This window comes from Aegilops tauschii, chromosome 1 (assembly GCF_002575655.3).
Source record: "Aegilops tauschii subsp. strangulata cultivar AL8/78 chromosome 1, Aet v6.0, whole genome shotgun sequence".
NCBI lineage: Eukaryota > Viridiplantae > Streptophyta > Magnoliopsida > Poales > Poaceae > Aegilops > Aegilops tauschii.
In genome coordinates, this window is record NC_053035.3 from 210,054,132 (window position 1) to 210,125,785 (window position 71,654).

The 71,654-nt window shown below is 45.4% G+C and overlaps 3 protein-coding genes and 1 pseudogene across 4 annotated transcripts; 3 read left to right on the forward strand and 1 right to left on the reverse strand.

Annotated features, from left to right (window-relative positions):
• Nucleotides 1–22,469: 22,469 nt before the first annotated feature.
• Nucleotides 22,470–23,489, reverse strand: LOC109750843 (BTB/POZ and MATH domain-containing protein 1-like; annotated as a pseudogene).
• A 2,040-nt stretch (nt 23,490–25,529) lies between these two features.
• On the forward strand, nt 25,530–31,510 carry LOC109750833 (chaperonin CPN60-1, mitochondrial). The gene is made up of 18 exons (XM_020309775.3): nt 25,530–25,819; nt 25,918–25,942; nt 26,623–26,754; nt 26,895–27,054; nt 27,421–27,596; nt 27,685–27,780; nt 28,496–28,600; nt 28,719–28,805; nt 28,897–28,986; nt 29,058–29,138; nt 29,221–29,289; nt 29,676–29,753; nt 29,848–29,943; nt 30,333–30,432; nt 30,602–30,705; nt 30,780–30,885; nt 30,975–31,053; nt 31,158–31,510. Exons 1-18 carry the CDS (start codon nt 25,782–25,784, stop codon nt 31,258–31,260), a joined length of 1,725 nt encoding a protein of 574 aa, XP_020165364.1. The 5' UTR covers nt 25,530–25,781; the 3' UTR covers nt 31,261–31,510.
• Nucleotides 31,511–31,638: 128 nt separating this feature from the next.
• LOC109750834 (cysteine--tRNA ligase CPS1, chloroplastic/mitochondrial) lies at nt 31,639–38,347 on the forward strand. The gene is made up of 10 exons (XM_045233829.2): nt 31,639–31,920; nt 33,767–33,830; nt 34,264–34,425; nt 34,689–34,862; nt 34,959–35,240; nt 35,331–35,456; nt 35,548–35,751; nt 35,887–35,986; nt 36,245–36,330; nt 37,962–38,347. The coding sequence occupies exons 1-10, from the start codon at nt 31,748–31,750 to the stop codon at nt 38,187–38,189; spliced, it is 1,599 nt and encodes a 532-aa protein (XP_045089764.1). The 5' UTR covers nt 31,639–31,747; the 3' UTR covers nt 38,190–38,347.
• A 16,649-nt stretch (nt 38,348–54,996) lies between these two features.
• On the forward strand, nt 54,997–56,659 carry LOC109750845 (GDSL esterase/lipase LTL1). 2 transcript variants are annotated; one of them, XM_040401656.3, is made up of 4 exons: nt 54,997–55,334; nt 55,420–55,556; nt 55,669–55,911; nt 56,012–56,659. In XM_040401656.3, the coding sequence occupies exons 1-4, from the start codon at nt 55,100–55,102 to the stop codon at nt 56,501–56,503; spliced, it is 1,107 nt and encodes a 368-aa protein (XP_040257590.1). In that variant the 5' UTR covers nt 54,997–55,099; the 3' UTR covers nt 56,504–56,659. The 2 variants fall into 2 exon arrangements, with proteins under 2 accessions (XP_040257590.1, XP_020165373.1); XM_020309784.3 differs by having other exon boundaries at nt 54,998–55,334; nt 55,420–55,547.
• The last annotated feature ends 14,995 nt before the right edge of the window (nt 56,660–71,654 follow it).

The window sequence follows — 71,654 nt, forward strand, 5'->3', positions numbered from 1 at the left end:
TTATTGCCTCTAGGGCATATTTCCTTCAGTCTCCCACTTGCACTAGAGTCAATAATCTAGACCACATCGCCATGTGATTTAACATCAATAGTTCACATCACCATGTGATTAACACCCATAGTTTACATCGTCATGTGACCAACACCCAAAGGGTTTACTAGAGTCAATAATCTAGTTCACATCGCTATGTGATTAACACCCAAAGAGTACTAAGGTGTGATCATGTTTTGCTTGTGAGAGAAGTTTAGTCAACAAGTCTGCCATATTCAGATCCGTATGTATTTTGCAAATTTCTATGTCTACAATGCTCTGCACGGAGCTACTTTAGCTAATTGCTCCCACTTTCAATATGTATCCAGATGAAGACTTAGAATCATCTGGATCAGTGCCAAAACTTGTATCGACGTAACCCTTTTACGACGAACCTTGTGTCACCTCCATAATCGAGAAACATATCCTTATTCCACTAAGGATAATTTTGACCGCTGTCTAGTGATCTACTCCTAGATCACTATTGTACTCCCTTACCAAAATCAGTGTAGGGTATACAATAGATCTGGTACATAGCATGGCATACTTTATAGAACCTATGGCTGAGTCATAGGGAATGACTTTCATTCTCTTTCTATCTTCTGAGGTGGTCGGGCTTTGAGTCTTACTCAATTTCACACCTTGTAACACAGGCAAGAACTCTTTCTTTGACTGTTCCATTTTGAACTACTTCAAAATCTTGTCAAGGTATGTACTCATTGAAAAAACTTATCAAGCATTTTGATCTATCTCTATAGATCTTGATGCTCAATATGTAAGCAGCTTCACCGAGGTCTTTCTTTGAAAAACTCCTTTCAAACACTCCTTTATGCTTTGCTGAATAATTCTACATTATTTCCGATCAACAATATGTCATTCACATATACTTATCAGAAATGTTGTAGTGCTCCCACTCACTTTCTTGTAAATACAGGCTTCACCGCAAGTCTGTATAAAACTATATGCTTTGATCAACTCATCAAAGCGTATATTCCAACTTCGAGATGCTTGCACCAGTCCATAGATGGATCGCTGGAGCTTGCACATTTTGTTAACACCTTTAGGATCGACAAAACCTTCTGGTTGCATCATATACAACTCTTCTTTAATAAATCCATTAAGGAATGCAGTTTTGTTTATCCTTTTGCCAGATTTCATAAAATGCGGCAATTGCTAACATGATTCGGATAGACTTAAGCATAGATACGAGTGAGAAACTCTCATCGTAGTCAACACCTTGAACTTGTCGAAAACCTTTTGCGACAATTCTAGCTTTATAGATAGTAACACTACTATCAGCGTCCGTCTTCCTCTTGAAGATCCATTTAATCTCAATGGCTCGCCGATCATTTGGGCAAGTCAATCAAAGTCCATACTTTGTTCTCATACATGGATCCCATCTCAGATTTCATGGCCTCAAACCATTTCGCGGAATCTGGGCTCATCATCGCTTCCTCATAGTTCGTAGGTTCGTCATGGTCAAGTAACATGACCTCCAGAATAGGATTACCGTACCACTCTAGTGCGGATCTCACTCTGGTTGACCTACGAGGTTCGGTAGTAACTTGATCTGAAGTTACATGATCATCATCATTAGCTTCCTCACTAATTGATGTAGGAGTCACAGGAACAGACTACTTTCCAATAAGGGAGCAGGTACAGTTACCTCATCAAGTTCTACTTTCCTCCCACTCACTTCTTTCGAGAGAAACTCCTTCTCTAGAAAGGATCCATTCTTAGCAACGAATATCTTGCCTTCGGATCTGTGATAGAAGGTGTACCCAACAGTAACTTTTGGGTATCCTATGAATACACACTTTTCCGATTTGGGTTTGAGCTTATCAGGATGAAACTTTTTCACATAAGCATCGCAACCCCAAACTTTAAGAAATGACAGCTTAGGTTTCTTGCCAAACCATAGTTCATACGGTGTCATCTCAACGGATTAGACGGTGCCCTATTTAATGTGAATGCAGCTGTCTCCAATGCATAACCCCAGAACGATAGTGGTAAATCGGTAAGAGACATCATAGATTGCACTATATCCAATAAAGTGCGGTTATGACGTTCGGACACACCATTATGATGTGGTGTTCCAGGTGGCACGAATTTGTGAAACTATTCCACATTGTTTTAATGGAACACCAAACTCGTAACTCAAATATTTGTCTCCGTGATCAGATCGTAGAAACTTTATTTTCTTGTCACGATGATTTTCCACTTCACTCTGAAATTCTTTGAACTTTTCAAATGTTTCAGACTTATGTTTCATCAAGTAGATATACCCATATCTGCTCAAATCATCTGTGAAGGTCAGAAAATAACGATATCCGCCGCGAGCCTCAACACTCATCGGATCGCATACATCAGTATGTATTATTTCCAATAAGCCAGTTGCTTGCTCCATTGTTCCGGAGAACGGAGTTTTAGTCATCTTGCCCATAAGGCATGGTTCGCAAGCATCAAGTGATTCATAATCAAGTGATTCCAAAATCCCATCAGCATGGAGTTTCTTCATGCGCTTTACACCAATATGACCTAAACGACAGTGCCACAAATAAGTTGCACTATCATTATTAACTTTGCATCTTTTGGCTTCAGTATTATGAATATGTGTATCACTACGATCGAGATCCAACAAACCATTTTCATTGGTGTGTATGACCATAGAAGGTTTTTATTCATGTAAACAGAACAACAATTGTTCTCTAACTTAAATGAATAACCGTATTGCAATAAACATGATCAAATCATATTCATGCTCAACGCAAACACCAAATAACACTTATTTAGGTTCAATACTAATCCCGAAAGTATAGGGAGTCTGCGATGATGATCATATCAATCTTGGAACCACTTCCAACACACATCGTCACTTCACCCTTAACTAGTCTCTGTTTATTCTACAACTCCCGTTTCGAGTTACTAATCTTAGCAACTGAACTAGTATCAAATACTGAGGGGTTGCTATAAACACTAGTAAAGTACACATCAATAATATGTATATCAAATATACCTTTGTTCACTTTGCCATCCTTCTTATCCGCCAAATACCTGGGGCAGTTCCGCTTCCAGTGAACAGTTCCTTTGCAGTAGAAGCACTCAGTCTCAGGCTTAGGTCCAGACTTGGGCTTCTTCACTTGAGCAGCAACTCGCGTGCCGTTCTTCTTGAAGTTTCCCTTCTTCCCTTTGCCCTTTTCTTGAAACTAGTGGTCTTGTCAACCATCAACACTTGATGTTTTTCTTGATTTCTACCTTCATTGATTTCAGCATCATGAAGAGCTTGGGAATCATTCCCGTTATCCCTTGCATATTATAGTTCATCACGAAGTTCTAGTAACTTGGTGATAGTGACTAGAGAACTCTGTCAATCACTATCTTATCTGGAAGATTAACTCCCACTTGATTCAAGTGATTGTAGTACTCAGACATTCTGAGCACATGCTCACTGGCTGAGCAATTCTCCTCCATCTTGTAGGCAAAGTACTGTCAGAGGTCTCATACCTCTCGACACGGGCATGAGTATGAAATACCAATTTCAACTCTTAGAACATCTTATATGCTCTGTGGCGTTCAAAACATTTTTGAAGTCCCGGTTCTAAGCCGTAAAGCATGGTGCACTAAACTATCAAGTAGTCATCATACCGAGCTTTTGTCAAACGTTCATAACGTCTGCATCTGCTCCTGCAATAGGTCTGTCACCTAGCGGTGCATCAAGGACATAATACTTCTGTGCAGCAATGAGGTTAATCCTCAGATCACGGACCAAATCCGCATCATTGCTACTAACATCTTTCAACTTAGTTTTCTCTAGGAAAATATGAAAATAAAACAGGGGAGCAAAACGCGAGCTATTGATCTACAACACAGATATGCTAGTACTACCAGGACTAAGTTCATGATAAATTTAAGTTCAATTAAGCATATTACTTAAGAACTCCCACTTAGATAGACATCCCTCTAATCCTCTAAGTGATCACGTGATCCAAATCAACTAAACCATGTCCGATCATCACGTGAGATGGAGTAGTTTCAATGGTGAACATCACTATGTTGATCATATCTACTATATGATTCACGCTCGACCTTTCGGTCTCAGTGTTCCAAGGCCATATCTGTTATATGCTAGGCTCATCAAGTTTAACCTGAGTATTCCGCGTGTACAACTGTTTTGCACCCGTTGTATTTGAACGTAGAGCCTATCACACCCGATCATCACGTGGTGTCTCAGCACGAAGAATTTTCGCAATAGTGCATACTCAGGGAGAACACTTATACCTTGATAATTTAGTGAGAGATCATCTTATAATGCTACCGTCAATCAAAGCAAGATAAAATGCATAAAAGATAAACATCACATGCAATCAATATAAGTGATATGATATGGCCATCATCATCTTGTGCTTGTGATCTCCATCTTCGAAGCACCGTCATGATCACCATCGTCACCGGTGCGACACATTGATCTCCATCATAGCATCGTTGTTGTCTCGCCAACTATTGCTTCTACGACTATCGCTACCACTTAGTGATAAAGTAAAGCAATTACAAGGCGATTGCATTGCATACAATAAAGTGACAACAATATGGCTCCTGCCAGTTGCCAATAACTCGGTTACAAAACATGATCATCTCATACAATAAAATTTAGCATCATGCCTTGACCATATCACATCACAACATGCCTTGCAAAAACAAGTTAGACGTCCTCTACTTTGTTGTTGCAAGTTTTACGTGGCTGCTACGGGCTGAGCAAGAACTGTACTTACCTACGCATCAAAACCACAACGATAGTTCGTCAAGTTAGTGCTGTTTTAACCTTCTCAAGGACCGGGCGTAGCCACTCTTGGTTCAACTAAAGTTGGAGAAACTGACACCCGCTAGTCACCTGTGTGCATAGCACGGCGGTAAAACCAGTCTCGCGTAAGCGTACGCGTAATGTCGGTCCGGGCCGCTTCATCCAACAATACCGCCGAACCAAAGTGTGACATGCTGGTAAGCAGTATGACTTGTATCACCCACAACTCACTTGTGTTCTACTCATGCATATAACATCAACACATAAAACCAGACTCGGATGCCACTATTGGGGAACGTAGTAATTTAAAAAAAATCCTACGCACACGCAAGATCATGGTGATGCATAGCAACGAGAGGGGAGAGTGTGTCCACATACCCTCGTAGACCGAAAGCGGAAGCGTTATCACAACGCGGTTGATGTAGTCGTACGTCTTCACGATCCGACCGATCAAGTACCGAACGCACGGCACCTCCGAGTTCAGCGCACGTTCAGCCCGATGACGTCCCTCGAACTCCGATCCAGCCGAGTGTTGGGGAGAGTTTCGTCAGCACGACGGCGTGGTGACGATGATGATGTTCTACCGATGCAGGGCTTCGCCTAAGCACTGCTACGATATTATCGAGGTGGACTATGGTGGAGGGGGGCACCGCACACGGCTAAAAGATCAATGATCAATTGTTGTGTCTCCAAGGGGTGCCCCCCTCCCCGTATATAAAGGAGTGGAGGAGGGGGAGGGCCGGCCCTCTCTATGGCGCGCCCTAGGAGGAGTCATACTCCCACCGGGAGTAGGATTCCCCCCCTTCCAAGTAGTAGGAGTAGGAGTCAAGGAAAGGGGAGAGAGAAGAAAAGGAAGGAGGGGGCGCAGCCCCTCCCCCTAGTCCAACCTTGGGGGCCGCCCAGCCTCTCCTCTCTCTTTCCCCTAAAGCCCAATAAGGCCTATATACTCCCCGGCGAATTCCCGTAACTCTCCGGTACTCCGAAAAATACCCGAATCACTCGGAACCTTTCCGATGTCCGAATATAGTCGTCCAATGTATCGATCTTTACGTCTCGACCATTTCGAGACTCCTCGTCATGTCCCCGATCTCATCCGGGACTCCGAACTACCTTTGGTACATCAAAACACATAAACTCATTATATAACCGTTATCGAAATTTAAGCGTGTGGACCATACGGGTTCGAGAACAATGTAGACATGACCGAGACACGTCTCCGGTCAATAACCAATAGCGGAACCTGGATGCTCATATTGGCTCCCACATATTCTACGAAGATCTTTATCGGTCAAACCGCATAACAACATACATTGTTCCCTTTGTCATTGGTATGTTACTTGCCCGAGATTCGATTGTCGGTATCTCAATACCTAGTTCAATCCCATTACCGGCAAGTCTCTTTACTCGTTCCGTAATACATCATCCCGCAACTAACTCATTAGTTACAACGCTTGCAAGGCTTATAGTGATGTGCATTACTGAGTGGGCCCAGAGATACCTCTCCGACAATCGGAGTGACAAATCCTAATCTCGAAATACGCCAACCCAACAAGTATCTTCGGAGACACCTGTAGAGCACCTTTATAATCACCCAGTTACGTTGTAACGTTTGGTAGCACACAAAGTGTTCCTCCGGTAAACGGGAGTTGCATAATCTCATAGTCATAGGAACATGTATAAGTCATGAAGAAAGCAATAGCAGAATACTAAACGATCAAGTGCTAAGCTAACGGAATGGGTCAAGTCAATCACATCATTCTCCTAATGATGTGATCCCGTTAATCAAATGACAACTCATGTCTATGGCTAGGAAACATAACCATCTTTGATCAACGAGCTAGTCAAGTAGAGGCATACTAGTGACACTCTGTTTGTCTATGTATTCACACAAGTATTATGTTTCCGGTTAATACAATTATAGCATGAATAATAAACATTTATCATGAAATAAGGAAATAAATAATAACTTTATTATTGCCTCTAGGGCATATTTCCTTCAGTGATTCGCGCCTAACCGTGGCGGACCTTCGCCCCACGGTGACCCGGATGCGACATCGGGTTGAGCCCTGGAAAGGGCGCTGACTGTCGAAGGCTGCTGGCGTGATCCTCATTAACTCCTCGCTTGCCAGCCTTCTTTGGTTCCTCATGAGCTTCTATAGCCTTCATGAGACGCTTCATCAGGAAATCGCCAAATACCAATCTAGATTTTTCTGGGCTGGTGAGGGTGACAAGCAGAAGTACCATATGGTGAGCTGGCCTGATATTTGCAAACCCAAGGACCAGGGCGGTCTTGGGATTTTGTCCTCCCGATGCATGAACATTGCACTCCTGACCCGTTGGCTCTGGCGCATTGCTAATGGCGATGGAGGCCTTTGGTTCACCATCATCCGGAACAAGTACCTTCGGGGCCAGCCACTCACATTCTGTCAGCGCTTTGGCGGCTCCCAGTTTTGGCAGGCCGTCATCAAGCTGCTACCTGTACTCCGCATTGGCACGTCCATCTCGTTTGGTACTGGGTCCTCGACCCTGTTCTGGTTTGATCGGTGGATCGGCGACCTTCCCCTGGTCGCGCGATTTCTGGAACTCTTCGCCATTGCGATTGGCCCTCGGGTCTCTGTCGAGGCGGCCCTTATTGACTTAGGGCGCATCGCCTTCTGTCGCCCCTTCGGCCCACCTGAAGTGGCCGCTAGGGATGCCCTCCTCCTGGACATCGCCCTCCTCCCGATGAACGTCGCCGACACCCCGGACGCCATCTCTTGGCGACTGGAGCCCTCCGGCTGCTTCTCCACCAAATCCCTCTATGCAGCCATCGCCCCCTCGACGGCCCCTGAGTCCTTTAGTTTGATTTGGGGCATCCGCTTGCCCATGAAAATCATGATCTTCCTATGGCAATGGATCCGCGGCCGCCTTTCATCCGGCGTGGAGGTCCTTAAGCGTAATGGTCCTGGAGACGGGATTTGTCCCCTGTGCGGCACGGTGGAGGATGTGAACCATATCTTCTTCACTTGCTCCACGGCCCAGTTTCTATGGTCCTATTTCCGCGAGACGGTCGGTGGCCAGTGGTGCAACACCAACTTCCCTGACCTGCTTGCGGAGATTCACGCCTCCCCCTCGCTACCGCCATATTAGATGGCTATGCGTTGGGGTCCTTGCCTGGACGCTTTGGACCGTACGCAATAACCTTGTCATCCAGAAGGTGCCTCTTCGACGTGCTACTGATGCAATCTTTAAAATGTGTGGCTACTTGCAGCTTTGGCGGCCGCTTAGCCGCCCTCAGGACCGGGACGTCATCAACACTCTCCTCGCCGACCTTCGATCGATGGCCTTCCGCTTGGCGTCTCCGCTCCCCCCCCCCCCCCGGAGCCCGACTAGTTGCTCTTTGCACCCCGCGTGTGCTTGTGTTTTTCTCGTTTATAGGGCTTGTTGAGCTGTGCCCTCAGCATTAACCCTCGGATTCTACTCTGTATGAGACTGTTGTGTGTGTGTGTGTGTGTTTGAACCTTGTTGGATGTTTGGCTTGGGCAGTTGCTTTATAATCTAAAGCGGGGCGAAAGCCTTTTTCGGCAAAGTACTTTGCAGCTCCTTAGTAAGTTCGGATAGATGTAGTTGATATACCAAGAGAAATAAGTGATTTTGTCGATAGATGTACTACTATGTAGGACAACATGAATCAGAGGACACAATTGCTGCAACAAGAGAACTACCTGACATTGCTAGCACAATGAGGATAACTGAAATTGGATACAGAAACAGGAAAAAGCCTAATTGGATGCAAAGAACTAAGACCAATCTACGTATCAACAAATCATTTCTTGGATTAACATGCACACATGTGGATATGACATGAAAAAGATGAAAGCAAGCATGATCTCGTGAAGAAACAGTTAAAGTGCAATTGCATTACATTACTCATCAAATTAAGCTCCTTTTCAATACAAGTTCATAAGCAAGAGAACATAACCATATAACTTGCACGACTAATAACCTGTTCACAATACTCCATAATGTGCTTTGCAGCTCCTTAGTAAGTTATGATAGATGGATATACCAAGAGAAATAAGTGATACTCAATAAGCATAGGCAACCAGGAGAGGAGACCACCTGACATTGCTAGCACAATTAGCATATAACTGAACTAAGGTGCGGAAGACATCGCGATCAACTCCTTGGCAACAGAGGGGCAGGTTGTGCTTAGATGCTCGAGTTAGAGATTGGTCATGTGAGAGTTGAGCTTATTGCAAGCATGTCTTGGAGAAGAAGATTGTGTGATCATTCATGTATATCATCAAGACATCATCCAAAAGAAGAGAGTTGAAAAGATTAAAGGTTGATCAAGACTAAGTCAAGAGTGAATCAACTTGGTCAACTCACAAAGCGTAGAAGATGTACCGAGAGGGATCAAGCGATCCCATGGTGTGGTAAGCATTGTCAATTACGCTTTGTGTACTAACCCATGATCTTCGTGAGAGTTCTTTGTGGGGTCAGGTTGCGGTGTGCAAGTTCAAGTGAAGCATCATGAAAGAGATCGAATGCTTGAAGCTTGCCGTCCATTGTGGTGACAATGGACTTGTGAAGATGTTGCGGTGTGCAAGTTCAAGTGAAGCATCATGAAGAGATCAGATGCTTGAAGCTTGCCGTCCATTGTGGTGACAATGGACTTGTGAAGATGTGCGGAAGAGTGGCTCACCCATAGTGGAGTATGGGGGAGCAATCAACTAGTCTTCATCGAGCCAACGCAACCAAAAAAGGTGGTCCAACTTGAGGGAGTCAAGATCGTCATCATCTAGCTCAAGTGGACCATGTGCAAGGCAAAAGTTTGCCCTTGATAGGTTTTCTATTTTACCGGTCTCGTGATGGTAGTTGGGAGACCGGGTTATAGGATCGATTGCCGTACTATCAAGGGGGGCTCTCGATGAGTAGCTTGATCATATCATTCATAGAGAGCTCAAACCATTGCATCCTTGCATCATCTTTATTGGTTCTTCTCTTTGTGAGTTTTGGAGCTTATGGTCATCTTGATGACAAGCTCGAGTTCATCGAAAACGGAGTTCACTCACATCTTCTATGATGTTTTCGATGTTGGAGGTTATGCCGGTTCTTCTCGGTTGGAGGTTTCACTCCTCTATTTGTTGGCATATCTCCCCTGCCTCTTCTTACTATAACCAACAAGCTTGAGTTTGCTCAATCCAACAAGCTTGAGTTTGCTCAATTCGGAGCTCATATGAAGAAGTTTTGGCAGTTCTGTTTTTCTCCCTGCAGTAGTACCGCGGTGGCAGCGGTAGTACCGCTTGTAGCGTCAAGCGGTAGTACCGCGGCGGCAGCGGTAGTACCTCTTGTAGCGTCAAGCGGTAGTACCGCTCTACTACCACCTCGATTTTGGGTCTGCTCTTTTCGTGTCGGGTTCAGCGGTAGTCGCGCGGCAGTAAGGCACGGTAGTTCCGCCTATAAGCGGTAGTACCGCTCCGACCGAGCGGATGTACCGCTGTGGTGTGCGGTAGTACCGCTTATAAGCGGTACTACCGCCCCAAGGTTCATGTTTTGTTGATCTGTTTCCCTGCTTCTTCCGCCCGAGCGGTAGTACCGCTCGTGGAGCGGTAGTACCGCTCGTGTGCGGGCTGAGCACATAACGGTTGGATTTTCCCCCTCCTATAAAAGGGGGTCTTCTTCCCCAATGAACCTCATCCGTTGAGCTCGTGTTCTTCCCCCATTGTTGACCTTCTTCGAGCTTGCTAACTCTCAATCCCTCCATGGATTCTTGCTAGTTTTTGAGGGAAAAGAGAGAGGAGATCTAGATCCACATTTCCACCAATCACTTTCTCCTCTATGTGAGGGGAACCCCTTGGATCTATATCTTGGAGTTCTTGGTGTTCTCCTTCTTGTTCTTCCTCTCATTTTCCTCCCTAGCATTAGTTGCTTCGGTGGGATTTGAGAGAGAAGGACTTGGGCACTCCGTGTGCCCTTGCCATTGCATTTGGTGCATCGGTTTGAGTTCTCCACGGTGATACGTGGAAGTTACAAGTTGAGAAGCTTATTACTCTTGGGTGCTTGGTACCCTTGAGCTTGTTCCTCTTGGGTGCTTGGGCGCCCTAGACGGTTGGTGGTGTTCGGAGCTCAATCATTGTGGTGTAAAGCTCCGAGCAAGCGTCGGGGTCTCCAATTAGGTTGTGGAGATCGCCCCGAGCAATTTGACGGGTTCCGGTGACCGCCCCCAAGGGTTGCCAAAGTGTACGGGTTCGGTGACCGCCCCCAAGGGTTGCCATTTGTACGGGTTCGGTGACCGCCCTCAAGGGTCCCTTAGTGGAATCACGGCATCTTGCATTGTGCGAGGGCGTGAGGAGATTACGGTGGCCCTAGTGGCTTCTTGGGGAGCATTGTGCCTCCACACCGCTCCAAACGGAGATTAGCATCCGCAAGGGTGTGAACTTCGGGATACATCGTCGTCTCCGCGTGCCTCGGTTATCTCTTACCCGAGCCCTTTACTTATGCACTTTACCTTGTGATAGCCATATTGTTTCTTGTCATATATCTTGCTATCACCTAAGTAGTTTTTCTTGCTTAGCATAAGTTGTTGGTGCACATAGGTGAGCCTGGTTGTTGTAGGTTTTGTGCTTGATAAATTAACCGCTAGGTTTATTCCGCATTTGTTCAAGCCTCAACCGTAATTATTTTAAAGCGCCTATTCACCCTCCGCCCTCTAGGCGACATTCACGATCTTTCAGTTTGGAAGAGTGTCAACTTTAGATCCCACATATTTGTAGAATGTTCAAACTTATGGTATTTTTGATAAAAGTGGGTTTGGAGAGGTCATGACTTTAGTTAATCAAACTATTTTGGAAGAGTGTCAACTTTGCATGCATGTGGATCATGTTGAGAATATTGTATGTGATAGCTATATTGTTGAATTTGATTATGATCCTACATGTAATTATTATGAGAGAGGAAAATATGGTTGTAGAAATTTCCATGTTACTAAATTACCTCTCGTTATGTTGAGATTGCTATTGTTTCTTTCCGCTTCCTTGCATAAGCTAATTTTTGCTTGCCTTGATAATTTTTTGCCTATAAGATGCCTATGCATAGGAAGTATGTTAGACTTAGATGTGGTTTTCACATGTTTTATGATGCTCTCTTTGTCTTTCAATTACTATCTTTTATGTGAGCATCATCGAAATCTCAATGCCTAGCTAGGGGCGTTAAACGATAACACTTGTTGGGAGGCAACCCAATTTTATTTTAGTTTTTTTGCTTTTTGCTCCTATTTAGGAATAAATATATGATCTAGCCTCTGGTTAGATTTGTTTTTATGTTTTAATTAGTGTTTGTGCCAAGTAAAACCTATAGGATCTTCTTGGATGATAGTTATTTGATCTTGCTGAAAAAGTCAGAAACTTTCTGTTCACGAAAACAATTGTTTAAAATCACCAGAACGTGATAAAATACTGATTCCAATTGAAGTAGATCAACAAAAAAATTATTTAGGATTTCCTATTTTATCAGAATTTTCGGAGTTACAGAAGTTTGCGTTAGACCCAGATTACTACAGACTGTTCTGTTTTTGACAGATTCTGTTTTCCGTGTGTTGTTTGCTTATTTTGATGAGTCTATGGTTAGTAATAGAGTTTATAAACCATAGATAAGTTGGAATACAGTGGTTTTAACACCAATATAAACAAAGAATGAGTTCAATACAGTACCTTGAAGTGGTGTTTTGTTTTCTTTCGCTAACGGAGCTCATGAGATTTTCTGTTGAGTTTTGTGTTGTGAAGTTTTCAAGTTTTGGTAAAGATTTGATGGATTATGGAACAAGGATTGGCAAGAGCCTAAGCTTGGGGGTTCCCAAGGCACCCCAAGGTAAAATTCAAGGATAACCAAAAGCCTAAGCTTGGGGATGCCCCGGAGGGCATCCCCTCTTTCATCTTCGTCCATCGGTAACTTTACTTGATGCTATATTTTTATTCACCACATGATATGTGTTTTGCTTGGAGCGTCTTGTATGATTTGAGTCTTTGTTTTTTTTAGTTTACCACAATCATCCTCGCTGAATACACTTTTGAGAGAGACATACATGATTCAGAATTTATTAGAATACTCTATGTGCTTCACTTATATCTTTTGAGCTATATAGTTTTTGCTCTAGTGCTTCACTTATATCTTTTAGAGCACGGTGGTGGTTTATTTTATAGAAATTATTGATCTCTCATGCTTCACTTATATTATTTTGAGAGTCCTACAAAACAGCATGGTAATTTGCTTTAATCATAAAATTAGTCCTAATATGATAGGCATCCAAGACTAGTAAAGAATTTTTCTTATGAGTGTGTTGAATACTATGAGAAGTTTGATGCTTGATAATTGTTTTGAGATATGAAGATGTTGATATTAGAGTCATGCTAGTTGAGTAGTTGTGAATTTGAGAAATACTTGTGTTGAAGTTTGTAAGTCCCGTAGCATGCACGTATGGTAAACGTTGTGTAACAAATTTGAAACATGAGGTGTTCTTTGATTGTCCTCCTTATGAGTGGCGGTCGGGGACGAGCGATGGTCTTTTCCTACCAATCTATCACCTAGGAGCATGCGCGTAGTGCTTGGTTTTTGATGACTTGTAGATTTTTGCAATAAGTATGTGAGTTCTTTATGACTAATATTGAGTCCATGGATTATACGCACTCTCACCCTTCCATCATTGCTAGCCTCTTCGGTACCGTGCATTGCCCTTTCTCACCTTGAGAGTTGGTGCAAACTTCGTCGGTGCATCCAAACCCCGTGATACGATACGCTCTATCACACATAAACCTCCTTATATCTTCCTCAAAACAGCCACCATACCTACCTATTATGGCATTTCCATAGCCATTCCGAGATATATTGCCATGCAACTTTCCACCGTTCCGTTTATCATGACACGCTTCATCATTGTCATATTGCCTTGCATGATCATGTAGTTGACATCGTATTTGTGGCAAAGCCACCATGCATATTATTTCATACATGTCACTCTTGATTCATTGCCCATCCCGGTACACCACCGGAGGCATTCATATAGAGTCATACTTTGTTCTAGTATCGAGTTGTAAATAAATGGAAGTGTGATGATCATCATTCATAGAGCATTGTCCCAAATAAAAAAAAGAGAAAGACAAAAAAGGTCCAAAAAAAGAAAAAAATAAAAAAATAAAAAGGGGCAATGCTACTATCCTTTTTTCACACTTGTGCTTCAAAGTAGCACCATGATCTTTATGATAGAGAGTCTCTTGTTTTGTCACTTTCATATACTAGTGGGAATTTTTCATTATAGAACTTGGCTTGTATATTCCAACAATGGGCTTCCTCAAATGCCCTAGGTCTTCGTGAGCAAGCAAGTTGGATGCACACCCACTTAGTTTCTTTTGTTGAGCTTTCATACATTTATAGCTCTAGTGCATCCGTTGCATGGCAATCCCTACTCCTTGCATGACATCAATTGATGGGCATCTCCCTAGCTCGTTGATTAGCCGCGTCAATGTGAGACTTTCTCCTTTTTTGTCTTCTCCACATAACCCCTATCATCATATTCTATTCCACCCATAATGATATATGCATGGCTCACGCTCATATATTGCGTGAAAGTTGAAAAAGTTTGAGATTACTAAAGTATGAAACAATTACTTGGCTTGTCATCGGGGTTGTGCATGATGAGAGCATTCTTGTGTGACGAAAATGGAGCCTGACCAAACTATATGATTTTGTAGGGATGAACTTTCTTTGCCCATGTTATTTTCAGAAGACATAATTGCTTAGTTAGTATGCTTGAAGTATTATTACTTTTATGTCAATATTAAACTTTTATCTTGAATCTTTTGGATCTGAATATTCATACCACAATTAAGAGAACTACATTGAAAATTATGCTAAGTAGCATTCCACATCAAAAATTCTGTTTTTATCATTTACCTACTCGAGGACGAGCAGGAATTAAGCTTGGGGATGCTTGATACGTCTCCAACGTATCTATAATTTTTTATTGTTCCATGCTAATATATATTCTGTTTTGGATGTTTAATGGGCTTTATTATACACTTTTATATTATTTTTGGGACTAACCTATTAACCGGAGGCCCAGCCCAAATTGCTATTTTTTTGCCTATTTCAGTGTTTCGAAGGAAAAGGATATCAAACGGAGTCCAAACGGAATGAAACCTTCGGGAATGTGATTTTTGGAACAAACGTGATCCAGAGGACTTGGAGTGGACGTCAAGAAACGAATGAGGAGGCCACGAGGCAGGGACGCGCGCCTGCCCCCCTGGGCGCGCCCCCCACCCTCGTGGGCCCCTCGTAGCTCTCCTGACCAACCTCCTTCGCCTATATATATACTCATATACCCTGGAAACATCAGATACGGAGCCAAAACCCTATTTCCACCGCCGCAACTCTCTGTACCCGTGAGATCCCATCTTGGGGCCTTTTCCGGCGCTCCGCCGGAGGGGGCATTGATCATGGAGGGCTTCTACATCAACATCATAGCCTCTCCGAGGATGTGTGAGTAGTTTACCTCAGACCTTCGGGTCCATAGTTATTAGCTAGATGACTTCTTCTCTCTCTTTGGATCTCAATACAAAGTTCTCCTCGATTCTCTTGGAGATCTATTCGATGTAATTCTTTTTTGCGGTGTGTTTGTCGAGATCCGATGAATTGTGGGTTTATGATCAAGATTATCTATGAACAATATTTGAATCTCCTCTGAATTCTTTTATGTATGATTGGTTATCTTTGCAAGTCTCTTCGAATTATTAGTTTGGTTTGGCCTACTAGATTGATTTTTCTTGCAATGGGAGAAGTGCTTAGCTTTGGGTTCAATCTTGCGGTGCTCGATCCCAGTGACAGTGGGGAAACGACACGTATTGTATTGTTGCCATCGAGGATAAAAAGATGGGGTTTATATCATATTGCATGAGTTTATCCCTCTACATCATGTCATCTTGCTTAAAGCGTTACTCCGTTCTTATGAACTTAATACTCTAGATGCATGCTGGATAGCGGTCGATGTGTGGAGTAATAGTAGTAGATGCAGGCAGGAGTCGGTCTACTTGTCACGGACGTGATGCCTATATACATGATTATACCTAGATATTCTCATAACTATGCTCAGTTCTATCAATTGCTCGACAGTAATTCGTTTACCCACCGTAATACTTATGCTCTTGAGAGAAACCACTAGTGAAACCTATGGCCCCCGGGTCTATTTTCCATCATATTAATCTCCCGTCAACTATCTATTTTTGGCGCCGTTTATCTTTGCAATCTTTACTTTTACTCTTTATCATAAAAATACCAAAAATATTATCTTATCATATCTATCAGATCTCACTCTCGTAAGTGACCGTGAAGGGATTGACAACCCCTTTATCACATTGGTTGCGAGGTTCTTATTTGTTTGTGTAGGTGCGTGGGACTTGAGCGTGGTCTCCTACTAGATTGATACCTTGGTTCTCAATAACTAAGGGAAATACTTACTCTACTTTACTGCATCACCCTTTCCTCTTCAAGGGAAAACCAACGTAGTGCTCAAGAGGTAGCAGTCATCATACCGGGCTTTTGTCAAACGTTCATAACGTATGCATCTGCTCCTGCAATAGGTCCGTCACCTAGCGGTGCATCAAGGACATAATTTTTCTATGTAGCAATGAGTACAATCCTCAGATCACGGACTAAGTCCGCATAATTGCTACTATCATCTTTCAACTTATTTTTCTCTAGGAACATATCAAAAAATAAACGGGGAGCTACATCGCCAGCTATTGATCTACAACATAGTTATGCAAATACTATCACGACTAAGTTCATGATAAATTAAAGTTTAATTAATCATATTACTTAAGAACTCCCACTTAGATAGACATCCCTCGAGTCATCTAAATGATCACGCGATCCAAATCAACTAAACCATGTCCGATCATCACGTGAGATGGAGTAGTTTTCAATGGTGAACATCACTATGTTGATCAAATCTACTATATGATTCACGTTCGACCTTTCGGTCTAAGTGTTCCGAGGCCATATCTGCATATGCTAGGATCATCAAGTTTAACCAGAGTATTCTGCGTGTGCAAAACTGGCTTGGACCCATTGTATGTGAACGTAGAGCTTATCACACCCGATCGTCACGTGGTGTCTTAGCACGACGAACTTTCGCAACGGTGCATACTCAGGGACACTTGTACCTTGAAATTTAGTGAGAGATCATCTTATAATGCTACCACCGAACTAAGCAAAATAAGATGCATAAAGGATGCCACTGTTGGGGAACGTAGTAATTTCAAAAAATTCCTACGCACACGCAAGATCATGGTGATGCATAACAACGAGAGGGGAGAGTGTAGTCCACATACCCTCGTAAACCGTAAGTGGAAGCGTTATGACAACGCGGTTGATGTAGTCGTAAGTCTTCACGATCCGGCCGATCCTATTACCGAAAGTATGGCACCTCGGCGATCTGCACACGTTCGGCTCGGTGACATCCCACGAACTCTTGATCCAGCTTTGTGTCGACGGAGAGCTTCGTCAGCACGATGGCGTGATGACGGTGATGATGAAGCTACCGGCGCAGGGCTTCGCCTAAGCGCTGCAACGATATGACCGAGGTGGATTATGGTGGAGGGGGGCACCGCACACGGCTAAGAGATCAATGATCAACTTCTGTGTCTATGGGGTGCCCCCTCCCCCGTATATAAAGGAGTGGAGGAGGGGGGAGGGCCGGCCCTCTATGGCGCGCCCTCGAGGAGTCCTACTCCCACCGGGAGTAGGATTCCCCCCTTCCCTAGTTGGACTAGGAGAGAAGGAAGGGGGAGAGAGGGAGGAAGGAAAGGGGGGGCCCGCCCCCCCCCCCCCTTCTTAGTCAAATTCGGACCAGAGGCGGAGGGGCGCGCGGCCTGCCCTGGCTGCCCCTCTCTCTCTCTCTCCACTAAAGCCCATTAGGGTCCATATACTTCCCGGGGGGTTCCGGTAACCCCCCGGTACTCCGGTATATGCCCGAACTGTTTTGATGCTACTCGTCTTCCTCTATCCAACAAGCTTGAGTTTGCTCAATTCGGAGCTCATATGCAGAAGTTTTGGCAGTTTTGGTCCCAGCAGTAGTACCGCGGGCCGGAGCGGTAGTACCGCTTGGGTGCTACAAGCGGTAGTACCGCTCTAGAGCGGTAGTACCGCTGGTAGCCCCCAGCCGTAGTACCGCTGCGGTCTCGTACTAGTACCGCCTCGATTCGAGGGGTCTTTTTAGTGTCGGGTTTTACGGTACTAGCCGCGGCAGTGGGGGCCGTAGTACCGCTCGTTTGCGGTAGTACCGCTCGTTTGCGGTAGTACCGCCCTGCCACCGCGGTAGTACCGCTCTGGGCCTAGCGGCAGTACCGCGAGGGGGAGCGGTAGTACCGCTTATAGGGGCAAGCGGTAGTACCGCTCTCTGCGGGGCTGAAGTGGGGGTAACGGTTGGATTGTTCCCCCCACTATATAAGGAGGTCTTCTTCCCCAATGAACCTTATCTTTTGAGCTCGTGTTCTTCCCCCATTGTTGACCTTCTTCGAGCTTGCTAACTCTCAATCCCTCCATGGATTCTTGCTAGTTTTTGAGGGAAAAGAGAGAGGAGATCTAGATCCACATTTCCACCAATCACTTTCTCCTCTATGTGAGGGGAACCCCTTGGATCTAGATCTTGGAGTTCTTGGTGTTCTCCTTCTTGTTCTTCCTCTCATTTTCCTCCCTAGCATTAGTTGCTTCGGTGGGATTTGAGAGAGAAGGACTTGGGCACTCCGTGTGCCCTTGCCATTGCATTTGGTGCATCGGTTTGAGTTCTCCACGGTGATACGTGGAAGTTACAAGTTGAGAAGCTTATTACTCTTGGGTGCTTGGTGCCCTTGAGCTTGTTCCTCTTGGGTGCTTGGGCGCCCTAGACGGTTGGTGGTGTTCGGAGCTCAATCATTGTGGTGTAAAGCTCCGCGCAAGCGTCGGGGTCTCCAATTAGGTTGTAGAGATCGCCCCGAGCAATTTGACGGGTACCGGTGACCGCCCCCAAGGGTTGCCAAAGTGTACGGGTTCGGTGACCGCCCCAAGGGTTGCCATTTGTACGGGTTCGGTGACCGCCCTCAAGGGTCCCTTAGTGGAATCACGGCATCTTGCATTGTGCGAGGGCGTGAGGAGATTACGGTGGCCCTAGTGGCTTCTTGGGGAGCATTGTGCCTCCACACCGCTCCAAATGGAGATTAGCATCCGCAAGGGTGTGAACTTCGGGATACATCGTCGTCTCCGCGTGCCTCGGTTATCTCTTACCCGAACCCTTTACTTATGCACTTTACTTTGTGATAGCCATATTGTTTCTTGTCATATATCTTGCTATCACTTAGTTGTTTATCTTGCTTAGCATAAGTTGTTGGTGCACATAGGTGAGCCTAGTTGTTGTAGGTTTTGTGCTTGTCAAATTAACCGCTAGGTTTATTCCGCATTTGTTCAAGCCTAAACCATAATTATTTTAAAGCGCCTATTCACCCCCTCTAGGCGACATCCACGATCTTTCAATGGTGTGTGCAGGAGCAGCTGGGGGCGTCGCGGTCGAGGGAGCTGGACTCCCCTCGACAGAGGGCGACGCGAGCTGCGGTGGCGATGGCGGAGCAGTATCCGCGAGCACCGGGGCGGGGGACACCGCGTCACCGCGCGGCAAGGAGGCCGCGGAGGGGCCGGGCGAAGCGGCCGAGTCCGTGGACGGGCCGGTCGAGCCAGGCGAGGCGGTAGCCAATGGACCAGCCAGGCCGGGCGAGGCGACGACCGAGCCGGGCGACGCGGGAGCCGAGCGGGGAGACGTGCATGTCCCATGCACGTCGATCGCCAAGGAGGGCTGCGCGACGGCCACGTGGGGGCGGCGGGCAGAGGGCGTGCATGCGCCATGCACGTTGAGCGCCGGAGAGGGCGGAGCCGAAGAATCCTGCACAGAAGCAACAGGGCCTGGGACATGCGTGTCAGTAGACAAATAGGACAAGTCGTATTTGCGCATATGGTCACCCGTAGCCGGTTCAGTGGGAGGAAAAGAGAGAACAGCAGCCAAAGAAGAGACATCGACAGTGACCCCAGGAGTGGCATAGGGAAAAACAGACTCGTCGAAAACAACATCACGGGAGATGTAGATACGTCCCGTGGAACGATCAAGACACTTGTATCCCTTATGCATCGGACTATAGCCCAAGAAAACACACATGGTGGATCGGAAAGCAAGTTTGTGTGCATTATATTTGCGCAAACTAGGCCAGCAGGCGCACCCAAAAATGCGAAGAAACTTATAATCAGGGTGCACCTTAAGGAGACGATATATGGGTGTATCTTGTTGAAGAACAGGTGTAGGCATGCGATTAATGAGATAGCATGCCGTAAGGAATGCCTCATCCCAAAAATGCAATGGGAGAGAAGAATGAGCCGGCAAAGCAAGGCCTGTTTCAACAAGATGACGGTGTTTGCGTTCAGCAATGCCGTTCTGCTGAGACGTGTGCGGGCAAGACACACGATGAGAGATGCCAGTGCGTTGGAAATAGCGATGCAACCGGTGATACTCACCACCCCAGTCGGACTGAACAGCTATGATTTTAGTGTGGAGAAGACGCTCAACATGAGCCTGAAAGGCATAAAACACTTGCTCAACGTCAGACTTATGCTTAAGGAGATAAATCCAAGAGAAGCGAGAGTAATCGTCAACAAAGCTCACATAATATTTATAACCTCCGGAAGAAGCAATAGCTGGCCCCCAAACATCAGAATGAATTAACTCAAGAGGCATAGTGGAAACATGATGTGATAAATGATAAGGCAATTGTCGACTTTTAGCACGCTGACAAGCATCACACACGGAAGTCTGACGTTCAGAAGAACACACTAAATCATTATTCCTAACAATGTTGTGAACAATATTATTCGAGGGATGACCGAAACGCTGGTGCCACTGGGACGGGGTGGTCTCGACGCTGAGGGACGCTTGGCGGGTGGAGGATGACGACGCGCGACCGAACGGGATGGGGTAGAGTCCACCATGACATCTACCATGAAGAAGGATTTTCTTCGTGGCCGTGTCCTTGACAAGGAAAAAGGAACGGTGAAATTCCACAAAAACATCATAATCAAGGACGAGACGATAAACGGAGAGAAGATGTTAATGAATGTGTGGTAGACGAAGAATATTGCGTAAACGAAGGGATGAACCGGGTATAGTGGAATGACCAATATGCGAAATAGACAAATCTGCACCGTTTGCCACTTGCACTTGATCCTTCCCGCCGTAGCGCTCGTGGAAGTGCAGATGATCAAGATCATTCGTCAGGTGGTCCGTCGCACCGGTGTCCAGAATCCAGTGCGGCGGCTCATGGGAGGAGGATGTGGACGCAGAGTTGGCGGCGCGGTGGTCATGATCATAGCGGCTGTGACAGTCGCCGGCCTCATGACCCCAATTCTTGCATATCTGGCACCGGGAACGCCAGCGGCGGTTGCGACCACCCCCGTTGCCACCTCCGTTTCCTCCTCCATTGCGGCTATTGCCGCCGTTGTTGTTGTTACGACCAGAGGGGTTGCCCTGGCTGTTGCCATAGCCGCCCGAGCTGGGCGGGAGGGAACCAGCGGAGAGGCGGCCGCCGCTCGGGCGGCCAGAATTGGAGGCTCGGCCGGAAGTGTTGTTGTAGACCGGCCGAGACGCGGCGTTGGCGGAGGACTGCCAATCCTCATGCTCGGACTACTGCTGCTGAAGGGCCTCGTAGTGGAGAACGCTGGAGTAGAACGCGGGGAACGTGATTGGCACGTCCGCGAAGTTCATGGAGGCGGCGATGGGGTTGAACGCCGAGCCGAGCCCGGTCAGCATGTAGTCGATGATCTCATCATCGCGAAGAGGAGAGCCGGCGGCGGCCATCGAGTCAGCGAGGGCCTTGACCTTCTGCATATACTCGCCGGCGGGACGATCTCCCTTGCACAGCGCCTGAATCTGGCGCCGGAGGTTGCGCACGCCGGCGCTGTTCTCGGCGGCGAACATGGTGTGCACGGCCGCCCAGGCGGCGGCGGCCGACCTGCAGCCAATGAGCTGCGCGAAGATCTCCACGCCCATCGAACCGAGGAGATGCCCGAGAACCTTCTGATCCAGCGTCCACCATTGCTCGTAGTCGGGGTTGGACACGGTACGGGCGGCCTCGCCGGTGCCTGTCGTCACGGTCGGTGCCGGCGCGGTGGCCGAGCCATCGAGGAAGTCGTGGAGGCGAACTCCGGCGAAGTTGGGGAGGGCAAGAGCCCTCCAGAGCATGAAGTTGCTGCGGTCAAGCGAGACCGCGATGGGCGGAAGAACGGGGGTGGGAGCCGTCGCGGCGGGTGGAGCGATGACGGGGGCGATCGGGACGAGCGCGGAGGGGGTGGTGAGCGTGAGCGTAGAGGAGGGGGTCATCGTGGGTGCCGGCGCGGTGGACATCGCGGCGGCCGCGAGGAAACTGCGGCGGCGGCGGGAGGAGAGGCGGCGGCGGCTAGGGTAGGCTCTGATACCAAGTTAGAGAATAGGGTTTAGGGTTTTCCGTGGGGCAAAGCCTCTCCACGTCTTTCTATATATATAACAATCAGCATACAGTTACATACGTACAGGGTACGTGTACATGAGACGCTAGACCTATTTTAACAGCTCGAAGCCGTCGCTGGCCATGGCTGCCCTCAGATTTGCCGGAGAGCTGAGAAAATGGATGCATGCAGTCTTGAGCCCGGGGCAGCCGTGCAGTAGCCAGTGCCAGGATGTTCGCCACCGTGCCTACATTGATGTGCTTGCACAACTTGTCTTCACAAACCAACTTCATCCTCTCCATGTTATACGTGTCCGCCGCGACAAGCAGATGCTGGCACATGGCGTCTTCCTCTTCTTTTCCCATCTCCGGCAGCGAATCGGTGTAGACGAAGCAGAGCAGAGCCTTGAACACCTGCGCCTCCATGCCATCTATGCGGACCAGATCATTGGCGTTACCTCCTTCATCGAGCCAAAGAGCTCCGCGCTGAACACCGGCGACCGGGCCGCGAGCACGCAGCGGTGCGCCGCGAATGTCTCGCCACCAGCCTCGAACACGACGTCCGCGCCGCTTCCGGCGAGGAAGAGGCCGCTGAGGTGCTGCTTCAGGTCGGACGGGGGAACGCCGACGAACTTTGGAGCTGCTTCCTGGGCAGTCCCGTCGATGCGGACCCTCTTGAGGTCGGTGAGGTCGCACCTGATGGTGAACGAATCGCCCTTGAGATGCTTTGATTTCTCCAACGCATTCCATTGCACGAACTTTGTGTACCCCCAAGTGCCCTGGCTGGCGAAGCTGTGTGCAGCTTCTGAAGTCCCCGCCGCCGGCTTGGCCTTATTGAGGGAGAAGAGCCCTCGCTTCTCCGCCTTGAAACCAAACTGGAACCGTGCCATCACTTCCTTGTCCACATTCTCGTCGAGGAAGAGGTAGACGGACACGTGGCCCGCGCTCTCCGCCCGGTCGCCGTTGGGGTAGTAGAGGATTCTCCAGCGATGGCCTCCGACGGTGAAAGGGCCGGAAATGAGGCACTGGCCATTGGGGGCAGCCTTGAGGCTTGAGTAGCCGCGGATCTTGAGGTGGTGGTACCCGCTCGCCGTCTCGGCGACGATGGCGGAGGCGGAGGCGGTGTGCGGCATCGCGATCCTAGGCTTCCGAGGGGGCGGTGAGCTCCACCTTGCCTGCGCAAGTAGGGTTTTTAGCGCGGAGCTGCAGAGTGAGGTGGGGATTGAGGAAGAGGGGGCCAGTTGGGGAAAGCCGGAATGCGGAGATGTAGGCAAGGTGTTTTTTTTAGCCAATGTAGGCAAGGTGGTTGGTCTTCCGGGCAAGGCAACGTTCCGGACATTTCCATCTAATGGGCCTTGGCAGATTTTTCTTCTGGGCCTATTGTGAGATTAATATGGTACTCTCTGTGTTTACAAATATAAGTTGTTTATAAATTTTTGATGAATCGGATGTATATAAACATATTTTAGTTCGTTTGTTCATTCATTTCACTGTATCTAGTCGACATTATAAAATATCTAAAACATCTTATATTTATGAATGGAGGGAGTACATGACAACTAGACTCGGGTGTTTCTAAAAAAACACAGATTTTTGACATGGTTCTAGACGCACCTGCTGAAACAGATTAATTTTTCAATATATATTTAAAGAGTCTAGCAATTATGAAAAAATGTAAACATCGTCGGGAAGAAATGACTTTCGTGTTCTTCTGAAAAAAGAACATAAAATTTGAATAGTAACTTTTATACAGAACCAAATCTGTTTTCCTTTTTTTTGCACAGAAGATCGTATAAGTCTTTTCTTTGTGAAACTTTACACAATGTATGACATTAGTTCATGTCATTATTTTCTTAAATAGTTGATTTTTTAAGATTTCTTTAAAAAATAATGTGGGTGTGCCTTGGCCCAGCTTCCATTGGGCACTTTCGATGACAACTTCAATTCTTGTACGTTGAAACAAATTCTGCCGTGTTCTTTTGTTGGAACAATCACTGGATCACACACAAGTGCGTGAGGAATCTATTTCAAAAATACCGGGAGGATGATGAACTTGAAAAGGGAGAGGCTCACACGAACACATTGGACTCAGCTATTTTGCGACATGTAAAGTCTGCATCTTTTTTGGTTTTCCTTTCATTTCTTCCTATCAGACCACCTACCCACAATTCGTCTCCCCCATGCCATCCCATAGACTATACGTGGGGTTCTACACATAATTACAATAACATGTAAACGTAAAAAGCTATTCAGCCACAATGCACACCTAGCGCGATTCATGCGTTATTATAAAATGCATTAAACATGACAATTTCATTAAAAAGTTAACTACAACTTTAAAAATGAGCTATCCAACGGTAATTAAACTCATCAGTATGCTTCCCCTTATCTTCGACTAGCCATGTTATGCTTATGTATGACCTTGCTCTTCTTCCGCAATTTCCTTTGTGTTTGCTTTGATGCTAGTTGTCTGCATCTTAATTATATAGAGGTCCGACATGCATTTATTGTGTTTGCATTTGTTTGATTATTCATTTTAACTTTTTTTTAAAAAAATAGATAAACTCGCGAGTACAGTTTTTTTGTAATTATTATGAGTATGAATAAAATTACTAAGGATGGGAATTTTACCAATGAGCATGGATACCAGTGGGTACCGACCTGTACGGGTAGGGTATGGGCACATTTTCGTGCCCATGTGTAGTGATCGAACCTTATCTGATTAGTCGTAGATAGGACATGGGTACAATTCTGCGCCCGTGAGTATGCCTGGACCCTACTCGATTTTCTTACCGATGGTTCACATATGTTACAAATTCCTGAACCATAGAAACCTCTCGCTGGCTAGCACCTCCACCACACATGATAATAGAAATTACGTAAACCAACCTTCGATGTTGTGTTTATCTGCTTAATGGGTACCCATCAGGCATGAATATCCGTAGTGTATAAGCATAGGCATGAATGTTTATCCGATGGGTAGCATATGGATATAATTTCAATCCCATGAGACACGTGGGTATGGAATTATTATATCCGCACCATACTATACCCATTGCCATCCTTAAAAATTACAGATGTTTCTAAAAAATAAGTTTTTGGATTAAACCTGTTTCAAGCTGCTGGGCCTGTAGAGCAGCGGCGCTCGTGTGCGAGAGGCAAATCAATACTAGCCCATTTTCGTCCCGCGATCTCCGCCGCAAGCCCACCAGTAAAACCCTAAAACCCTAGTGGATGGTTCTGGATCCTCCTCGTCTCCTCTCTTCCTCTCCCTTCTCCTCCCTCTAAAATCCGCCTCCTCACCCTTGGCATTCCCTTTCCTCCTCCCCAAGAAACAGCCGAAGCTCGCACATCATCTCACCTCGGCGCCTCGCCCCCCTAGCCTCTACGCACCTCGACTCCGGCGCCATCTCGCTGCATTCGCCATGTACCGCGCGGCCGCCAGCCTCGCCTCCAAGGCTCGGTGAGTGTTCCCGTCCGCGCCTCCCAGCGCCGCGATTTGAATCTCTTGTGATCTTCTGCTGTGCGGTTGCTAACCCGTGTACGTGGTTGTTCGTGCAGGCAAGCCGGGAGCAGCGCTCGCCAGGTGAGAGGATTCGCCCTGCTCGAATTGGTGTTTGCGGTCGCCCGGTGTACTAGCTTGGTAGTTCTAGGTCGAGTAGCGTCGGAGGGTGCTGTTTTAAGTGGAGATTCGGTGGCGTTCTTTAGTGGGTTTGGTAGCGCGTGCGAGAGCGAGACCCGGTAGTGTTCGGTGCGGGGTTCAGTTGAATCTAGGCAAGCTTGAATTGCTTAGGATCCAGCGGATTTGGTTGAATAACAATGTCTTCTTGATTAATGATCTGTCGTATTCTGTTGTTTGGCAGTGAAAGATCTATTGCTTCCTCCTGGTGTTGTGGACTTTCATGCTCGCCGTTTGCTGGTGATTTAGTTTGTGTAGTCGGTTTAGCCGCAAGGCCTCTAGTTGGTCTAATGTGGGTTTGTTCACAGTACAATCCTGCTCCAATTGAGAACTTTAGTCTGTTCATAGTGGCATGATAGCAAGATCAAAGTTAAAAAAGCGTTAGTGGCATATAGCAAGATCAAAGTTAAAAAAGCATTAGGTGTTAATTGTGTGTTTTGCTACCGCCTGCTTTTCTGAGCAAAGCGCATAAGCGCAGTTATGCTGACAATAAGTGTAATTCAGCGCTTTGCGTTTTGCTATCGCCTAGAGCCTAGGCGTGCTTAGCAGGATGTAGTATATCTCAATTGGGCGTTTCTTCTGTGTAGGTTGGAAGCAGGCTTGCCTGGAGCAGGAACTATGCCGCCAAAGACATCAGGTTTGGTGTCGAGGCCCGTGCCTCGATGTTGAGGGGTGTCGAGGAGTTGGCAGATGCGGTGAAAGTGACCATGGGTCCTAAGGTATAACTATGTCCTAAGCTTCTATACCTTTTTTTTTTGCGAATAAGCTTATATACACATAAAGGGGAAACAACTGTTTGATCATCTTTTTTTTCTCTTTATATTCATAGCTCAGATTCTTTACTTGTTGAATTCTACAGGGTCGCACTGTGATCATTGAGCAGAGCTTTGGTGCCCCAAAAGTCACAAAGGATGGTGTGACTGTTGCGAAGAGCATTGAATTTAAAGATAGAGTCAAGAACGTTGGTGCAAGCCTTGTAAAACAGGTTGCTAATGCAACAAATGATTCTGCTGGAGATGGTATGTCATATTTATGTCCTGCTGGATTCTTACGTGCAACCAATATTGAATCTGTTTTGTGAAATATTCCTTCCATGCTTGTCTGTTGGATATATCATCATCTTATTTTTTTCTGTACCGTTACTTCTTTTTAGGAGCATTAATAAATGTCTTTACTCTGAAGTGCAATTGCTGTTTGATCAGTAACACTGAACAATTTTGATATGTCAATGCTTTTGTTCCATCACATTCTCAACAATTGTAAATATTCTGTTAAATTGTGCTGTTTATAGGTTCTTCCTATCGCCTACATCATTTGTCTTCTGTTAGATTGTTAAACCATAGTTGTTCTAACCATGTTGTGCTTGTTATGTTCCAAATTTTCAGGTACTACATGTGCCACTGTTTTGACAAAAGCAATATTTACTGAGGGTTGCAAGTCTGTAGCCGCTGGAATGAACGCAATGGATCTAAGGCGTGGAATCTCAATGGCGGTTGATGATGTTGTGACAAACCTAAAGGGCATGGCTAGAATGATCAGCACTTCAGAGGAAATAGCACAGGTAACACCCGAACTGATTAACTACAAAGTTCTTAGTTTCTTCTTAGTATCTAATTTGTTACTAATTTTGTTTCTCCTATCTTACAAAGGTGGGTACAATATCAGCAAATGGCGAAAGGGAAATTGGTGAGCTGATTGCTAAGGCTATGGAGAAGGTTGGAAAAGAAGGTGTAATCACCATTGCGGTAAGATTTTCTGAGTTCAGACTACCAGAACTATGTTCACCAATAATGTGTAGCCTGGCCTATGATTTTTCTTTCATTTTCTTTTCCATCCATTAGCATAACAGCTTGTCAGTTTCTTGGTCCATGGCATACAAGTGCTAACAACCTCCCCTAATAATTATTTGAGTGCAAATCTGTACTGGATAACTTCTATAGATACCGTTCATCTTGATCTATATTGAAGCTGAGCGCAGAAGATAATGTTAGACATAATTCTACATCTAGAAGTCTGTTTTACTTCTAGGAGTTGCACTCAACAGAATCTTCAGTCTAGAAGTAGAGCCTATTATAAATTCCTGTATTTGTAAGAAGCAGCTAAATGAAACAGTGAAGTGGATGTGTCCTCAAAATCCTCAATGCGTTTACTTAGCAGGAAATATAGAGCTAATTTAAAGTATACTTTCTTTCTAGCATTTTGTGATTTTAGTTTGAGTTTGTGTCATCTTAACAAAGTGATCAGAAGAAAAAGTAACACATTCACCGGGTATTTTGTCTGTGCGGAAGTCTCAGTCCCAATCTGTATTGTGCATAGATCTGTTTGTAATACATACTTTTGTACCGTTTCGGAAAGTGAAAGTTCATGAGTGCTATGGCCATTGGACTTTCTGGATGCTTCTCTGTCAATGCTCTGATTCTTATTTGCTTGTAATATCCTGGCTTAATCGTTCATGTGCAGGATGGTAACACCCTTTATAACGAGCTTGAAGTTGTGGAAGGCATGAAGCTCGACAGGGGTTACATCTCTCCTTACTTTATTACCAACCAAAAGACCCAGAAATGCGTAAGTACTATTTAACTTATGTTGCTGCTAGCTGCTTGTTAGTCTCAAAATTTGGTTGTTATTTTTCATAGTAGTTGTTGCAGTTGTAAATGTTTTTATTCCTGTTTTTATCCCACAGGAATTGGAAGACCCCTTGATCTTGATCCATGACAAGAAGATTTCGAACATGCATGCAGTAGTTAAAGTGTTAGAGATGGCTCTGAAGGTGCTTTTTTGTTCTAATCTTGAAACCTTGGCCAATATTGTTGTCATAGTGGTCTTCGCTGCTATAGTGACTAATGTGTTGCCCTCAACAGAAGCAAAGGCCTCTACTGATTGTTGCTGAAGATCTAGAAAGCGAGGCATTGGGCACTCTGATTATCAACAAGCTCCGTGCAGGCATTAAGGTCAGTAAATTCAATCTCCTTTTCATCTGACTTCTGTATGGCCGGTTGTCCTTAATCGATGTTGGATTCAGGTCTGTGCCGTTAAAGCTCCTGGTTTTGGGGAGAACAGGAAAGCAAATTTACAGGACCTTGCTATCCTTACTGGCGGAGAAGTAAGTTTGGAAGTTACTGAATATTTCCATGTTTTTGTGTGAGTCATCTGCGTTTCTGAAATCAGCACATTTCATTATTCAGGTCATAACTGAAGAGCTTGGGATGAACCTTGAGAACTTTGACCCGGAGATGTTAGGTACATGCAAAAAGGTATGATCACTAGAAGTATGAGCATGTTTTAATACCTTTGGAGGTTGTTAACCAAAATGTTATGTTCTGTCCTTGCAAAGCTCTTAAGATATTACAACATAATTCTTGCCCCAAGGTTTTAGGGCCAGTTCTTTTGGCAGCTTAAAAAATGAGCCACCCGCCCCAGCTTTTCCCATAAGCCACCTCTCTTGTTCATTGGGGCTTCTGAACTAGTTATGGTATAACTAATTTAGAAGTCTCAACAAACTTAGAGTGTGGCTTACTTTTTAATCTGGGAAGAGGCAGCTTAATTTTTAAGCCGCTCAAAAGAACTGGCCCTTAGTCCTCTGATAGTAAGCTTACAATATTTATCAAATTATTTTTTCATTAATGAGCTTCCATTTCAGGTGACTGTTTCTAAGGATGACACTGTTATTCTTGATGGAGCTGGAGACAAGAAGAACATTGAGGAGAGAGCAGATCAGGTTCATGCAATATCAATTTAATGTGCCATGACTTGTTAATTGAATTGTATCTTATTTATATATCATGGCAACTTACATGAATATTGTGTTACAGATTAGATCTGTAATTGAGCAAAGTACTTCTGATTATGACAAGGAAAAGCTGCAAGAGAGGTTGGCAAAGCTTTCTGGAGGTGTTGCGGTTCTAAAGGTGAGGTTTATGCTCCTTGTGCAAATTGAAGAGAGAACTATTTTCCTATTTTGCAGTTAGCATTACCTATTTTGATAAATATGCTAAAGGTATTAATGTTATCTCAGAATCTCAGACTAGCATTTCACAGCACTATACTGACTGAAAATGCAGCGATATTTAAGAGCTGCTTAGTTGAGATAAAAATGCAGCGATATTGCTTCATTAAGTTTTATGCTCCTCTGTCGCAAAATAAGTGTAGCTGATTTAGTACATAAGTTGTACTAATTTAGTACTAAATCAGCAGACACTTATTTTGCTTGAAGATGCTATTGAATTGCTGATGGACTATTAATATAGTATTTCAGTTTTCTATTGTTTTGACCTATGTACTGTGACCTGTCCTACAGATTGGAGGAGCAAGTGAAGCTGAAGTTAGTGAGAAGAAGGACAGAGTTACAGACGCACTTAATGCCACTAAAGCTGCTGTTGAAGAGGGTATCGTGCCAGGTACTGCACCATGTACATTCTGAATATGGCTTATTTTGAATAGTTTTTGGTCTTCATTGTTACTACTAGCAAAAATTGATATCCTGCTTTTGGTGTTCATTACCCACATCCAGTTTGTGTCTTAGCATCACCGTCCTGAGAATATGGTTCATATTTAATGATTGTGCAGGAGGTGGTGTTGCCCTTCTATATGCATCAAAGGCTCTGGATAAATTGCAGACTGCAAACTTTGACCAGAAGATCGGCGTGCAGATCATTCAGAATGCTTTGAAGGTTGGGGAGAAAATAGTTATCTGTTTTGTCCTGATTTCTTTTGCCTGTGTGCTGATTTCTGAAATACCTCGCAGACACCAGTGTACACCATCGCATGTAATGCAGGCGTAGAAGGGGCAGTTGTTGTTGGCAAGCTTTTGGAGCAAGAGAACACTGATCTTGGATATGACGCAGCTAAAGGTATGATGTCCTTGAGCATTTGCTTGGTCTTGTCCTATTTTAAACAAGCGGAGTCATGTTACTGATGCCGGAATTATCTCTGTTTCTAGGTGAATATGTGGACATGGTGAAGGTTGGTATCATTGACCCACTGAAGGTGATCAGAACTGCCTTGGTGGATGCTGCTAGGTACTTACTGGCTAAAACCTTGTGCTCATGATAGTTGATCGTATCTTAGTAAGAAGAATATTTGATGAGCACCAGCACTAACGTTTTGCCTTGTTATCTTGCAGTGTGTCGTCTCTGATGACCACAACGGAGGCCATCATCGTAGAGGTTCCTAAAGAGGAGAAAGAGGCACCTGCAATGGGTGGCATGGGTGGAATGGACTACTAAGCCATGAATACGCACGCTATGTGAAGCAAACTGGAACATATTGGTTAGGGGATTTTTTTGGGTGTAGTCCCATTTTTGATGTAATTTTATTGTCGATGGGTTGACAGTTTTGATCGTGCGGACGATGTTCCGAACGGAACCAGCGTTGGGACGAATAATAAAGAGTAGTCGCGAGAGCTGAAACACTTGATCGGAAACTGATTAATGACGCCTGCTGAAGGCCAATTGATGAAGAGTTGCGCGTTTTGAAGATGTTTTTTTCACTTCACTTGTTTGTTCTCTCGTCTATGTTACGACTCTATCGTCCCTTGTTCTGCACGTTTCATTGTAAAATAAATAATGAAGTATTTGTCCGGTCGTTGGAGCGAGTCGGTTTAGGTTTGAGTGGCGACCAAGTTTCCGTTTCCGTGTCCGGAATCGTTTGACTGTGGGAGAACATAAGCACGGGATAGTTGGCTCCTGGCCTTAAGAGTTGAGATTGAGAGAGATGGCGGGGTCGGAGCAGCAGCAGAGGGCGCTTATGCTGTTTGACACGAGGATGAAGAAGGCGGAGATGTTCCGGCCGCTTATTGAGGGCAAAGTGAGCATGTACGTCTGCGGCGTGACGCCCTACGACTTCAGCCACGCCCGCGCCTACGTCGCCTTTGACGTCCTCTACAGGTACGTGTGCCCCTACATTTTAACTGTTTGGCTGGAGACCCGTCGATTGCCTGAAATTTCGCCAGAGGGGGATACGGTCAAAACCCGCTTTCCTAAACAGCAGGGCGGGCAGCACTATGTGGCCGTTTTCCTTTTTTTTCTCCATTTGTTGCTTTCCTATTTTTATTTTTCGTCTCTTTCCTTCAGGTTTTTCAAGCGGGCTTTCTGTCTAGTTTTTTCCTTTTTTTTTTTCCTGTTTATAAATTCCAAATTCATCATATATACTGCTAACCAGAGCGCTTCTTCAGGAACCTCGCGACGATCAGCACTACTTGGCGTGCTCTCAGTCATTCGCCACGTGTCACGCTTTGGACGCTTCATTTGGATTTTTTTTTCCGCACGCGTAGGTTTTTTCTCGGGTTTTCCGACGTTTCGGTTTTTCACCGGTCTTCCTTAGCTTTTCGAACAAATTTTTTTCATGAAAAAAATGTGTTTTCTTTTTTTCCCTTCGCGAGAGTCACGGTTTTGCTTCCGCGAGAGGCACGGTTGTGCTTTCACGAGAGTCACGGCCGTGCCTTTCGGAAACGAAAAAAAACACGTTTTCTGTTCTTTTTTCCCCCTTCCGCAAGAGGCACGGTTGTGCTTTCGAGAGAGTCACGGCCGTGCCTCTCGAAAACGGAAAAAACGTGTTTTCTGTTTTTTTCCTTCGCGAGAGTCACGGTTTTGCTTCCGCGAGAGGTACGGTTGTGCTTTCGCGAGAGTCACGGCCGTGCCTCTCGGAAATGAAAAAAAACGTGTTTTTTGATTTTTTTTCCTTTTACGAGAGTCACGGTTTTGCTTCCACGAGAGGCACGGGTGTGCTTTCGCGAGAGTCACGGCCGTGCCTCCTCGGAAATGAAAAAAACGTGTTTTTTTTTTCCTTTCGCGAGAGTCACGGTTTTGCTTCTGCGAGAGGCATGGTTGTGATTTCGTGAGAGGCACGGGCGTGCCTCTTTCCAAAAGGGAAAAACCCGTGCTCCCGGTTTGGTTTTTTCGTCCGTTTTTTTAATTTTTTTGTAAAAACCTACATGGGATCTAGTTTTGAAGATCTCGACACGAGGAATCCAACGGTGAAAGCGGTTTGAGATTTGGACGCACGGTTTGAGAGATAAAACGTTTTGAATAAACGGATTTACGAAAAAAAGGAAAAACTCTCAGGTTGCAACCTGGGGAGTTGGAGTGATCTTTGCAACAAGTACTCCTCAACTAGTGATTTCGGCTAACTAGGCTCCTATTTTTGTGTTGCATTTTTAACCCAAGAATAACAATGCAGTGTATCGTGTGTTATTTGATACTAGATAGATGACACCCTGCAGATTGGTGTAAGAATTATTCACCATATATCTCAATGAGATTTAGTTACACAAACATCAATATTTAGATTAAGAATATAAGACTAAAACTGAAAATACATACAATTAATGTATAATTATGAAACATTTGTTGAATATAAGTAGCATAATATAAATAAACAGTTGAGCCTTTTTGCATGCATGGTTGCATGTTGAGGTGGGCCTTTTCCCATGCATAGTTGCAATGATGAGATAAATGTGTCAGTGGGATCAACTACTTAGTTATACAATATATGATTAGTCCTTGTTTTTGTACATGCCTTTTGTTTTGGTTAATTTTGCCAATTGTCAAGATTTCTAAGGGTTAAATTTATACACTTCGTTTTCTTTCTTTTTGAACAAGATGCGGTGTTATCTTCAATAGTTGCTCTAAACTTCTAATGATATGCTTGTAACAACGCTTCATATGGTCTATGCTTTGAGGGAATGGTTTTATTATATTGTTGCACTTATCATCATAATTTATTCTCATTCAGGTACCTGAAGTACTTGGGGTATGAGGTTGAGTACGTGCGCAACTTCACTGATATCGACGACAAGGTAATAAACTATTGAGAAATTTGTGAGAAAAAACTTGTAAGGTACCGAGTAAAATAATAGGAACTGTGTAATGGAAAATTTTGGTCATGTTGGATGGATGCACGCTATACCTGAAAATAATATACAGTGTGCTTAGCTTATTCTCTAGGAATTCCTGTACTGTTATGCACTCATTTTTGTATTTGCCTAATTCCCTGTTTTGTGATAATGGAGTCCATATTCTATCTTCTGTTTATCTTCCATCTGATTCTTTCTTTTGAAATTTAGGATTTAATGGGTTTTGAACTAACTTCTGGATTAAATTACCCATTAAAATATGTCTTCTATCTCTAAATTATCTTCTGAAATGCATCTCACTGAAAGCCATTTTCAATATCTTGGGTGCGTGCAATATGAGATAGTCAAATTCTGAGCTGCTGTTTTTTGTGCGCAGATTATTAGACGAGCAAATGAAGCTGGTGAAACGGCAACTAGTTTGAGTAGTCGGTTCATCGATGAGTTCCTGCGTGACATGGTTGAACTTCAGTGCTTGCCTCCTACTCGCGAGCCACGTGTGACGGAGCACACTAAAGAGATAATAGATTTGATAACCAAGGTACTGTTCAACTACATTTCCTAAAAAAACTGTTCAACCACAATAAGGGAAAAGAAAAACCAATATAGAAGGATAACTGATCAATTTGCTTAACTGTACTTGTCACCCATTCCGTGAAATCAAACCATCAGCAGTTGCTTGTTTAACTTCCCCATTGCGCATGAGGGCATAAAATCCAAGCTGTTTACTTTTACTGGTTTCATAATTCATACCATTTGGCTTCACACTAACAACTATCTTCTACTTGTATATGCAAATGACAGATAGAGGAAAAAGGGAAAGCCTATACTATTGAAGGAGACGGCGTATACTTCTCCGTCGATAATTTCCCTGAATATCTTAGTCTGTCTGGAAGGAGCTTAGACCATAATCTTCCAGGGTCACGAGTTGCTGTTGATACAAGAAAGCGCAATCCTGCAGATTTTGCATTATGGAAGGTGCTTAATATTTTACCTTTTTTTTACTTTGTGGTAAATTTTTGTTATTGTTGCCTTTAGTCAAGTGCTTAATTGTCCTTCACATTTTCTGTTCAGTCTGCTAAGGAGGGTGAGCCATTCTGGGAAAGCCCTTGGGGCCGTGGAAGACCAGGATGGCATATTGAGTGCAGTGCAATGAGCGGGCATTATTTAGGCCATGCGTTTGATATTCATGGCGGAGGAAAAGACTTGATCTTTCCACATCATGAGAACGAGCTCGCGCAAAGCAGAGCAGCTTATCCTGAGAGCGAGGTCAAATGCTGGATGCATAATGGCTTTGTCAACAACAATGGCCAGAAGATGGCAAAAGCAGACAAAAACTTCTTCACTATCAGAGATGTAAGGGGGCTGAATCTCTCCTTTTCTGTCAGTATAATATAGATCATTTGTTTGTAGCTGAGGCTGACCATTTTGTTGTTGTCGCTGTAGATTATCGCTCTGTACCATCCCATGGCTCTAAGGCTATTCCTGATGCGAACACACTACAGGTCCGATGTCAACCACTCTGATGCAGGCCTTGAGTTTGCATCTGGCCGTGTGTACTACATTTATCAGGTACTTAATGCCAAGATGCTCCCTCCTTTTATCTGAGATATATAGATCTGAACTGTCGTGTTGTAATTCCTTGGACAATTTATTTACCCAGACTCTACAAGACTCTGAAGAGGTTATATCCTTGTACCGTGATGATGAGTTGGACGTCCCAGTACCAGCAGGCGATCGGAAGGTGGTTGACGACAACCACGAGAGTTTCCTGAGACACATGTCGAACGATCTTCACACAACAGGCGCCCTTGATGAGCTCATGAAGCCAGTGAGAGCAATGAACAACAACTTGAGTGATCTGAAGGTATTTACGCTGCAGCTTGAGTTTTGCAGTCGATGAACATTGAACTGTGCTACTGGGAATGAAAGGAAAGTAACTCATCTGATAGCGCTGTAAAAAAAACTCATCTGACAGTGTGTTGTGTACTTGTGTTGTCAGAAATTGCAGCAGAAACTGGAGCAGCAGCAGAAGAAAGAGCCAGAGAAGCAGCAGCAGCAGCAGAAAAAGAAACAGCCCGAGGAGAAACAGCAGGAACATTAGCCCCTTCCCAGTGCTTCAAGGTGTACAGGTGTTAAGGGCGCCACATAAACAAAAAAATGATGTGGCAAAGCAATTAAAGAGGAGAGAGGGCATTATGGTGACCACAGGAAGAAACGGTGCTAAGCACGCGGACCTATGTAAGAAGGCTACCAACCAATACATGAGAGAGTTTAATTATTAAACAATTTCACGTGGAAAGCTTAGCTACCCAAGCTCAGCACCTATGCATTGGGGAGACTAGTTGCTAAGATTTTAAATGTACAAGCTCTGGTTGCCTTGCACGGCGAAGTCACGAACAAACTGTCTATTCTTGGCTTGATGCCGTCATCGCCCTTGGCTGAGGTAAATTTTTTTTTAGAACATAGACGCTAGGAGCGTCCGGCTTTAAATTAATAAAAGCCCACAACATAGGCAGCGTAACAGACATAGTTTGGACCTCGAACACGAGCACGGAGGCTCAGGCCACGACGACGCGTAGGCACAAGAGTTTAGGCCGGGCGAACAGACACACGCAGCAATGCAGTACAGGCCCGGAGGCTGAGCATAGAGCACGCAGGCTCGCTCGCGAGACAAAAGGGCCACTTCACGACGCAGAAGTGGCGGATGGCTCCCTAGCCAAAACGTAGATCTGGCGAAGACGTTCTTGGGCATGCTTCAGTTTTTCAGCATCCTTGCGCCTCGCCAACGGACTCCACTGCTGCAGAAGAAGATTGCATTTGTAAATTATGTTAGCAGGGTGAGATGGGAAGATACCCTCGATTACGAGTTTGTTCCTAGTGAGCCAGACGGCCCAGGTCAAGGCGCCGATGCAACTCCAGAGCACCCGGTTGTTGCCACCGTGAACCGAGTCTACTATGGTAGCGAGGTCGGACGCGGACCGGGGGTCCCAGGAGGTGTTGGCCGCTGCACGAACGGCGCTCCAAGCAAAACGTGCCAGCGAAAACTTGCCCGACGGGGTGAGGGCCTAGGTGACTGTGTCCTCGGTCGACGACAGCGAAACCGGCGCAATGCAATCAAGCAGTTCTGTTAAGTGAGCTTGTTCTGCTCTCGTTAACTCTCTCCGAAAATGTAACGCCGGAGGGGAAGAGGCCAGAGCCAAGGCAACTGTTTGCTCCGGGTTTACAGCCAGAGCATAGAGGTTCTGGAAATCAGACCAAAGGGGTTGGGATCCCACCCAGTGGTCGAGCCAGAAACGGACCGAACGACCGTTACCAATGGAGAACTTGGCTCCCAGAGCGAAAGCTGGCCGGACCGCTTGGAGGTCGTTCCAGAAAGGAGATCCCCTCGCCACACCCTTGAAAAAATTCCCGTTCGGGAAGTACTTGGCACGCAGCAGGTCTACCCACAGACCCGTCGCTCCCTGCGAGAGCTTCCAAATCCTTTTACACATGAGAGAAATGTTCTGGATTCTGGTATTTGTGATCCCTAGCCCTCCCAGGTCCTTGGGACGGCACACCGCAGCCCACTTCACCATGTGATACTTGCGTTTTGGTCCCGAGCCTTCCCAAAAGAAACGGGACCGCGGTGTGTCCATCTTGGCGTGAACCCCTTCCGCCAGGAGGAACAGACCCATAGCAAATTGCGGCAGCGAGGAGAGGCTCGCGTTCGTGAGCACCAGCCTGGCTGCAGAGGATAGGAACTTCCCCCTCCACGGGCAGACTCGCTTTTCCACCTTGGTCCAGAGCGGAGCCCACCCGTCGATCTTGATGCGTTTGGCATCCAAAGGGAGACCGAGGTAGGTAAACGGCATATTGCCAAGTTTGCAATTGAGCAAGTCCGCAATACGTCTACCTTCAACCGCCTCCATGCCCATGGGCATCACTTCACACTTGTGGAAGTTGATTTTATTTAGTTATTGGTCTTGATATTATTTAGTTATTTATTATTGCCACTACTCTTTTCTGGGGGTCGAAGATATATATGTTCAATTTTTTTTGGTTCTGAGAGCTAACAAAAATGTTCAAAACTCGTAGGTGGTGAAGCAGCTGAAGGAGAAGGCGCTGAAGCGAGCAGGGATGAGTGAAGAGGAGCTGCAGCAGGCGATTGAGCAGAGAAGCGCTGCGAGGAAGAAGAAGGACTTTGCGGAGTCGGACCGGATCAGGACGGAGCTCTCTGCCCGCGGCATCGCCTTGATGATGGATGAGCCTGCCGGGACGCTGTGGAAGCCATCTGAACCAGCAGAACTAGTTGAAGAACCGTAGGGCACGCAGCAGAGTGAGAGAGAAACCTCTATTCACGTCGGTAGAATGAAGGACTCTGCATGCCATGTGGTGTGTTTACAAATACTGTTGTAGAATGAGAGAGTACACCCATAGATGTTCTCAGCTGTTGACAAGAAGAGGAAGTCGAGTTATTTGCATTGCGCATCTATATCTATAGTTTACAGTTGTCAATCATACCCTCTGGGTCGATGGTTTTGTGTGGATGACTCCGGGCATCATTGGTTAGCTCGCGAATTGCGTCGTAATGAAGGGCGGCGCGGGAGGAGGAGGAGAAGGAGGGTCCAGCACCGCACCGGTGCGTGTAATTACACCGGGAATTAGCAAGTACAATAACCATGTAGTACTGCGCCTGCCTGCCTTGCTGACTCTGCACTAAGTATACACAGAGAGAGAGACGCAGGCAGCTACGTAGGCAGGACGTCGCTGTCCCGGGTTCGTGCAGGGGTGAGGTGGTGGCCACGACCCCGTAACGGCAACAAGGTGGCCGGATGGATGCTGGGCGCGTGCGTGCGTGTGGTGTGGTGTGCCTTGGACTCGGGCCTGCCATTGAATGGCGTGAAGAATGAGATGGGAGGAGGAGGAGCTTTGAGTCGCCGCATAGGTTATGCTCACAATGCTTTGGAGATGTAAAACAGAAAATGTAAACTTTTACTACATCTTAAAATAAGAGGCAACTCCATCAGATGATATAAATTGGTGATGTAAAAGTGCAATTCCAATAGATGATGCAAATGAAGATGTAAAACTAGTCAGCATGAGAGCCGGCGGGAGAGCGCCGAGAGCTGGGAGGAGCACCGGCGGACCGTGCGGCGACACGAGGTGTGCCGACGGCCGAGCGACGAGTGCCGGGAGGTCGAATGCGGAGGTGGAATGATTGGCGGCGTGGTTGTGAATCGAGCGGCGAATTGGTCGCGGCGGGACGACGGTTGTGTGATGCGAGAAGGTCGAGTCTGGTGGCGGAAAAGCGGCAGCGGCGGGGCGTCTGGGGGAGCTCAAATCATACGGCGGCGGAGAAGCGGCCAATTCGACCGATTTGGAGGCGGGAGGCGGCAAGCAGCGGCGAAACCGGAGGCGGGGATGGTGGAGCGGCCAGATCTGGCAGTGGGGCGGCAGCCGCGACGGCGACCGACCGGGGTGGGGCAAAACCAGGGCAATGGCAGCGGGGGGACGGTGGTTGCGGCGGCAAAGGCCGCGACGGGGTAGGGGGCTGCGGTAGAGGAGGCGGTGGTGTCGTCGGAGTCGGCCATGGCATGGGCGGCAGTCGGCACTAGTATGAATAACATCGCACATATTAAAGCAATAAATAAAGTGTTGTATGTTTACCACACATATGTTACTCCCCACTATAGAGGTAGTAACATAGGATAGTAACTTGGTCATGTTACTACCCATTGTGGCTAGTCTTAATACCAGCAGAGCACAGTGGATCCACAGTATTTACTCCCGTATTGCAAAAAAGGAAAGCTCGAGGCCATTGACCAGCACCGTCCTTGCCTCGTTCACGGGTGATGAGTACAGATAGATTGCCTGCACCGACCGGACGGTACCAACATGTCAGGTACAGTTAAATGAAGCTCCTCAGGTAGCTGGTGACAGCTTTCGGGCTGGTTCCTGCTGTGATCTAGGCAGGCAGACGTATCCTCGCAGGCGCAATCAAATCAATCGCACCCACAGTTGCCCATTTGGCGGGCAGGTTAATTTTGGGACTGACTTTTTCTTTCTAAGACTAGTCATAATGGGAGTAACTTAACTAATAACATCACACATTTCAATACAAGATTGCTTATGTGGCAGCTAATTAATGAGGGGAGAGGGGTTTGTGGTAACTTAGCTAGTTACTGTAACATCACACATTTCAAGGCATAATGAGTCTATAGCCTAATAAATGAACTCTTTCATGATACCACTCATATGTTACTACCCACTATAAAGGTAGTAACATAGGCTAGTAACATCGGCAAGTTACTACTCTATGTTACTCCCCACTGTGAGCAGTCTAAGTACAGCATCACTCCCAAACCCATTATAGTTCCACCATGTCATTCACTACAAGAGTCGGGAAAAGAGGCCGTAAAAACAGGCGCATATCCTTCTTGCACACTTGGCATTAGTGATGGAGCTTGGCTCCTGACCTTACTCCCTCGTCAATGTCTTTGTCGCGTCGCGAGCTTACGTGTTACGTGTTGCAGGCATGGCCATCACTTTCGTGGGATCTCACGTCATGACCGCGCATGTATGCAGCTGCCGGGATTGTAGAAAGTGGATGCGGCAACACTAGACTACCTTGATCTGGTGGTGCTTCTCGTGTACCTGACTCAAGTTTTGCGTAAAAACCCTAGGTCTGATCCTAGTTCGTCATACCTGGCACTGGCAGCCACCCTGTTTAAGGTTTTGCTTGAAGTTTGTTTGGAATCGATCTTTGGGGTGAAAACCCAAGATATGTCCGTTAGTGATTGGATCCAGCGATATTGGTGTGCGCGTATCGTTCCCTTTCTAAAGGCATTGCTTTTGGAAAACCTTCCTCTTAGTCATTGTGTTGTCAAGATATGATCGATGCAGATGGTCATTGCTGCATTTTGTCAATTGTTGTTTCTATCACTTTGGTTTTTCTTTTCATTTCCCCCGCCTAGGCATAGCTTCAATATTGTATGACTTAGCCCTTTATATGGTGTGATCCTTCGTATGTCTGCGCTGATGTTGGCTTTATGTATCTTAGTTATATGGAAGCTGGGTGTATACTCATTATGCTTGAATTTCATTGATACCTCATTACAGTAGATTGCATTTTTGTGCCCCTGAACTAAAAAACTGCTCGCCCCGAGCCTCCCGGGTCGCTCCTGGGGTGACTCCAGAGGTGCCCCAGCCGTCACCGAGAAAGCAGATTACCACCGCCAAAACCCTCGGCACCCCCGGAAGAGGTCGTCCAACGTCGGACGGCATCGGCGGCCGCTCCCCCGTTTCTCCCCCCTCTCCCAAACAACCTTCAGATCCGGTGGCAAGTCCCACCTCATGGTGGCCTTAGCGGCGTCAGCGGCGGCGGACAACTCGGACTGGTGTTGCCCGCCGTGAGAGGCCGACTTAATCCCGACGCCCATCCTCACGGTCATCTGCACGCCAGAGTTGGGCTGGGAGATTGGCCCCTCTCGCGCTGGCGGCTGGCGGAGTTGGGGAACGTAGTAATTTCAAAAAAGTTCCTACGCACACGCAAGATCATGGTGATGTATAGCAACGAGAGGGGAGAGAGTTGTCCACGTACCCTCGTAGACCGAAAGCAGAAGCGTTATGACAACGCGGTTGATGTAGTCGTACGTCTTCACGATCCGACCGATCCAAGTACCGAACGCACGGCACCTCCGAGTTCAGCACACGTTCAGCTCGATGACGTACCACGAACTCCGATCCAGCAGAGCTTCGAGGGAGAGTTCCGTCAGCACGACGGCGTGATGACGGTGATGATGATGCTACCGACGCAGGGCTTCGCCTAAGCACCGCTACGATATGACCGAGGTGGATTATGGTGGAGGGGGGCACCGCACACGGCTAAAAGATCAACTGATCAACTTGTGTGTCGCCATGGGGTGTCCCTTGCCTAAGTATATAAAGGAGGAGAGGAGGGGAGGCCGGCCGGCCCTAGAGGCGCGCCCAAGTGTGGAGTCCTACTAGGACTCCAAGTCCTAGTGGAGTCCACCAAGAGGAAGGGAGGGAGAAGGAAGGAGAGGGAGGAAAGGAGGAAAGGGGGGCCGCCCCCCTAGTCCAATTCGGTTTGGGCTAGGGGGGGGGGGCGCCCTGCCTTGTCCTGCCTCCTCTCTTCCACCACTTGGCCCATGAGGCCCAATACTTCTTCCCACGTATTCCCGTAACTCCCGAGTACTCCGAAAAATACCCGAACCACTTGGAACCTTTTCGATGTCCGAATATAGTCGTCCAATATATCGATATTTACATCTCGACCATTTCGAGACTCCTCGTCATGTCCCCGATCTCATACGGGACTTCGAACAAACTTCGGTCATCAAATCACATAACTCATAATACAAATCGTCACCGAACGTTAAGCGTGCGGACCCTACTGGTTCGAGAACTATGTAGACATGACCGAGACACATCTCCGGTCAATAACCAATAGCGGAACCTGGATGCTCATATTGGCTCCTACATATTCTACGAAGATCTTTATCGGTCAAACTGCATAACAACATACATTGTTCCCTTTGTCATCGGTATATTACTTGCCTGAGATTTGATCGTCGGTATCACCATACCTAGTTCAATCTCGTTACCGGCAAGTCTCTTTACTCGTTCTGTAATGCATCATCCCGCAACTAACTCATTAGTTGCATTGCTTGCAAGGCTTATAGTGATGTGCATTACCGAGAGGGCCCAGAGATACCTTTTCGACAATCGAAGTGACAAATCCTAATCTCGATCTATGCCAACTCAACAAGTACCATCGGAGACACCTGTAGAGCACCTTTATAATCACCCAGTTACGATGTGATGTTTGGTAGCACACAAAGTGTTCCTCCGGTATTCGGGAGTTGCATAATCTCATAGTCATAGGAACATGTATAAGTCATGAAGAAAGCAATAGCAACATACTAAACGATCAAGTGCTAAGCTAACGGAATGGGTCAAGTCAATCACGTCATTCTCTAATGATGTGATCCCGTTAATCAAATGACAACTCATGTCTATGGCTAGGAAACTTAACCATCATTGATTCAACGAGCTAGTCAAGTAGAGGCATACTAGTGACACTTAGTTTGTCTATATATTCACACATGTATTAAGTTTCCGGTTAATACAATTCTAGCATGAATAATAAACATTTATCATGAAATAAGGAAATAAATAATAACTTTATTATTGCCTCTAGGGCATATTTCCTTCAGTCTCCCACTTGCACTACAGTCAATAATCTAGTTCACATCGCCATGTGATTTAACACCAATAGTTCACATCACCATGTGATTAATATCCATAGTTCACATCTCCATGTGACCAACACTCAAAAGGTTTACCAGAGTCAGTAATCTAGTTCACATCGCCATGTGATTAACACCCAAAGAGTACTAAGGTGTGATCATGTTTTGCTTGTGAGAGAAGTTTAGTCAACGGGTCTGCCACATTCAGATCCGTATGTATTTTGCAAATTTCTATGTCAACAATGCTCTGCACGGAGCTACTCTAACTAATTGCTCCCACTTTCAATATGTATCCAGATTGAGACTTAGAGTCATCTGGATTAGTGTCAAAACTTGCATCGACGTAACCCTTTACGACGAACATTTTGTCACCTCCATAATCGAGAAACATATCCTTATTCCACTAAGGATAATTTTGACCGCTATCCAGTGATCTACTCCTAGATCACTATTGTACTCCTTTGCTAAACTCAGTGTAGGGTATACAATAGATCTAGTACACAACATGGCATACTTTATAGAACCTATGGCTGAGGCATAGAGAATGACTTTCATTTTCTTTCTATCTTCTGCCGTGGTCGGGCTTTGAGTCTTACTCAATTTCACACCTTGTAACACAGGCAAGAACTCTTTCTTTGACTGTTCCATTTTGAACTACTTCAAAATCTTTGTCAAGGTATGTACTCATTGAAAAAACTTATCAAGCGTCTTGATCTATCTCTATAGATCCTGATGCTCAATATGTAAGCAACTTTCACGGAGGTCTTTCTTTGAAAAACTCCTTTCAAATACTCCTTTATGCTTTCCAGAAAATTCTACATTATTTCCGATCAACAATATGTCATTCACATATATTTATCAGAAATGCTGTAGTGCTCCCACTCACTTTCTTGTAAATACAGGCTTCACCGCAAGTCTGTATAAAATTATATGCTTTGATCAACTCATCAAAGCGTATATTCCAACTCCGAGATGCTTGCACCAGTCTAAAAATGGATCGTTGGAGCTTTGCACACTTTGTTAGCACCTTTAGGATTGACGAAACCTACTGGTTGCATCATATACAACTCTTCTTTAAGAGATCCATCAAGGAATGTAGTTTTGACATCCATTTGCGAGATTTCATAAAATGTGGTAATTTGCTAACATGATTCGGACAGACTTAAGCATCGCTACGAGTGAGAAAATCTCATCGTAGTCAACACCTTGAACTTTGTCAAAAACCTTTTTCGACAAGTCTAGCTTTGTAGATAGTAACACTACTATCAGCGTCCGTCTTCCTCTTGAAGATCTATTTATTTTCTATGGCTTTCCGACCATCGGGCAAGTCAACCAAAGTCCACACTTTGTTCTCATACATGGATCCCATCTCAGATTTCATGGCCTCAAGCCATTTCGCGGAATCTGGGCTCATCATCGCTTCCTCATAATTCGTAGGTTCGTCATGGTCAAGTAACATGACCTCCAGAAAAGGATCACCGTACCACTCTGGTGCGGATCTCACTCTGGTTGATCTACGAGGTTCGGTAGTAATTTGATCTGAAGTTACATGATCATCATCATTAGCTTCCTCACTAATTGGTGTAGGAGTCACAGAAACAGACTACTTTCCAATAAGGGAGCCGGTACAGTTACCTCATCAAGTTCTACTTTCCTCCCACTCACTTCTTTCGAGGGAAACTCTTTCTCTAGAAAGGATCCATTCTTAGCAAGGATTGTCTTGCCTTCGGATCTGTGATAGAAGGTGTACCCAACTGTCTCCTTTGGGTATCCTATGAAGACACATTTCTCCGATTTGGGTTTGAGCTTATCAGGATGAAACTTTTTTCACTTAAGCATCGCAACCCCAAACTTTAAGAAACGACAACTTTGGTTTCTTGCCAAACCACAGTTCATAAGGTGTCGTCTCAATTGATTTAGATGGTGCCCTATTTAACGTGAATGCAGCTGTCTCTAATGCATAACCCCAAAACGATAGTGGTAAATCGGTAAGAGACATCATAGATTGCACCATATCTAATAAAGTACGGCTACGATGTTCGGACTCACCATTACGCTGTGGTGTTCCAGGTGGCGTGAGTTGCAAAACTATTCCGCATTGTTTTTAAATGAAGACCAAACTCGTAACTCAAATATTCTCCTCCAAGATCAGATCGTAGAAACTTTATTTTCTTGTTACGATGATTTTCCACCTCACTCTGAAATTATATGAACTTTTCAAATGTTTCAGACTTTTGTTTCATCAAGTAGATATACCCATATCTGCTCAAATCATCTGTGAAGGTCAGAAAATAACGATACCCGCCGCGAGCCTCAACACTCATCGGATCGCATACATCAGTATGTATTATTTCCAATAAGTAAGTTGCTCGCTCCATTGTTCCGGAGAACGGAGTCTTAGTCATCTTGCCCATAAGGCATGGTTCGCAAGCATCAAGTGATTCATAACCAAGTGATTCCAAAATCCCATCAGCATGGAGTTTCTTCATGCGCTTTACACCAATATGACCTAAACGGCAGTGCCACAAATAAGTTGCACTATCACTATTAACTTTTCATCTTTTGGCTTCAATATTATGAATATGTGTATCACTACGATCGAGATCCAACAAACCATTTTCATTGGGTGTATGACCATAGAAGGTTTTATTCATGTAAACAGAACAACAATTATTCTCTAACTTAAATGAATATCCGTATTGCAATAAACATGATCAAATCATATTCATGCTCAACGCAAACACCAAATAACACTTATTTAGGTTCAACACTAATCCCGAAAGTATAGGGAGTGTGCGATGATGATCATATCAATCTTGGAACTATTTCCAACACACATCGTCAGCTCGCCCTTAACTAGTTTCTGTTCATTCTGCAACTCCCGTTTCGAGTTACTACTCTTAGCAACTGAACCGGTATCAAATGCCGAGGGGTTGCTATAAACACTAGTAAAGTACACATCAATAACATGTACATTCAATATACCTTTGTTCATTTTGCCATCCTTTTTATCCGCCAAGTATCTAGGGCAGTTCCACTTCCAGTGACCATTTCCTTTGCAGTAGAAGCACTCAGTTTCAGGCTTGAATCTAGCTTTGGGCTTCTTCACGGGAGTAGCAACTTGCTTGCCGTTATTTTGAAGTTCCCCTTCTTCCCTTTGCCCTTTTCTTGAAACTAGTGGTCTTGTCAACCATCAACACTTGATGTTTTTCTTGATTTCTACCTTCGTCGATTTCAGCATCACGAAGAGCTTGGGAATTGTTTCCGTTATCCCTTACATATTATAGTTCATCACGAAGTTCTAGTAACTTGGTGATAGTGACTAGAGAACTCTGTCAATCACTATCTTATCTGGAAGATTAACTCCCACTTGATTCAAGTGATTGTAGTACTCAGACATTCTGAGCACATGCTCACTAGCTGAGCTATTCTCCTCCATCTTGTAGGCAAAGTACTTGTCAAAGGTCTCATACCTTTCGACATGGGTATGAGTCTGAAATACTAATTTCAACTCTTGGAACATCTTATATGTTCCGTGGCGTTTCAAAAACGTCTTTGAAGCCCCGATTCTAAGCCGTAAAGCATGGTGCACTAAACTATTAAGTAGTCATCATATCGAGCTTGCCAAACGTTCATAACGTCTGCATCTGCTCCTGCAATCGGTCTGTCACCTAGCGGTGCATAAAGGATATAATTCTTCTGTGCAGCAATGAGGATAATCCTCAGATCACGGATCCAATCCGCATCATTGCTACTAACATCTTTCAACTTAGTTTTCTCTAGGAACATAACAAAAATAAAACAGGGGAGCTAAACGCGAGCTATTGATCTACAACATAGATATGCAAATACTACCAGGACTAAGTTCATGATAAATTAAAGTTCAATTAATCATATTACTTAAGAACTCCCACTTAGATAGACATCCCTCTAATCATCTAAGTGATCACGTGATCCAAATCAACTAAACCATGTCCGATCATCACGTGAGATGGAGTAGTTTTCAATGGTGAACATCACTATGTTGATCATATCTACTATATGATTCACGCTCGACCTTTCGGTCTCAGTGTTCCGAGGCCACATCTGCATATGCTAGGCTCGTCAAGTTTAACCCGAGTATTCTGCATGTGCAAAATTGTCTTACACCCGTTGTAGATGAAAGTTGAGCTTATCACACCCGATCATCACGTGGTGTCTCGGCACGACGAACTTTGGCAACGGTGCATACTCAGGGAGAACACTTTTACCTTGAAATTTAGTGAGAGATCATCTTATAATGCTACCGTCAAACAAAGCAGAATAAGATGCATAAAGGATGAACATCACATGCAATCAATATAAGTGATATGCTATGGCCATCATCATCTTGTGCCTTTGATCTCCATCTCCAAAGCACCGTCATGATCACCATCGTCACCGGCGCGACACCTTGATCTTCATCGTAGCATCGTTGTCATCTCGCCAACTATTTCTTCTACGACTATCGCTACCGCTTAGTGATAAAGTAAAGCAATTACAGGGCGATTGCATTGCATACAATAAAGCGACAACCATATGGCTCCTGCCAGTTGCCGATAACTCGGTTACAAAACATGATCATCTCATACAATAAATATAGCATCATGTCTTGACGATATCACATCACAACATGCGCTGCAAAAACAAGTTAGACGTCCTTTATTTTGTTGTTGCAAGTTTTACGTGGCTGCTACGGGCTGAGCAAGAACCGTTCTTACCTACGCATCAATACCACAACGATAGTTCGTCAAGTTAGTGTTGTTTTAACCTTCTCAAGGACCGGGCGTAGTCACACTCGGTTCAACTAAAGTTGGAGAAACTGACATCCGCCAGCCACCTGTGTGCAAAGCACGTCGGTAGAACCAGTCTCGCGTAAGCGTACGCGTAATGTCGGTCCGGGCCGCTTCATCCAACAATACCGCCGATTCAAAGTATGACATGCTGGTAAGCAGTATGACTTGTATCGCCCACAACTCACTTGTGTTCTACTCGTGCAAATAACATCTACGCATAAACCTGGCTCTGATACCACTGTTGGAGAACGTAGTAATTTTAAAAAAATTCCTACACACACGCAAGATCATGGTGATGCATAGCAACGAGAGGGGATAGAGTTGTCCACGTACCCTCATAGACCGAAAGCGGAAGCGTTATGACAACACGGTTGATGTAGTCGTACGTCTTCACGATCCGACTGATCCAAGTACCGAACGCACGACACCTCCGAGTTCAGCACACGTTCAGCTCGATGACGTCCCACGAACTCCGATCCAGCAGAGCTTCGAGGAAGAGTTCCGTGAGCACGACGGTGTGATGACGGTGATGATGATGCTACCGACGCAGGGCTTCGCCTAAGCACCGTTACGATATGACCGAGGTGGATTATGGTGGATGGGGCACCGCACACGGCTAAAAGATCAACTGATCAACTTGTGTGTCACCATGGGGTGCCCCTTGCCTCAGTATATAAAGGAGAAGAGGAGGGGAGGCCGGCCGGCCCTAGAGGCGCGCCCAAGTGTGGAGTCCTACTGGGACTCCAAGTCCTAGTAGGAGTCCACCAAGAGGAAGGGAGGGAGAAGGAAGGAGAGGGAGGAAAGGAGGAAAGGGGGGCCACCCCCTAGTCCAATTCGGTTTGGGCTAGGGGGGCCGCGCGCCCTGCCTTGTCCTACCTCCTCTCTTCCACCACTTGGCCCATGAGGCCCAATACTTCTTCCCACGTATTCCGGTAACTCCCCGGTACTCCGAAAAATACCCGAACCACTCGGAACCTTTCCGATGTCCGAATATAGTCGTCCCATATATCGATCTTTACGTCTCGACCATTTCGAGACTCCTCGTCATGTCCCCGATCTCATCCGGGACTCCGAACAAACTTCGGTCATCAAATCACATAACTCATAATACAAATCGTCACCGAACGTTAAGTGTGCGGACCCTACGGGTTCGAGAACAATGTAGACATGGCCGAGACACATCTCCGGTCAATAACCAATAGCGGAACCTGGATGCTCATATTGGCTCCTACATATTCTACGAAGATCTTTATCGGTCAAACCGCATAACAACATACGTTGTTCCCTTTGTCATCGATATGTTACTTGCCTGAGATTCGATCGTCGGTATCTCAATACCTAGTTCAATCTCGTTACCGGCAAGTCTCTTTACTCATTCTGTAATGCATCATCCCGCAACTAACTCATTAGTTGCATTGCTTGCAAGGCTTATAGTGATGTGCATTACCGAGAGGGCCCAGAGATACCTCTCCGACAATCGGAGTGACAAATCCTAATCTCGATCTATGCCAACTCAACAAGTACCATTGGAGACACCTGTAGAGCACCTTTATAATCACCCAGTTACGTTGTGACGTTTGGTAGCACACAAAGTGTCCCTCCGGTATTTGGGAGTTGCATAATCTCATAGTCATAGGAACATGTATAAGTCATGAAGAAAGCAATAGCAACATACTAAACAATCAAGTGCTAAGCTAACGGAATGGGTCAAGTCAATCACATCATTCTCTAATGATGTGATCCCGTTAATCAAATGACAACTCATGTCTATGGCTAGGAAACTTAACCATCATTGATTCAACGAGCTAGTCAAGTAGAGGCATACTAGTGACACTTAGTTTGTCTATATATTCACGCATATACTAAGTTTCCGGTTAATACAATTCTAGCATGAATAATAAACATTTATCATGAAATAAGGAAATAAATAATAACTTTATTATTGCCTCTAGGGCATATTTCCTTCACGCGACATCCAATCAGATCTGGAAAAGAGCAGTCGAGCTTGTGTCCCACGACAGTCGGAGGGTCAGCTGCCTTGCCATGCACACACACACACACACACACATGCGCTCACCCACACCCACCCACACACACACAGACGCGCACGCGCGGCACACATACATATTTTTGGATGGTGCATGGGAGCTCTCTCGATTTCATGAAGATAGAAAAGCAAAATCGAGTAATCCGGTTTATAAGAAAAACTAGGCTGAAAATCACAATAACCGAATCCAAGAAAAAACCAAACATTTTGTTTAAACACCCCCCTCCTCAAACAGACACTAGAGTTTGACGATAGGGACTAGAAGAATACACGCACACGGCATCAAGGAACATCGTTTTAGCCGGACACAAGAGCGCCAAGGCCCAAAACTAATCAATGAAGCTCAAGAGCAACCGAACTGATTACCATACTCCCGACAAGACTCATCCATAGAGAGCCTGGCCAGCACCTCTGAATTCATGCATCATGAACTAATATATCTTGTGGAAGATATCCTATGAAGCCCACCTTCGATTTCCCAATGCCCGTCAAAACTTTCAATGCCTCGATCACTTGCAACGAGAGGAATTTTTGTAAATGTCCATGTAGTCCTTCATCTTGAGCTCAACACCCTCTACTTTGATCACTTTTGAAAACTCATCAAATCCTTCAACAACCTATGCTCTGCACGCTTGCCCATCAGGATGTTGCACACATTGTTCTTCCTTTCTAGATGCCTGATATGAGAGAGAGAGCATATTTCTCCGACTGCAAGGGTGTCGGTGTCCCAAGAAGAGCACGTGTAACGACACAAGTAACCTTATTGAGAAAATCTTGAACAAAGATTGGTGGTGCAACAACCTGAGTCACCTCAAAAACATCACTCCTCTCCTTGACCTGGGATTCAACCTCAGCGTCAGGCTTGCCAATGGCCGCCGACATGTGCTTCACAGACCCAGGTAGCTCTTCCAATTGAGCATCGGACATGCATAATGCACATCGGTGGTCGAGGAGTAGCCACCTGGTCCGGACAACATGATCAGAGCCTCGAAGCACATGATGTGGAAAAACTCCTCGTTGATGGAACTCCAAAGTCCAACAACACATCATCACACATGGTAGAGCAGCTAGGGAGACACATCACTGCAGGTGCAACATATAGAGATGGCGACAAGACTTCATCAAGCACATGATCCTCATGATGTGAAACATTTATGTCTACCGGCCCACACAACGAGAAGATCTTGCTCCACAAGAGCGCGAGGTGGGGTGCGTTGGTCCATAGGACGAGCCAAGCGACCACCAATGAACGACACCAAGAGAGCCTCAACATACGACTGCAATCTCAGGGCATGCTCGACCAGCATGCCACTGTCAATCTCAACATCAAGCCGCAAACATGCGGTAGTTTTTGGCAAGGAGGGTTTCCATGGCTAGCGAGAGGATTGGCTCTCCATATTAAAATCCTTGAAGCAGCACCAACACTTGAGCAGCTTCCGGCAGGCACATGCGAAATGCTTGCGGATAAGGCATCAAACACAACACCCAACCATCCATTTAGGTACGCGGCACACTCAGCCTGCTCCCTAGTGGACACGACGACGACACAGCATGACTGTCCCCGTCGATATCCACGCCCCTACACCCCTGCACCTCAATGCAACCTTAACAACCTGCAATAGCCAGAAAATCACTTCCTTCGAACACCAAAATTTGGTCCTGGATGAACACCGACTTGAGGCGAGGCCTCATCGTGAAGGACGAAGCAGTAGCACAACTTCTCCACATCTAACACAACTGCGTGCCACCAGAACCTAGGTTAGATCCTGCCTTGGTAGCCAACAACAACATCGTGCATCAGCCACCCCCGACCTCCATGGACAGTTGGCACTGCAACGGGATGGAAGACAATAGGCTCTAGATCCGATCATGGGGAAGCCACATCGTCTGTCTCCACATGTCTAACTTTCTATTAACCCCCATTCGACTATCATTGACTATCACCAGATCATCTGCAAAGAGCATACATCATGTGATATCTCCTTCTATATCCCTTATGATCTCATCCATCACCAAAGTAAAAAACATAAAAAAGGAAAAAAGATAAGAGAGCAAATCTGACCCATTGGCGCAGTCCTATTTTAATTGGAAAGTCTTAGTGTCACTGCCATTTGTTTAGATACTTGTTACAAAATTATCGTGTATGTCCTTGATGAGGGTAGTGTACTTTTTGGAACTTTGTGTTTATCCAAGGTCAACCACATGACATTCTAGATAATATTATTGTAGGCCTTCTCCAAGTCAACTAACACCATCTAGAGATCCTTTTTCTCCCTATATCTCTCAATAAGTTGTTGTACGAAGAAAATGGCTTCCACATCGACCTCCTATGCATGAAATAAACTAATTTTTTATAACACTTGTCACTCTTCTTAAGCGGAGCTCAACGAACGTCTTCCACAACCTCATTGTATGGCTCATCAGCTTATTTCCACAATAGTACAACTTTGAATTTAGCCGTTATTCTTGAAGATTAGTCCTAATATACCCTGTCTTCATTCTTCGGGCATCTTGTTTGACCAAAATATGAAGTGGAAAATCTCAGTTAGCCATACTATTTCAATGTGTAAAAGGCATCTCCACATCTCAATGAGGATATAATCGGGGCCCATCACCTTCCCCACTTCCATCATTTTTTGACCTCAACCTCCTGGACCCGCCATAAAAATTGTGAATAGCAAAACTGAATCTACAAATGGAAGAATTCTAAAAGTTGTGTCACCTCAAATAAGGAACAAATACAACAGAAAGAAACAAGAACAAGTTTCTTTCTAAGGAAGAAAGAATCGTAAAATCACGGGGGTGGTATTATCCAAAAGAACAAATGTAAAAATAAATAAAAGAGCAAAAAAAAAAGAAACAAAGAATTATGAAGTGATGGTACCTCAAAAAAAGAGAGGAAATGAACAAAATCACATAGAGAGAAAAACAAGTATCTTCTTAAGGAAGAAATAATGGCGGTGTTACCTAACAAAAGAAATGAACAAAAACAGAAACAAAAAGATCAAAATTTCTTTCTTTGGAAAATGAATTACAGAAGTGGTTTAATCCTAAAAGAAACAAGAGAAACTAAACATGATACTATTTACTATTAATATTATATAACTATGCCTAACATGAACAATCATAAAGACTTATTGTCAAACTACTTTCTTATATACAGGAATTAAAATACATTGAAAACTTGCACACACACACACACACACACACCTTATGCAAAAAGCTTGCACTATTTGGTATTGTGCAAGATCTAGTATAAACTAGTGCAATTTTAATAATAATTATGATTCGGGTAGATCAACTAAAAGGTTCATTCCATTTTAAGGGCTTAAACGAATTTAAGTAGTATCACAAGATTGCAACACCAGATACACTCTCACATGCACAAATATAGGAGAAAATTCAATGGAAAACTAGTCGACTAAGCATAAATAAGCAAACATATAATAAAACAAAGACAAAAACTTCTTTTATTGTTTCGAGTAGATCAATTAAAAAAATCCATTTTAAGTTTCTAAGACAAAAATAAGAAGTGTCACACGATTTCAACATCAAATACTTTGCCGCACACACTTATATAGGAGAAAAGCGGTTGGCCAAAAAGACCGACGAAGCATCAACGAACAAAGGCATAGTAAAACAAAAGCATAAATAAATAAATGTGTTTATTCTGTGGTAGAATGAATCAATGGCATTAATATACCCTTAAAGGAGGAAGAAAATGAAGGAATAACTCAAAGCAAATGATGTCGAAAAATTGTAACAAATTTCATATAGTTGCATGATACAAAATGGTTTGCATAATAATTTCTAGGTCACACAAATTGGCATCTCCTGGGAGATGATTGTTGGCATGATCCTCGACATGGCATGGCAACACGATTATTTGGAAGTGCATGAAAAACAGGATGTACTCGAGGTTCTCGGCTTACAAGGCCCACTTTGAGGGGCTCACCGCCACACCCTTGACCCCCCCCCCCCCCCCCCCCACGCGCGCGCGCGAAGTGCAAGTTCTTCGGTTGGTCGATCATCCACAATAGGGTTTGGACGGCCGATAGGCTCCACAGTAGGAGTTGGATTGGGGTTTATTGCCCCTCTGTACCAAAGTGCAAGAATCATTGACACGTCTTCTCTTCCGATGTCGGTACATGATTAGTGTGTGGAACGAGGTCAAGGTGTGGCTCGTATTAGGCGATATTATGACTAGCTTATGTTCAAGAATTCATCCGATTAATCCTTACTCGTAGGGTCACCGAGTAGCCGATAAACTGATAAATCGTCCGATTAATTGATTAACTTGTTGATTAGCCTATTAATCTCCTACTCGCTAGCCAACCGAGCAGTTAACACTGCCGCCCCATGGTCACCGTCGATAGGATCAAGGAGGAAGCTAGCTTATGGGCGGCAGAGTATTGTATTGCCGCGAGGAGTTGTTTTATATCACCGCTTTATGTCTCATGTATTAAACTTCTCCTTAATTAACAAAAATGGCAAATCTGTTGCCTTGCTTCAAAAAAAGAAAGGATAAATCCAAGGTGTAATCTAGTCTTTTGTTTAGGGAGTGTAATCTAGTCTTTGAGAACGCTTCTTTCTACATCTTCTCCAGACCCCGTTTGGTGTCATGGATTCCCGTATTTTTAGACAGTAAGGTTTGAAATTCCGCTGTCTGGGAAGCAATGGCCAGAACTCAGAAACTATTGGTGTTTAACAATTCTTCGTGCTGATGGAGACTTTTGCAGCACACTATGGCTCTAATAACGTGCGAGCACCCAAATTCCGAAGTACAGTAGCTTGGACGCTGATAGAGTGACAGTGAAATATGGGCAGAAAGTGGCAGCTTTGAAGATGTGGAAGTTGAAGTGCCAGAATCTCATTACACATACGCGGCGCACATATCTAACATGGTGGCCTGATAAATTCCATGCAACATTCTGCCGGGCTACACCTGGACGAGCGCTGCTAGCTCTTCCTCTCTCTATATATAATAGGCCTCTTGAGCCCGAGTCCATCCAAACCGGTCTCGTGCATCGCCCACTAGCTAGCGTACGTGACGATCGATCAAGCGACCGGTGCACTGCCTCGACCGATCAGTTCACGACGACGATGGCCGGCGGTGCGTCGGCCCTGGCGATCATGGCGCTGGGCGTCCTCCTCCTGGCGGCGCCGTCGGAGTGCGCGCGCGCCTTCTTCGTGTTCGGCGACTCCCTGGTGGACAACGGCAACAACAACTACCTGATGACGACGGCGCGCGCCGACTCGCCGCCGTACGGGATCGACTACCCCACGCACCAGGCCACCGGGCGCTTCTCCAACGGCCTCAACATCCCGGACATCATCAGTACGTCTGCCATTGATTTTGATTAGCCAGTGCATGCTCGCGTAATGTGTGTACATGTTGGATCACGTGCGTGCGTGCGTCTCAGGTGAGCAGATCGGCGCGGAGCCCACGCTGCCGTACCTGTCCCCGGAGCTCCACGGCGCGAAGCTGCTCGTGGGCGCCAACTTCGCGTCGGCGGGCGTCGGCATCCTCAACGACACCGGCATCCAATTCGTACGCACGGCACGAATTGACATCTTCAGTCTCGCTAATAATTAGATTAGACAAGCTTCCCCGTACCAAAAATGAGCACTTATACTAGTTATAATATGCATGCATTTGGACGGTGGTGCAGGTGAACATCGTGAGGGTGAGCCGGCAGCTGCACTACTTCGGCGAGTACCAGGGGAAGCTGCGCGCGCTGGTGGGCGCGTCCCAGGCGACGCAGATCGTGAACCGGGCGCTGGTGCTCATCACCCTCGGCGGCAACGACTTCGTCAACAACTACTACCTCATCCCCTTCTCCCTCCGCTCCCGCCAGTTCTCCCTCCCCGACTACGTCCGCTACCTCATCTTCGAGTACAAGAAGATCCTCATGGTATGGTAACACCTCTGCACCTTCCGGCAACACCACTAACCAGGTAGGTAGACCGACGAGCACCGGCTGACACGTACTCCCGTTGGATGCATGCATGCAGAGGCTGTACGACATGGGCGCGCGGCGCGTGCTGGTGACGGGGACGGGCCCGCTGGGCTGCGCGCCGGCGGAGCTCGCGCTCCGCAGCCGCGACGGGGAGTGCGACAGGGACCTGATGCGCGCGGCGGAGCTGTTCAACCCGCAGCTGTCCCAGGCCCTGGAGGAGCTCAACGCGCGCTACGGCGACGGGACCTTCATCGCCGCCAACTCCTTCCGCGTCCACTTCGACTTCATCAGCGACCCGGCGGCGTACGGCTTCCGGACGGCCAAGGAGGCGTGCTGCGGGCAGGGGCCGCACAACGGCGTCGGCCTCTGCACGGCGGTGTCCCGCCTCTGCGCCAACAGGGACCAGTACGTGTTCTGGGACTCGTACCACCCCACGGAGCGCGCCAACCGGATCATCGTCAGCCAGTTCATGACCGGCTCGCTCGACTACGTCAGCCCGCTCAACCTCAGCACCGCCCTGCACATCGACGCCAGCCTCATGGACTGATGATATGCTACTAGGAAGCTACGTACGTACGTGTCGATCCGTAACTTTGTTGATTGTTGGTGTTGCTGCATGGCGTGGTTCATGCCACTCTCGGTTTTGAATGTGGTGTTGGTTGTGTGTTGCTCATTGGAGGTCAATAATTTGTGTAACCAGTAATGCTGTGCGTGCAATGAACGTGTCATACTTGCCGCAAAAAAAAAAAAAACTCGAAAACATAATGACCACGAGATGTGGAGTAGTATTCTAAACATAATGACCACGAGTAATGGTGACCGATAAGGATAAAGCGGATGTGGCAAGAGTGCACCTGCAAAATGCACGTCTTTAACTAATACAACACGGTAATAGCAAATTGTTAACTAAATACACCAAGAGAAGGTACAATTCAAGCGATCGTACGCATGAGTTCAGCATTCGGAAAAATGAATAATGTACATCAAATTTCTCCTGGATCAAAACAGGCATCACACATACTTTGAACAATTTCGGATGTTCCTTCGTATAACCCATTGCTCCAGGTAGATGATTTAAAACTCAACGATTGGAATGTGCATTTTTTATGTCCATGATTGTTCTAGTCATCTTAGTAGCATCTGACAAACTCTTCTCGTATTCCTCTGCTTCCCTCTGCTTCTTTCAGTTAAATATATGGTGCTAGTTATTTTAACGTCTGGATATCATCACCAAAAAGCATACTCCATTCACTTTGTCAAGGTCAAGTATAAGAGCGTACATCAATTATTCTTATATTTCACAACCAACAATTCATGCCAAATAACTTTGATATCTCGCTCAAGCCTTCCCATGGCTGTCACCAATTATTCTTATATTTCACATGCCCTTACACTTTTATTTTTTAGAGGAAAGGCATCAGCCCGACTTTATAAATAAAGCCATCAGACATCGTTCACGACAAACAGAAAACCACACTCACAGCAGATCAACGGCCACAACCAAAGAGTTAAGACAGAGGTACATAGCACCCAGGCCAAAACGACGGCGCGCAGGAGTGCATGACAGAGAAGCCTAAACATGTAACTCTAGTGGTTGCAGACTAGCAGTCAGGAACATTGGCATCATCGTTTTGATAGCAAATGATAGAATTGACAAGTTTCATGCTACCTACATCCAATTGTAGTATATTTCGCATGCAAGTTTTACCCGAAGAATTAATGTGCATGGATTTCTGCACCCCTTGCTCTTGAACTCATTCTCTGTCGTCACATTCTGCATCGGCATCTTGCATTTGACTTTGTCCCTCATAAGTGAATTGTGCTCTTGGCTCAACCCTTCTCAATTTTAACCTTAAAGATGGTCAGCCTCACAACCGCTCCCTCAGATTGGGCGGTTCCTGGCCATCCGATGAGTAAATTCTTCTCCTAGGCTTCCCTCGACCATTAGATCTTAATTGCTTGTTTCACATTGTTCTTTTCTTACCCATGTATGACTAGTGGGACGCTTCGTGGGTGGCGTTGTTGTCTATTGGTTGGGTGAGCCCGTTGTTGTCTAATGGTCAAGAATTCCGCGTCTAAAAATGCAATATGCCCATAATCTTATTTTGATATTGATGACAACATAGCTATAGCGAAATAATATGGTTGTTAAGAATATCTATATGTTTTGTCCCCATGGATGTGTTTTGTGTGGATCATGGACCATCTAAAACTAATGAAAACTCAAGACATATGCTACGTTGAATAAAATACATATTTTCTATTATGTTTTGAGTTTAAAGATCTCACACTATTAAGAGGAGATCACTGTGGAAATGCATAAGGTCTTGCTTAGGGCAGATATTACTTAACCCACCATAGAAAAATCCAATGCCAAAAGACCTCCCAAAATCCAAACTTCTGTCCTGCCAAAAAGTTCACTTTTTCATCTAGCTGGACTCTCCGGGCACTTTTATGACCGGATTGTGTGGGTAGAATGATTTTGGCAACCGAAGCCCAGAAATGCTGGCCGGACAATTGCTCAACTATTGGGGCAACTGTCCAGGCATGGACGTATTGTCCGGTCAATGTGTGAGCGTTTGTCCGAGAGGGAGGGGTGTGGCACCTGAGAGCTGAAAATCCTGGCCGGACTATCTGGGCAATTTCGGATGGACTGTTCGGCCCTTGTACTCTACACTCGTTATTCCGGTTGCTAGTTTGAAGTTTCAACGGGCCGGATTGTCCGAGCACTTTTTGCCTGAATTGTCCGACCGTAAGTTATTAGCCCCCACAATGGCTAGTTCCGCGCGTGCTATATATACTCCCTCTACAACTCCGGTAGTGGGTTGACCACTACATTAATTGAGACAAATAGTAGAACACCCATGCGCTCCCTCTCACTTTCTCCTACACCGGATCCAAAATTTAAGAGAGATTTGTGAGAGTTCTTGAGAGAGATTTCACCAAGTGATAGATCTACTCTTTCTCCCTCTTTTTACCCAAAGCAATTCGTTATTTGAGAAAGTCTTGAGCATTTCCCCTTGATCGTGTTACTCTAGGAGGTTGAAGACTCTCCTAGGCTGTAGGAGTTCTTCGGAGTGGAATCAATTGTTGCGATTATCCGTAGGAAAGTCTGTGAAGGTTCTAAGGTTGTCTCAAGGTCTATCACTAGTGGTTGAGAATCGCATTTGTTGTGACATCTCAACGAGAATAGGGTTAGCCTTTATGGTAATACCTGTCCCTCCAACAGTGACTAGCTTCCCTCCAAGGAAGGTAACATAGGGATACATCCTTGTCTCTGGAGTTTCGGTTATCCCTAACCCCAACTCCCTACTTGTGGTTAATTTGCTTCAGTGTTCTTGCAATTGATACTCCCTCCATTTACTTATACAACGCCACTATGGAATATACATTTGCATCTATACAAGATCACCAACAATAATCGAGGCAAAATTAATGATATTTTCTCGTACTAGCAACATGTTTAATACTTGCATGCATGTAGTCATAATGACACTTATCTAATTCCTCCACTCATTTTTCTTGCATGCATGCGGTGTATTAATAATCACAGTAAACAAAAAGAAAAGTTAGGTTGCACAACATGTATTAAATTCTACCTTTGTACCTGTCATTTAGTTTGTGGCCTTATATATAAAAATGGAGGGAGTATGTCATATTGTGTTGTTTAATTCAACATATTTTTGCTATCATCCTTGCTAGAAACTTGACTCACCTTAGCAACTGTAGGCTCACATTTTAGTCCGCTTTTTCCTAAATTGCTAATAAGTAACTAAAATTTGTAATTGTATGTATTCACCCCCTCTAGGTCCTCTCGATCCTTTCAGGTCGCCGCCCTCTTCCTCTCATGCACTATTGTGACGCCCGGATAATTAGGCTACAGTAATCCCATGTTAATGATGCCATGTCACCTCGGTTACTATTGATACTCTCGCATTAGTTCGAAATGATTCCAATTAAAAATTTGAATTTAAGTTAAAACTATTAAAGTTTTCAAAAGTCAAAACTAAATGGTTTCTAATGTGTCAAATAATCCATAGACCATGTTGGTGGAGAGACCACACCTTTATAAAGTATTTAGATGCACTAAAGTAAAGAAAATTGTGGCTAAAAACAAATATTTAAATACCTTTTAAATAATAAAAATGTATTAAGTAATTATTACTACACCAAACATTTTGAGCTAGTGGCCTATATTATAACGATACTTTAGGAGTTTGTTTTGTATTTTATAAAAAACTGTAATAGGTGTAACCAAAATAGAACAGAAAATAATAAATAAAAGAAAAGTAAATAAAAACAAAGATAAGAAAAAAATAAAAGACACCCCCCGCTGGGCCAACTGGCCCAGCCACCCCCTCTCTCTGGCCTACAAGGCCAACCCCGACCCAAACCCTAACTACCCGATCCCCACTCCCCTCGATCTCCCCCACGCCCCTCTCCCCTTCCCCCCCGTCCGGATCGAGGCAGAAGAGCCAGATCCCGCGCCGCCCCGCACCCACGTCGCCGGCGCCCCGACGCCCGCCGACGCCCGTCGCCTCCCCGACCCCAAGCCGGCGCCCCGCTACCTCGACGCATCATCCTAGGCCTCGCCGTCGCCGGACCTCCCCATCTCCTCATCGCCGGTCTACCCCAGGCCTCGCCACCTCTTCCCTGCAACGTTGGTGAGGCCCCCGGCCTTCGCCTTCCCTACATCGTCCCCCCTTTCTCTCTATCACCGCGGCCACCGCGCCCTCATTGGGGTCCGGCCCCGCCCGCGGTCACTGCGCCCCACCATGCCCCTGCTCCTAGCTGCTGCAACTGCTTCTGCTGCTGCCCTGCTGGACCTTGTCCCCTCGCTACCGCGGCCCCGCGACCAACCCCCGCGGCCCGCCGGCCGTCGCCCGTGCGCCCGGGTTCGCCCCGTCGGGCGCCTGGTGCATGCGCCCGTAACCGGCCTGCACCGCCCGCTCGGGCAGTGCCCGAACCGCGCCTGGCGCCCGCCCCTGCACCCGTTAGCCCGCCCGCTAAGGCCCCTGGCCTATGACATATGGGCGCCACCACCTGGAACGTTTAAAGAAGTTAATTAAAAAAATGAATAATAATATTCAATAATTAATTAATTAATTAACTTAATTAATTATGTTTAATTAACCTAGTTAACTACCGTTAGTTAACTTAACTAATCTGTTAACTAAACTAATTAACCTGGTTAGTTAGTTGCAGCCAATGACATGCGGGACCCACACGTCAGTTTGACCAGTCAACACCTCTGTTGACTGCTGACGTCATGCTGGGGCAATAATACTAATTTCGAATTAATTTAATAATAATAAATTAGGAAATGATTTAAAACTTTAAAAATTAATATAAAATAAACCGTAGCTCAGATGAAAAAACTTTGTACATGAAAGTTGCTCAGAACGACGAGACGAATCCGGATACACAGCCCGTTCGTCCGCCACACATCCCTAGCATAGCAAACACGCAACTTTCCCCCTCCGTTTCATCTGCCCGAAAACGCAAAACACCGGGGATACTTTCCCGGATGTCCCCCCCTTCACCAGTATCACTTACTACCGCGTTAGACCACCCCCGCCACTGCGTATTGCCTTGTTATATTTTGTGATGCTTTGTTTGCTCCGTATTTACTATTTCTTCCCCCCTGTTCTCTCCGGTAGACTACGAGACTGACGCCGCTACTGGTGCCCTGATCGATTACGTTGTTGACGACTCCTTGCTAGAGCAACCAGGCAAGCCCCCCCCCTCGATCACCAAATATCGCCTATTCCTTCTCTATACTGCTTGCATTAGAGTAGTGTAGCATGTTACTGCTTTCGGTTAATCCTATTCTGATGCATAGCCTGTCATTGTTGCTACAGTTGTTACCCTTACCTGCTATCCTATTGCTTAGTATAGTATGCTAGTGTTCCATCAGTGGCCCTACACTCTTGTCCGTCTGCCATGCTATACTACTGGGCCGTGATCACTCGGGAGGTGATCACGGGCATATGATATATACTTTATACTGTTACATTACTTATGATACTGTTCGGAGATGGGGGCTGAAGGGGCAGGTGGTTCCATCCTGGTAGAGGTGGGCCTGGGTTCCCGACGGCCCCCGACTGTTACTTTGTGGCGGAGCGATAGGGTAGGTTGAGACCACCTAGGAGAGAGGTGGGCCTGGCCCTGGTCGGCGTTCGCGGTTACTTTAAAATAACACGCTTAACGAGTTCTTGGTATTTGATCTGAGTCTGGCCATTTGGTCTATACGCACTAACCAACTACGCGGGAACAGTTATGGGCACTCGACGTCGTGGTATCAGCCGAAGCCTTCGTGACGTCAGCGACTGAGCGGCGCGCGCCGGATTGTACTGGAACGCCTGCTAGGTTAGGTCTGCTTCCGGTCGCCCTCGCAACGTGCAAGTCTGCAATGGGCGATGGGCCCAGACCCCTGCGCCATAGGATTTAGACCGGCGTGCTGACCTCTCTGTTGTGCCTAGGTGGGGCTGCGACGTGTTGATCTTACGAGGCCAGGCATGACCCAGAAAAGTGTGTCCGGCCAAATGGGATCGAGCGTGTTGGGTTATGTGGTGCACCCCTGCAGAGAAGTTTATCTATTCGAATAGCCGTGTCCCTCGGTAAAAGGACGACCCGGAGTTGTACCTTGAACTTATGACAACTAGAACTGGGTACTTAATAAAAGACACCCTTCCAAGTGCCAGATATAACCCGGTGATCGCTCTCTAACAGGGCGACGAGGAGGGGATCGCCGGGTAGGATTATGCTATGCGATGCTACTTGGTGAACTTACCATCTACTCTCTTCTACATGCTGCAAGATGGAGGTGGCCAGAAGCGTAGTCTTCGACAGGATTAGCTATCCCCCTCTTATTCTGGCATTCTACAGTTCAGTCCACCGATATGGCCCTTTACACATATACCCATGCATATGTAGTGTAGCTCCTTGCTTGCGAGTACTTTGGATGAGTACTCACGGTTGCTTTTCTCCCTCTTTTCCCCCTTTCCATTCTACCTGGTTGACGCAACCAGATGCTGGAGCCCAGGAGACAGACTCCACCGTCGATGACGACTCCTACTACACCGGAGGTGCCTACTACTACGTGCAGGCCGCTGACGACGACCAGGAGTAGTTAGGAGGCAGGAGGCCTGCGCCTCTTTCGATCTGTATCCCAGTTTGTGCTAGCCTTCTTAAGGCAAACTTGTTTAACTTATGTCTGTACTCAGATATTGTTGCTTCCGCTGACTCGTCTATGATCGAGCACTTGTATTCGAGCCCTCGAGGCCCCTGGCTTGTATTATGATGCTTGTATGACTTATTTATGTTTTAGAGTTGTGTTGTGATATCTTCCCGTGAGTCCCTGATCTTGATCGTACACGTTTGCGTGCATGATTAGTGTACGATTGAATCGGGGGCGTCACAACTATATTCTCCTCTCCACCCTTGCCTCCCTCTTCTCCCAATCTCTGATCGCCTCTGTCCTCCCCCGGACGCCCTTGCCTTCATCCTCTCCCACAGAAGGAAGGTACGTGTGGAGGATCCGCAACTTCCTCGGTGGCGCGGTGCCTCATGGTAGTACCACCACCTCCCTCATCTGCAACCTCCATGACCGTCCATTCCCTTCCCCTCTTCCTTCCCCATGCTCGTGTCGAGCACCTCCTCCACCCCAACCCTATTTGTTGCACAAGCCGACAGAACGAGAAATGACAACAGTCTGAGCTCCACTGCCTTCATTCATGGCTCATCTTCCTGCCTAGAGCGAAACTATGGCGTATGGGCAGCCCTACATTGTAGTGGTGGCCATCCTCCCAAAGATCTCTCCCCAATGACCTCCTATGTCGGGGCTCAGATCACAGTCGACGATGATGGCCCGCTCCCTGGCCGAGGTGGGGATTTCCACCTGTGATGTGGTGGCCTAAGGTAGCATTTACAGGAGAGATCTATGTACAGGTTCTTGTAGCCACCACCTAGCACGTTGTCTAGACGCAGCAACTCGTCGCCAAGGTACCAAGTCCCCTCAGCCTTATTCATTCCTCCAGCTTCTCACATGCATCTAGGGCAAAGAAAAGTCGTAGTGACGCAGTCCAGCGACCCCACCCCTGACTTGGTAGTGGTGGTCTCCTTTCGCAGTCATCGATTGATGTCCGCTGCTAAATCTGTTTGGAAAAATTCATTAAGGAAGTATTTATTTTCTTGTTGGTTCATCTATTGTGTTGGGTGGACAATGAGGTCTTTGTTGGAAATACGCCCTAGAGGCAGTAATATTGTATTATTATATTTTCGTATTCATAATTAAGTGTTTATATTTCATGCTATAACTGTTGTGATCCTGAAATATGCGATTCAGTGGAAAAATCATATGCACGTGTGAAATGATAAACGGTTCAATAAAAGGTTCCTAGTCATCTTGCCTCCAGGACAAGCTCAAGTGTTGTTGGTGATCATGTTTTCTTGATCTTGGGATATCGGTAAGTGTAATGATAGTCCTAAACAACATTGAGATTATGACGTTGGAGGAACGATCATATTGAATCGACCCAAACTTGTCTGTTATGAATTGAGTTAATATCGTCTGTAATCAATTATAATAACATGGAGTGTTAACGTGTGATTTTGCTCCTTAGACCAAGAAAGTAACGCAGTCACTTCTTACCATACGGTGAGCTTTGGGGTCGCTCAAACGTCACCTGTGACACGGCGATCATAACGACAACTTGCAGGTTCATCGGAAAGTTTGACAAGGGACTAGATAGCTCGAGTATGCTCCTGCGATGATGGAGAGATATTCTTAGTGTTGGGGAACGTAGTAATTTCAAAAAAATTCATACGCACACACAAGATCATGGTGATGCATAGCAACGAGAGGGAAGAGTGTTGTCCACGTACCCTCATAGACCGAAAGCGAAAGTGTTAGCACAACGCGGTTAATGTAGTCGTACGTCTTCACGATCCGACCGATCAAGTACCGAACGTAAGGCACCTCCGAGTTCAGCACGCGTTCAGCCCGATGACGTCCCTCGAACTCCGATCCAGCCGAGTGTTGAGGGAGAGTTTCGTCAGCACGGCGGCGTGGTGACGACGATGATGTTCTACCGACGCAGGGCTTCGCCTAAGCACCGCTACAGTATTATCGAGGTGGACTATGGTGGAGGGGGGCACCGTACACGGCTAAAAGATCGAACGATCAATTGTTGTGTCTCTAGGGTGCCCCCTGCCCCAGTATATAAAGGAGCAAGGGGGGGAGGTGCGGCCGGCCAGGGAGGAGGCGTGCCAGGAAGAGTCCTACTCCCGCCGGGAGTAGGACTCCCTCCCTTCCTTGTTGGACTAGGAGAGGAGAGGGAAGGAGAGAGGGGGAAAGGAAAGGGGGGGGGCGCCGCCCCCCTCCTTGTCCAATTCGGACTTGGGGGGGGGGGGGAGGGGCGCACGGCTGCCCCTTGGCCTCCTCTCCTCTTCCACCAATTGGGCCATGAGGCCCAATAGCCTCCGGGGGGGGGGGGGGGTCCGGCAACCCCCCGGTACTCCGATATATATCTGATAACCCCCGGAACCATTCCGGTGTCCGAATATAGTCATCCAATATATCAATCTTCATGTCTCGACCATTTCGAGACTCCTCGTCATGTCCGTGATCACATCCGGGACTCCGAACAACCTTCGGTACATCAAAACATATAAACTCATAATATAACGGTCATCGAAACGTTAAGCGTGCGGACCCTACGGGTTCGAGAACTATGTAGACATGACCGAGACACATCTCCGGTCAATAACCAATAGAGGAACCTGGATGCTCATATTGGCTCCCACATATTCTACGAAGATCTTTATTGGTCAGACCGCATAACAATATACGTTGTTCCCTTTGTCATCGGTATGTTACTTGCCCGAGATTCGATCGTCGGTATCTCAATACCTAGTTCAATCTCATTACCGGCAAGTCTCTTTACTCGTTCCGTAATACATCATCCCACAACTAACTCATTAGTTGCAATGCTTGCAAGGCTTAAGTGATGTGCATTACCGAGATGGCCCAGAGATACCTCTCCGACAATCGGAGTGACAAATCCTAATCTCGAAATACGCCAACCCAACAAGTACCTTCGGAGACACCTGTAGAGCACCTTTATAATCACCCAGTTACGTTGTGACGTTTGGTAGCACACAAAGTGTTCCTCCGGTAAACGGAAGTTGCATAATCTCATAGTCATAGGAACATGTATAAGTCATGAAGAAAGCAATAGCAACATACTAAACGATCGAGTGCTAAGCTAACGGAATGGGTCAAGTCAATCACATCATTCTCCTAATGATGTGATCCCGTTAATCAAATGACAACTCATGTCTATGGCTAGGAAACATAACCATCTTTGATCAACGAGCTAGTCAAGTAGAGGCATACTAGTGACACTCTGTTTGTCTATGTATTCACACAAGTATTATGTTTCCGGTTAATACAATTCTAGCATGAATAATAAACATTTATCATGAAATAAGGAAATAAATAATAACTTTATTATTGCCTCTAGGGCATATTTCCTTCAGTCTCCCACTTGCACTAGAGTCAATAATCTAGTTCACATCGCCATGTGATTTAACACCAATAGTTCACATCAGCATGTGATTAACACCCATAGTTCACATCGTCATGTGAGCAATACCCAAAGGGTTTACTAGAGTCAATAATCTAGTTCACATCGCTATGTGATTAACACCCAAAGAGTACTAAGGTGTGATCATGTTTTGCTTGTGAGATAATTTTAGTCAACGGGTCTGTCACATTCAGATCCGTAAGTATTTTGCAAATTTCTATGTCTACAATGCTCTGCACGGAGCTACTCTAGCTAATTGCTCCCACTTTCAATATGTATCCAGATTGAGACTTAGAGTCATCTGGATCAGTGTCAAAATTTGCATCGACGTAACCCTTTACGACGAATCCTTTTTGTCACCTCCATAATCGAGAAACGTATCCTTATTCCACTAAGGATAATTTTGACCGTTGTCCAGTGATCTACTCCTAGATCACTATTGTACTCCCTTGCCAAAATCAGTGTAGGGTATACAATAGATCTGGTACACAGCATGGCATACTTTATAGAACCTATGGCCAAGGCATAGGGAATGACTTTCATTCTCTTTCTATCTTTTGCCGTGGTCTGGCTTTGAGTCCTACTCAATTTCACACCTTGTAACACAGGCAAGAACTCTTTCTTTGACTGTTCCATTTTGAACTACTTCAAAATCTTGTCAAGGTATGTACTCATTGAAAAAACTTATCAAGCGTCTTGATCTATCTCTATAGATCTTGATGCTCAATATGTAAGCAGCTTCACCGAGGTCTTTCTTTGAAAAACTCCTTTCAAACACTCCTTTATGCTTTGAAGAATAATTCTACATAATTTCCGATCTACAATATGTCATTCACCTATACTTATCAGAAATGCTGTAGTGCTCCCACTCACTTTCTTGTAAATACAGGCTTCACCGTAAGTCTGTATAAAACTATATGCTTTGATCAACTCATCAAAGCGTATATTCCAACTCCGTGATGCTTGCACCAGTCCATAGAAGGATCGCTGGAGCTTGCATATTTTGTTAGCACCTTTAGGATTGACAAAACCTTCTGGTTGCATCATATACAACTCTTCTTTAATAAATCCATTAAGGAATGCAGTTTTGTTTATCCATTTGCCAGATTTCATAAAACGCGGCAATTGGCAACATGATTCGGACAGACTTAAGCATAGATACGAGTGAGAAACTCTCATCGTAGTCAACACCTTGAACTTGTCGAAAACCTTTAGCGACAATTCTAGCTTTGTAGATAGTAACACTACTATCAGCGTCCGTCTTCCTCTTGAAGATCCATTTAATCTCAATGGCTCACCAATCATCGGGCAAGTCAATCAAAGTCCATACTTTGTTCTTATATATGGATCCCATCTCAGATTTTATGGCCTTAAACCATTTTGTGGAATCTGGGCTCATCATCGCTTCCTCATAGTTCGTAGGTTCGTCATGGTTAAGTAACATGACCTCCAGAACAGGATTACCGTACCACTCTGGTGCGGATCTTACTCTGGTTTACCTACGAGGTTCGGTAGTAACTTGATCTAAAGTTACATGATCATCATCATTAGCTTCCTCACTAATTGGTGTAGGAGTCACAGGAACAGATTTCTGTGATAAACTACTTTCCAATAAGGGAGCAGGTACAGTTACCTCATCAAGTTCTACTTTCCTCCCACTCACTTCTTTCGAGAGAAACTCCTTCTCTAGAAAGGATCCGTTCTTAGCAACGAATGTCTTGCCTTCAGTTCTGTGATAGAAGGTGTACCCAACTGTCTCCTTTGGGTATCCTATGAAGACTTACTTCTCCGATTTGGGTTTGAGCTTATCAGGATGAAACTTTTTCTTATAAGCATCGCAACCCCAAATTTTAAGAAACGACAACTTTGGTTTCTTGCCAAACCACAGTTCATACGGTGTCGTCTCAAGCGGATTTAGATGGTGCCCCTTTTTTTACGTGAATGCAGCTGTCTCTAATGCATAACCCCAAAACTATAGTGGTAAATCGGTAAGAAACATCATAGATTGCACTATATCCAATAAAGTACAGTTATGACGTTCGGACACACCATTAAGCTGTGGTGTTCCAAGAGGCACGAATTTGTGAAACTATTCCACATTGTTTTAATTGAAGACCAAACTCGTAACTCAAATATTTGTCTCCGCGATCAGATCGTAGAAACCTTATTTTCTTGTCACGATGATTTTCCACTTCACTGTGAATTTTTTTGAACTTTTCAAATGTTTCAGACTTATGTTTCATCAAGTAGATATACCCATATCTGCTCAAATCATATGTGAAGGTCAGAAAATAACGATACCCGCCGCGAGCCTCAACACTCATCTGATCACATACATCAGTATGTATTATTTCCAATAAGTCAGTTGCTCGCTCCATTGTTCCGGAGAACAGAGTCTTAGTCATCTTGCCCATAAGGCATGGTTCGCAAGCATCAAGTGATTCATAATCAAGTGATTCCAAAAGCCCATCAACATGGAGTTTCTTCATGTGCTTTACACCAATATGACCTAAACGGCAGTGCCACAAATAAGTTGCACTATCATTATTAACTTTGCATCTTTTGGCTTCAATATTATGAATATGTGTATCACTACGATCGAGATCCAACGAACCATTTTCATTGGGTGTGTAACCATATAAGGTTTTATTCATGTAAACAGAACAACAATCATTCTCTAACTTAAATGAATAACTGTATTGCAATAAACATGATCAAATCATATTCATGCTCAACGCAAACACCAAATAACACTTATTTAGGTTCAACACTAATCCCGAAAGTATAGGGAGTGTGCGATGATGATCATATCAATCTTGGAACCACTTCCAATACACATCGTCACTTCATCCTTAACTAGTTTATGTTCATTATGCAACTCCCGTTTCGAGTTACTACTCTTTAGCAACTGAACCAGTATCAATACCGAGGGGTTGCTACGAACACTAGTAAAATACACATCAATAATCTGTATATCAAATATACCTTTGTTCACTTTGCCATCCTTCTTATCCACCAAATACTTGGGGCAGTTCCACTTCCAGTGACCAGTTCCTTTGCAGTAGAAGCACTTAGTCTCAGGCTTAGGTCCAAACTTGGGCTTCTTCACTTGACCAGCAACTTGCTTGCTGTTCTTCTTGAAGTTCCCCTTCTATCCCTTTGCCCTTTTCTTGAAACTAGTGGTCTTGTTAACCATCAACACTTGATGCTCTTTCTTGATTTCTACCTTCGTCGATTTTAGCATCGCGAAGAGTTCGGGAATTACTTTCGTCATCCCTTGCATACTATAGTTCATCACGAAGTTCTACTAACTTGGTGATGGTGACTAGAGAATTCTGTCAATCACTATTTTATCTGGAAGATTAACTCCTACTTGATTCAAGCGATTGTAGTACCCAGGCAATCTGAGCACATGCTCACTCTTGAGCTATTCTCCTCCATCTTTTAGCTATAGAACTTGTTGGAGACTTCATATCTCTCAACTCGGGTATTTTCTTGAAATATTAACTTCAACTCCTGGAACATCTCATATGGTCCATGACGTTCAAACCGTCTTTGAAGTCCCGATTCTAAGCCGTTAAGCATGGTGCACTAAACTATCAAGTAGTCATCATATTGAGCTAGCCAAACGTTCAAAACGTCTGCATCTGCTCCTGCAATAGGTCTGTCACCTAGCGGTGCATCAAGGACATAATTCTTCTATGCAGCAATGAGGATAATCCTCAGATCACGGATCCAATCCGCATCATTGCTACTAACATCTTTCAACATAATTTTTCTCTAGGAACATATCAAAATAAACATAGGGAAGCAACAACGCGAGCTATTGATCTACAACATAATTTGCAAAATACTATCAGGACTAAGTTCATGATAAATTTAAGTTCAATTAATCATATTACTTAAGAACTCCCACTTAGATAGACATCCCTCTAATCTTCTAAGTGATCACATGATCCATATCAACTAAACCATGTCCGATCATCACGTGAGATGGAGTAGTTTCAATGGTGAACATCACTATGTTGATCATATCTACTATATGATTCACGCTCGACCTTTCGGTCTCCGTGTTCCGAGGCCATATCTGTTATATGCTAGGCTCGTCAAGCTTAACCTGAGTATTCCGCGTGTGCAACTGTTTTGCACCCGTTGTATTTGAACGTAGAGCCTATCACACCCGATCATCACGTGGTGTCTCAGCACGAAGAACTTTCGCAACGGTGCATACTCAGGGAGAACACTTATACTTTGATAATTTAGTAAGGGATCATCTTATAATGCTACCGTCAATCAAAGCAAGATAAGATGCATAAAAGATAAACATCACATGCAATCAATATAAGTGATATGATATGGCCATCATCATCTTGTGCTTGTGATCTCCATCTCCGAAGCACCGTCATGATCACCATCGTCACCGGCGCGACACCTTAATCTTCATCGTAGCATCATTGTCGTCTCGCCAATCTTATGCTTCTACGACTATCGCTACCGCTTAGTGATAAAGTAAAGCATTACAAGGCGATTGCATTGCATACAATAAAGCGACAACCATATGGCTCCTGCCAGTTGCCAATAACTCGGTTACAAAACATGATCATCTCATACAATAAAATTTAGCATCATGTCTTGACCATACCACATCACAACATGCCCTGCAAAAACAAGTTAGACATCCTCTACTTTGTTGTTGCAAATTTTACATGGCTGCTACGGGCTTAGCAAGAACCGTTCTTACCTACGCATCAAAACCACAACGATAGTTTGTCAAGTTGGTGCTGTTTTAACCTTCGCTAGGACCGGGCGTAGCCACACTCGGTTCAACTAAAGTTGGAGAAACTGACACCCACCAGCCACCTGTGTGCAAAGCACGTCGGTAGAACCAGTCTTGCGTAAGCGTACGCGTAATGTCGGTCCGGGCCGCTTCATCCAACAATACCGCCGAACCAAAGTATGACATGCTGGTAAGCAGTATGACTTATATCGCCCACAACCCACTTGTGTTCTAGTCGTGCATATCACATCTACGCATAAAACCTGGCTCGGATGCCACTGTTGGGGAACGTAGTAATTTCAAAAAAATTCCTACGCACACGCAAGATCATG

What these genes read in the sequence shown, in the direction of transcription:
- LOC109750833 (XM_020309775.3), top strand. Translation starts at nt 25,782, where the DNA reads ATGTACCGCGCGGCCGCCAGCCTCGCCTCCAAGGCTCG. An exon ending in TTGAGGAGAGAGCAGATCAG is followed by an intron (nt 29,754 to 29,847) that starts GTTCATGCAATA and finishes ATTGTGTTACAG; the next exon opens with ATTAGATCTGTAATTGAGCA. An exon ending in TGGATATGACGCAGCTAAAG is followed by an intron (nt 30,886 to 30,974) that starts GTATGATGTCCT and finishes CTCTGTTTCTAG; the next exon opens with GTGAATATGTGGACATGGTG.
- LOC109750834 (XM_045233829.2), top strand. Translation starts at nt 31,748, where the DNA reads ATGGCGGGGTCGGAGCAGCAGCAGAGGGCGCTTATGCTGTTTGACACG. An exon ending in GCCTTTGACGTCCTCTACAG is followed by an intron (nt 31,921 to 33,766) that starts GTACGTGTGCCC and finishes ATTCTCATTCAG; the next exon opens with GTACCTGAAGTACTTGGGGT. An exon ending in CAGATTTTGCATTATGGAAG is followed by an intron (nt 34,863 to 34,958) that starts GTGCTTAATATT and finishes TTTTCTGTTCAG; the next exon opens with TCTGCTAAGGAGGGTGAGCC.
- LOC109750845 (XM_040401656.3), top strand. Translation starts at nt 55,100, where the DNA reads ATGGCCGGCGGTGCGTCGGCCCTGGCGATCATGGCGCTGGGCGTCCTC. An exon ending in GCATCCAATTCGTACGCACG is followed by an intron (nt 55,557 to 55,668) that starts GCACGAATTGAC and finishes ACGGTGGTGCAG; the next exon opens with GTGAACATCGTGAGGGTGAG. An exon ending in AGTACAAGAAGATCCTCATG is followed by an intron (nt 55,912 to 56,011) that starts GTATGGTAACAC and finishes GCATGCATGCAG; the next exon opens with AGGCTGTACGACATGGGCGC.